At 32.2% G+C, this 72,089-nt stretch overlaps 4 protein-coding genes across 4 annotated transcripts in view; all 4 read left to right on the top strand.

Annotated features, from left to right (window-relative positions):
- The first annotated feature begins 25,334 nt into the window (after positions 1-25,334).
- LOC133198416 (techylectin-5B-like) lies at positions 25,335-27,017 on the top strand. The gene is made up of 3 exons (XM_061334509.1): positions 25,335-25,356; positions 25,442-25,631; positions 26,894-27,017. The coding sequence occupies exons 1-3, from the start codon at positions 25,335-25,337 to the stop codon at positions 27,015-27,017; spliced, it is 336 nt and encodes a 111-aa protein (XP_061190493.1).
- Positions 27,018-30,317: 3,300 nt separating this feature from the next.
- Positions 30,318-33,849, top strand: LOC133198417 (uncharacterized). Its single transcript, XM_061334510.1, has 6 exons — positions 30,318-30,403; positions 30,576-30,727; positions 30,862-31,031; positions 32,534-32,786; positions 33,089-33,574; positions 33,832-33,849. The coding sequence occupies exons 3-6, from the start codon at positions 30,982-30,984 to the stop codon at positions 33,847-33,849; spliced, it is 807 nt and encodes a 268-aa protein (XP_061190494.1). The 5' UTR covers positions 30,318-30,403; positions 30,576-30,727; positions 30,862-30,981.
- Positions 33,850-52,073: 18,224 nt separating this feature from the next.
- Positions 52,074-59,612, top strand: LOC133198418 (fibrinogen-like protein 1). The gene is made up of 5 exons (XM_061334513.1): positions 52,074-52,797; positions 52,918-53,057; positions 54,250-54,346; positions 54,764-54,931; positions 59,356-59,612. Exons 1-5 carry the CDS (start codon positions 52,074-52,076, stop codon positions 59,610-59,612), a joined length of 1,386 nt encoding a protein of 461 aa, XP_061190497.1.
- Positions 59,613-71,234: 11,622 nt separating this feature from the next.
- Positions 71,235-72,089, top strand: part of LOC133198419 (uncharacterized) — a 2,443-nt gene continuing 1,588 nt past the window's right edge. Inside the window, exon 1 of the mRNA XM_061334514.1 lies at positions 71,235-71,652. Coding sequence (XP_061190498.1) covers positions 71,235-71,652 — 418 coding nt within the window. The remainder of the gene's footprint in view (positions 71,653-72,089) is intronic.

Below are 72,089 nucleotides of genomic sequence, written 5' to 3' on the forward strand. Positions count from 1 at the left end.
TTGTAAATGTTTGAAATGAGTTCCCTCTGGCAGGGTAACTATTTAAATCGAGACCGCAGCCAGTGCGAATTTCCTCGGATGCATAGCAGACGACGTTTACTTAAGAAATAATATATCATTTTTAGGTCACCTAAGCGACTCAGGTGACCTATTGCTATCTGTTTTCGTCTGTCGTCGTTCGTCGTACGTCGTTCGTCGGTCGTAAACTTTGGAACATTTTAGCTTCTTCTCTGGAACAACTGAACCAAATTCAACCAATTTTGGTATATAGCATCTATGGGTGAAGGGGACTAAAAATTGTGAAATTCATGGCCCCTACCACCCTGGGGCCTGAGGGGTGGGGCTAAAACCATCAAAATTAATGCAATTTTCAAAAATCTTCTTCTTTACTCCTGGATATCAAGCAGTCAAACTGTTGGCATGATTGTAATAAGCACTGAGCCCTCTACCAAAATTATGAAATTCATGGCCCCTGGGTCAGGGGTTCTGGTGTTAGGGCGGGGCTCTAATGATTATATAGTGAAAATACATTAATTCTTTAAAAATCTTCTCCTCTGCTCCTGGGTATTAAGCCGATGAACAAAGTACATAGTTAAGATGTGCAACAGTGCCTCTTCCAAAATTGTGAATTTCATGGCCCCTGGGTCAGGGGTTCCACATGGGGGGGGGGATTTATTATATACTGAAAATAAATTAATGCTTTGAAAATCTTCTCCTCTGCCCCTTGGTATTCATTAAGTACATAGTTATGATGAGTAAGAATGCCTCTTCCAAAATTGTATATTTCATGGCCCCTTAGTCAGGGGTTCTGGTGTTAGGGCTGGGCTCGTATGATTATATAATGAAAATGCATTAATTCTTTGAAAATCTTCTCCTCTGCTCCTGGGTATTAACCCGATGAATTAAGTACATAGTTATGATGAGCAAGAATGCCTATTCCAAAACTGTGAACTTCATGGCCCCTGGGGCAGGGGTTCCGTGGGTGGGGGGGGGGGGGAGCTTATTTATTATATACTGAAAAATAAATTAATTCTTTGAAAATCTTCTCCTCTACCCCTTGGTATTAAGCCGATGAATTAAGTACATAGTTAGGACGACCAAGAGAGCCCCTTCCAAAATTTTGAATTTCATGGCCCCTGGGTCAGGGGTTCTGGTGTTAGGGCGGGGCTCTATTTATTATATGATGAAATTGCATTAATTCCTAAAAAATCTTCTTCTCTGCTCCTGGGTATTATTTAAACAAACTAAGTACATTGTTATGATAAGCAAGGATGCCTCTTCCAGAATTGTGAAATTCATGGCCCCAGGGACAGAGGTTCTGGTGCTAGGGCGGGGCTATATAGATCCTATAGTGAAGGTGAATTATTTCTTTGAAAATCTTCTTCTCTGCCCCTGGGTTTTATTTAAACAAACTAAGTTCATTCTTATCATACACAAGGATGCCTCTTCCAAAATTGTTAATTTCATCACCCCAGGATCAAGGGTTCTGCTGAAAGGGGGGGGGGAGGGAGGGGCTCTATTGATTAAATAGTGAAAAAGCAAAATTTCTTTGAAATATTCTTTTCTGCTTCTGATTAGAAAGCAAAGAAGCTAAGTGTTCATGAATAGTTATGATGACTAAGAGTGCTTCTTCCAGAGTAGTGAATTGCATGACCGCTGGGTCAGATGTGCTGGTGTAAGGGTGGGGCTCTTGATAATATAGTGAAAATGCATTAATTCTATTAAATAATCCTGCCTGCTCCTTAGTGTTAAGCAGATAAACAAAGTGATTACTTATGATAAGCAAACTTCTGGTTCCAGGGTCAAAGGCTCTGGTGTTTCTCCGGGGGGGGGGGGGGCACTCTATTGATAATATAGTGAAAAAATATAGTGAATCTGTAGTAAAATGCATTATTTCTTTAAATATCTTCTCTGCACCTGGGCATATCAGAGGCAAAAAGAGTAAAAGTTTTAATAAGGAAGGGTATTTTACCAGATTTTTGAACATCTGGACCATTTGGTCAAGTGTTCTGGTCCTGACCAGGGCTCTATTAAATTGTATTCTACTGACAGGAGTTATTTCCCTTTGCCATTTACTTTTGATAATTAATCACTGTAAATAATGTACTTGACAAGTTAATAGAAAAAGAAAATTATGCAAGAATTTTTATTGTATAATAGAAAAAGTACTTTCATAGTTTTAATGATCAGGTAGACTTGTAAGTAATAGATAAATAAAAATGAAACAAAAATAACTTGTCTTATTAAATGTTCATCAAACACCAAGAGAGGCCAATGTAAGAGATTTCAACAAGGAATAAAAATAGTACAGAAGCACTGATAGTTTGTTGATATACTGTATGGTGATAGTGATAAATGGGGAACAGATTAGAACCTAATTTATGAACTGTTAATGAATACTGGTCTTATCATATTGTTGATCCTGATCACCCTATTTTTCTTGCATTTGGGCAACAAAGGTTCACCTTTCAGTTCATTTTATACTCTATGGATCCTCTAGATTAATTGTTGTATTATACTCAGGTGACCGTTCAGGCCCTTGGGCCTCTTGTTAAACATCTATCGGGATATAAAAACGGGTTGGTCACGAGATCGAATTCCATAAAGCCCGAAGGGCTTTATGGTAAATATTCAGATCAAATTCCATAAAGAGATCATTCCATAATAAGACAAATTCCATAACGAGATCAAAATCCATGAAGCCAGAAGGGCTTTATGGTAAACTTGATCTCGAACCAACCCGTATTTAAATCCCGATAGATTTTAAAAATGACACATTATTATTTACATTTATGACATATTCATTATTTTATATTTTCCTGATTATAGTCTTTAACTCGTGAAATGTTTTATTTTTCAAACTCAACGGCACGTATTTGATCCATTGAATGCGCGTCGACCCTTTATGACGTCACTGAGGAATAACGTCGAACGTTTATGACGCGAGGAACCCTTGTTTATACGGATATAGATACGCGTTGCTTTTAATAGTGTTATATATCCTTAATTCTTATTATATCGCGGGTTCCATTGTATCGCGGTATTTTCCAAAAATTAGGATACATAGTTCATATCCTTTTTGTTGATAGACTATCTGTCTGTCGTCTGAATGTTGACTTTTGTGATGGTTAAAAAGTCTGGAACACCTGTTGGAAAAATATTTATTCAAATAAAACGAAATTTTACAGATTCATTTTATTTAGACCAATGAATATATAACCAAGTAAAATCCATAATAAAGTTCATATTTTGAAAGCCTTAAGTTTGTATTATTGTTAAGTTTTTATGTAGATATATTTACATTTCCAATGTCTTTGTCCGAGATAAAATTTCAAATAGTAAAAATACTTTATTTCTACATAAAACTACAGGTTCATCGAAAGGCGTGGTAAAAAAAAATCACGTGCGGGGCGGGAAAATTAGGGACAGAAGCGGGGCTTGTAGTACTTGAATTTGCAGAATCAATCTAGCATGTAAATATAAGGAATAACTGTCAGATTTGGCTTGCGTGATAATTTCATGCATAAACGCCTTCGGCGTTTATGCAAATTATCACGCAAGCCAATCGATTGATCACATCATGAAACCAAAAAATTAGACAGTTATTCCTTAATTACATCATAAAATAAAAAATAAAAATTGTACTTTGTGACAGTGCACAGCCTCCATGTTTTTCATGACGCGATACAATAAGACTCTCCACTTTAGGAGGTAAATAAGACTTCCTGTTTTAAAAATAGATTACAAAATAAACGAAGAAAGCTGAGAAAATAATTAGTCACTAAAAAGTTAGGCCATTGATAGGTTTATGAATAGTATTTGGTGAATAGTTAATGTAAGAATCTGGAATACTTTTTTACGCAAAAGAAATAAGTACCGCGATATTATGAGACACCAGTATAAAAGAAAACATTTGCAAATGGAAATATATGGTGATATCAGGTAAAGGTGTTCAATCAGTTATTATTTAAGTATGAGACGATGCAAATTGATGTACTTACCTTGTAAGTATAGCCAAGTATTAAATAGGAATAATTCCGAAGAGATATGGCGAGTCACTATGCATTGTCTTGAACATTATAGATTCAATGAGGGCTATAGTGCCCACCATTAGTTTATTTTATTTCACACAGCCTACTTTTCCATCTTCGCCGTGGTGCTAATTCTCCTATACCACTCTATGTTCTTATTGAATTTTCAGCAGAGTTAAAATCTTAGCCAAACCTGTGCTTTCTTGACTTTTTGTGACTTAAACCGTTTGTTTAGTGTTGATAACTCTTACATCTATAAGCGTTTCTCCACTTCTTTAATACAGTTGTAACATTATATCTTCTCGCTTTTCACTCGTATGATATTTACCATGGTAGCCATTTTTTTAGTTGACAAGTGGACAAATGTAATGCATTGTGGGATACTAACCACTGGTTTAATCATTTAACCTGTGGTTAACTAACCAGGAGCTAATTTTATTTTGAGCAACAGGTATTTGATCAGTGGTTAGTTTGCCAGTGGATATAGAATTTAACCACCGGCTAACAGTGGTCAACATTAACCAGTGTTTTCAGCAGCCCAGTCCAGGTCTCTACTATAAATGGATCAAAAATTACTTTGCATTTAATAACGGACAGTCATATGGCATGTAGATGGCATATAGATGGCATAAACAAGATCCAGCATGTAGGCTCCCGAATGACCAATGTAAAGGATCTCTAATCTTTCTTCAAAATATGTTGAAAACATGTCACAGCTTATTATTTTTCTTACAAAGACCCTTGTCTATTGACATTATAGAGAAAAAATTCTTTTTTCTGATGTACTCTATAAAATATCCGTTAAAACAGGTTTCATGGGTGTTATGTACTACCTTAAAAATCATGAAATAAATTCTATTTTTATCCTGCCAAAGTTAAAAAGCCACATATTCATAATTTAATCTGGTAGTACTGATTTCGTATTTATACCTTCAACAATTTAAATTTAACCCTGTCAAAGCATATTTAGCATTTACGAAAAAAAATATATACCCTGACTGAAGGATTGAGAACGTAGCAGACAGTTTTTATGCATGTAAATAAATGATGTGCGACATCATGAAAGCATGAAAGAAAATGTGAGCTTTACAAATACAAATGCATAATTCTATCGTCAAGGTTGTAATGAAAGAGATTGTTTTCCTTTAGTTAAAGATTAATCGTTTATTTTTAATATTAAAAATTTTGCAGAAAATGTTAAATTAATTATAAAAGCTCAGAACACTAAGGCTTCGTCTTCTCTATTCATTCAGATGGAATTATGATTTTCTAGACAAAATATTACACCATTGAAATATTCACGATTACATCATACCTTGACACAGTTTTAGAGATATCTCTCCTGTGAGAGAATTAATTTACCTTAACTAAAAGGAAAGTTTTGTCCAATTTATTTTAATTACAATGTTGCAAAGATTTAAAGCTCAAAGTAAACTTGTTCACATAAATCTCCGATTTTTTTTTTAAATGAAAGATAATTTTCAAATAAATATTCTTATTACCATAATTCAGTGGCATTCTATTGAAAATCATGTAACTTTTTTTTTTCTTTAAACGAAATGAGCTGTCTCAAGCAGTAAAAAAACGTATGTCCTTTTGCGACTTGGCACTAAGGGACATTGAGCAAAGAGGGTTCTTTTTCGTGCCAGCACCTCAAAATTGAGGGTTCGGTATGTAATGAAGCTTTCATAAGTATCAACTCTTCTGAAACAGTAGTTCTTGAAAGAGATTTTGAAAGATTCTTTTCTAAATATTCTATAAAAACTTTGAACACCTATGGTAGCAACACCCTTCCTCCGAGGGACATGATCTGAATAAAATTGAATCTACACTTCATAATGAAGCTTTTGCATAAGTTCCAACTTTTCTGATACAGTGATTCTTGAGAAGATTTTTAAAAGATATCACTAAATTTTCACTAATTCTTCAATACTTCCCTTGAAAGAGGGCATGGCCCTTCATTTGATCAAACTTAAATCCCCTTTATCCACGGATGCTTTGTGGCAAGTGTGATAGAAATTGACCTAGTAGTTCTTGAGAAGAAGCTGAAATTGTGAAAAGTTTATAGACAGAGGGACGGTCAAACAAAATGTGAACAGAAAAGCTCACTTAAACTTTCAGTTCAGGTGATCTAAAAATGTCAACCCCACCACCAATTATACCGGCACATGATTCCATTTAAGAATAACGCAAAAAATAATTTCCAAAAAATCATTATAACTAAACAAAAAAAAAATACATGTTTTCAATCTCAAAATATATATTAAAAGAAAAAAGAATGGGCTGATTTATCAGATATCTCAAGAATTACGGTATCTTGACATATAATAGTCATGTACATGAAATATATGGAGATGAGCTCAAAAGTCCATTAAACAAGCTAATTCAGAGAATTTGTGCCCCCCGCTTGGGGAAAAAAGACGAGCATGCGCATTTCGGTGGGGGGTCGGACTCCCCCACCCCCCACCCCTGATTTGTAGAATTATTAAATGTATACATGTCTATTGAAGCAAATAAAAAATGCCAATTTGGATATAAAGATTTGATTGCTTATTCTTTAATATGTGTAAAGAAGATTCTTTTTATATAGAATATTTATCTCACTGTAATAATGATTTTATGAGTTTTTACAAGCCAGACGTCATAACTTTTTCATTTCACATGCTGAATACTATCATTTAGTAAATCCAAAAAAAAAAAATCAAAAAAAGGATAGTCCGGGATTTGAACCCGGCCCCTCTCACATGATAATCGAGAGTCATACCCTTAGACCACGGAGGCACTTTTTGATGTAGCAAATTAAATGCAAACAGTAGGTCACATTAAATGTTTATATTCACGTTCGATATTGTCAAAATTTTACACAATACATGGTGCCTAATTTAGCCTTTAATAAACAGTTCTAATAGATTTAATAAGAATATAAAGTCCGCCGACAACCTGTATTATACGTAATAACTCTCCACATGCCCCTGTGCTAAAAATAGTACCGAGCGATGTTTAATACAATAAATAATATAAACCGACGACAATATGTACAAAACGACAATATGTACCGTCACAAATCTTGATAGAGAAATTCCTTTACTGAAACAATGTAAATATACAGAGTTTGAGAATATCTCGCAGAGCATATGTGATAGATTGTAATTTATTTGTATACAAATTTTTCAACAAATGAATGTTGCTCATTATCCCCCTAATGTAAAAAAGCACTATGCCCCTATATTTTTTTTGCTTTTTTCTCCTTTTCTGTTTCTCTCTCTTCTCCTTCTTTCTTTTCTCTCTTTTCTTCTATATTAAAACAACTTTCACATGTGTTTAAATGTGTATGTGTTCATGTGTGTGTTTTATGAAGGTATGAAATCTGTATATAATATTTATAATAGGTACCTGAGTGAAGATATATGTATAAATATACTTTATATACTTTATATACTTATTTGTTTGTTTGTTTGTTTATTGTTGTTTAAGACACTCTCGAGAATTTTTCACTCATATGGAGACGCCACCACTTGCCGGTGGAGAGCTGCAAATTTTGTCCTATACTCGGCACTTAGGGCCATTGAGCAGTGAGGGATCTTTTTCGTCCCAGCACCTACTGCGACACGGGACCTCGGTTTATACGGTCTCATCCGAAGGATCGGTCTCCACGTCCCACAGTGGAATTCGAACCCGCGACGTAAGGATCAACTCCTTATTTCGCCACTCTAGAGCAAACGCTCTAACCACTGCGCCACGTGGGCGACTATACTTATTTGATATATGATTGATTGATTGTATGTTGTTTTACGTCCCATTCGAGAATTTTTCACTCATATAGAGACGTCACCAGATACCGGTGAAGGGCTTCAAATTTTGACCTTTACTCGGCACTCAGGGCCATTGAGCAGTGAGGGATCTTTATCGTGCCAACGCCTGCCGTGACACGGGGCCTCGGTTTTTAAGGTCTCATCCGAAGGACCCGCAACTTTCACTTCAAAGTGCCGAGCGCATGGCGAAGGAACAGTTGCTACCCATTTTTTATCGACTTAGGTCAGTCGCGGCCGAGATTCGAACTCACGACCTCCCGATCACGGAGCTTTTATTTGATATAAATGTGAAAGTTGAAATAAACAAAAAAAATGTGCTTTTGTAGATTTTTATGGTCCAAAAATTTCGTAGACAAGCGTAGTTTTGTAGGAAACCGGTGTCATAAATCAAAGGAAGTTTGTACATATATAAAACTAATAATAACTAATACATTTATGGACAAAAACTGAGTAATTACACATTTTAACCCTATTTAAATATCATATTTCAGTGTCTTGTGTAAAAGGGCGGCACAGTACCCCAAAATTGCAATTAAAAATCGGCATATGATATTTAAAATTTTATGAAAACGATGTAATAATTAGAATTCCAAAGATATAAACAAAAATCATTCACATTGCAATGTAAACTACCTTTGCTTTAATTTTGGGACATATGCCCTGATTTATATGTTTTATAACATTTTGAAAGCACCGGTTTGGAATTGAGTTGAAAAATGGCGGCTGCCTTTACAAAGGCAGCGCACAGGAATGTGTTGAAATGTTCTGAACTTGAACTCACTCCTACAAAACGAAGAAGTTACAAATATCTAGGACAAATGGAATGTCTTTCGGTTTTGTTTATATTAAAAATTTTCTAAGATTCTGAAAAGCGAAAGTAAATCAGAAACAAGCCGAAGAAAGGGGGAGGAAATCGTTGTCAAAGTGATATTTTGCAACTCTATTTGAGAAGACAAAGAAATCAAAAACGATAAGACACATAGAGTTTTTAAAATCATTATTAATGAATACTTATGTATGTGCACACTTTGTTTGTATTTTCTAATGTTAAATTACATCATAACAAGTAAGATATTTTCCATTTACTTCTATAATCATTATGATGAATGAATCAATTTCTTGTAATTAGTGTATCCATCCCAATCAAAATCGGTGGTGTTAAGATTGTTCCGAGTGTCATGGAACGGTAATAATGAAATTGTAATTAGTTGAATTGTTTTAAGGTAATCATGTCAAGACTTCGTAATTTACCAACCAATAACACACTACATCCACCCAGAAAATTTTAAGAGAGATGCGTAATTTTTGTCAGTTTACGTAGTTTCGGAACAACATGTTGATTTTGGTGATCATTGAGAGAAAACAAAGAAAACAACCCCTGTACATGTTGATTTTGGTGATCATTGAGAGAAAACAAAGAAAATTTTCTTACCCTTTGTTTATCAGTTACTTCTCTTCTGTCATAGGACGGACATCAGAATATAACGATACTACTTCGGATTCTTTCATTTTATATTAATATTTCTATGATTTTTTTATGCCACGCATATCGAAATATATTTTTAAAGGCACATTTCAAAAAAAGTTATTGTTTAAGAAATTTATGGTGAAAATTAAAGCTTAATGGCAAAAATTTTAATCAGAATATAACGATACTACTTCGGATTCTTTCAGTTTTTCCGATTAAAATTTTTAGATTATTTTTTCCCAACATTTTCCTCACTTTAGTACGATTTTCAGACCCTAGAACTAAAAGATATATTTTATTTTTCCATCAATGTAGATGTTATTTTTTCTGTTTTAGACTATTTTATTCTAAATTCTAAATTACATACATTCTCTACTGAGAAAATAATGCTCTGTCATTAATCATCTTCAGAACTTTATTTAATTTTAAAAAAGTGTTCATATGTTGTACATATTTTTCAGCATAACAGCTTTAATTTTCACCATAAATTTCTTAAAATATAACATTTTTTGAAATGCGCCGTTAAAAATATGTTTCGATATGCGTGGCATAAAAAAATCATAGAAATATTTCTCTTGGAGAATATATGAACTTACCATTGAAAATTAATGAACGTAACTTTCAATAAAAAAAATCATACTAGAATTCTTAGATTCCGATACCTTTTTATACCCGCACTTTCTAAAGAAAGTTCGGGTATATTGTTGTTACTCATGTCTGTCCGTCCGTCCGTCCGTCTGTCACACTCTTATTTCTCAAACTCCTCTTACATTTTACACAGTAGCCTAATCATCTTTTGGGAGGTGTTTGGTGGTGTCATGTAGATGTGCAGTAAAGTTTCGGAATTTTCATGTTCACCCTGGGGGTCAAATGGGGGTCGAAAAATGACGTTTTTTATGCAAAAAGCCCCTGGTTCCCTGAACTCCTCTTACATTTTACACAGTAGCCTAATCATCTTTTGGGAGATGGTTGTTGGTGTCCTGCAGATGTGCAGTAAGGTTTTGGAATTTTCATTTTCACGATGGGGTCAAATAGGGGTTGAAAAATAACGTTTTTTATGCAAAAAGCCCCTGATTCCCAGAACTCCTCTTACATTTTACACAGTAGCCTAATCATCTTTTGGGAGATGGTTGGTGGTGTCCTATAGATGTGCAGTAAGGTTTCGGAATTCTTATTTTCCCCTTGGGGGTCAAATGGGGGTCAATTTTTTTTTTTTTAAAATATTTAACATGTTTAAACATCCTGGTTCCCAGAACTTCCCTTATATTTTATGCACTAGCCTTAAATCATGATCATTTGGAAGATGATTGATTTTGTCCTGTGGATGTGTAAAATGGTTTTAAAATTTGCATTTCCATGTGGATAGCAAATAGGGGCAGGAAAAAAATGGCCCTTCCCTAACCCATGGGGTCATGATTTGTACAAACTTGAATCTACACTTCTTGGGAATGTTTCCATATTAATCATGCTTTTGTTGTTCTTAAAAAGAAGAATTTTGAAGATATTTTTTCCTTTTAAATCTCTATAAAACTTTGATCCCTTATTGTGGCCTGACCCTATCCTCGGAGGTCATGATTTGAAAACTAGAAATATGTCCATAGGACATAAATGCCCCGCCGAATGTATATTACTAATGCAACATGAAAATTTGTATGAGTGTATGAAGTTTGATGAGAATATCTTGAACAGTTTCTTTAAAATTGAAACTAAAATCTAAAAAAAATGGATATAGATGATAAATTCTCACAAAATTATCTATAAGTGCATGCTTACATAAAAATATCTTAGATTGTTTCTTTAAAACTAAGCAAAATACAAATTAAAGAGAAGGGAGGTCAAGGTCACAGGAAAGTGCAAGGTGAAAAGTTTTTGATGCAGTGGAAGAGCTCTCACTAATACATATCAGCGTATTAGGTTTGATAAAAATATCTTGAATGATTTATTTAAAACTGAGCTTAACACTTATTTGAGAAAAGAGAGGTCAAGGTCAACGGAAAGGTTGAGGTCAAAATGTTGATGCAGTTAAAAAACTTATATCAGTATGTATTTACTATTAGCATAGAAGTTCAACAAAAATATCAGAAATGGTTTATTTAAAATGTAGATAAACACTAATTTAAAAAAGTGAGGTCAAGGTCAAAGGAAAAGTCAAGGTCAAAAAAATTGATGCAATTGATATCTCTCAGCAGTATATATCAGCATATGAAGTTTGATAAATATATCTTGAATTGTTTATTCAAAACTGATCTAGACACTAATTTAAGAAAAGTAAGGTCAAGGTCAAAGGAAAATTCAAGGTGAAAAATTTTGATGCAGTTGAAAAGCTTACATCAGTATGTATCTGCATATGACGTTTTATTGAAGTCGGACATGACAAACACTATATGCCTCGGCCATATTCATGGCAGGGCATAAAAAACTTGAATCTACACTATATGAGGAAGTTTCCATATCAAAATGACTAACAAGCAAATTCAAAGAATTGTGGTCCCCTACTTTCCGTGTCCTAGTGGATGGGATGCCATTATTTATGACATATTGTTTCAAATATGCAGGCCCTATCATATAATTTTCAAAAGTAATAACCAAAGTTAAAATTTTTGAAAATTAGGTAAAACATCAAGGTCAAGGGGTAAAAAAATCATAGCATGCTTGGAAACATCTTGTTACAGGTAATGTACCTGTCAAATATAAAAGTCCTATCTCTTCTCAGTCAAAAGTTATAAGGAAATATAACATTTTTGAAAAGTAGGTTAAACTTCAAGGTCAATGTCACAGAGTCAAAAGTCATGACATATTTAGAAAGGTCTTGTCACAGGTAATATACATGCATAATATGAACGCCCTATCTTTTCTCTTTCAAAATGATCATTTAAAATAATGTTAAATTTTTTGAAAAGTAGGTCAAACTTCAAGGTCAAGGTCATGGGTTCAAAAATCAAGGTATGTTTAGAAAGTTCTTGTAAGTAATGTACATGTGAAATATGAAAGCCCTATCTCTTATTATTCAGAAGTTATGACCAAGGTTAAATTTATTGTGACAGACGGACAGACTGACAAACGGACAGACTGACAGACAAATGAGATTTAATGTCCCATAGGTCCCTTTTGCGAAAACGGACGACAATAATGCCCTTGCTGTTCAAGAGAAGAAGATTTATGATGGAAAAAATCCCCTGCATTTTTCTATGTAAATCATTGGATCCCCATATCTGGCCCCACCCTACCCCAGTGGGTCATAATTTTAACAAATTTGAAGCTACACTAAGTCTATGTAAAGAAAGTTTCAACTTTTTGGGCCCAGTCAGTGGTTCTTGATAAGACTTTTTTAAAATGATACCACCAAATTTTCACTAATTCTTGATTATCCCCCCTTGAAAGAGGGTGTGACCCTTCACTTGAAAAACTTAAATCCCCTTTACCCGAAGATGCTTTGTGGCAGGGTTGGTCGAAATTGGCCCAGCGGTTCTAGTGAAGAAGACAAAAATGTGAAAAGTTTACAGGCGGACAGATGGATGACAAACAAAATGTGATCAGAAAACCAGAAAAACTCAAGTGAGCTAAAAACTGATGATCACAAGTACTTGGAAAGAGTTACAGTATTTGAAAAGCAGTTTTTTTTTTCATGCATTGTTTTCAGAATCTGAAAAGGTATGACTTGTATCCATGTTGAAAAAACTTCACATTTCAGAAAACAGTATGATTAAAAATAGTTAATCAAGGTGCTTTGAGTAGCAAAATAAGCTAAACTGGTATAGCTAATTCAACCACAGAGCTTAGTGAATTTTAAAATGCACAACCTTTTCAACTCTTAATCATTCTTAAAATATTTATATCATCATTTCTGATTCAAGGGAGAACTAGAGATATGATCAGAAGTATATCTTTTGACTAATAAACATGTACATGTATATTGTGTTTTTTAAGTCATTAATGTTTGTTTGTTGTTAAATGTCCCTCTTGGGAATTTTTCACTCATACGGAGACACCACCACTTAAAAATAATGAAGACGTACAAGTCGGATTTGAAGTTAACATTCATTTTAGGAGTTTTCAACAATTAAGATGTAAAGAGATAACTCCTTCCCCTTGCCCCTTCCCCTTCCCAGACCGCTGTTTGTTCATGTATGCAAACTAGTCTAATACTTTGGTTTGACATAAAAAAATGTGAATATATACAAATAGTTTAATGGTCCATCTCTTTGAATGATTTTCATTCCAAATTCATGAATTAAATGTCAAGTAATCTTATCATTGATGCACTTTTATTTAATTTGATGTAGTCATATTATGAACATTTCCAGTTCATTAAGAGAGTGGGGATGACCTCCAGGGGTTCATAACCTTAAACCATTAGATGTACATAATATAATAACACAAGAAACAAAATTATGTATAGTCAAATGGAAAAGTTTTCTACTATTTAGGAGTCACATGATCATTTGTCATTTCAGGGACAGGGAGCAGCTAGGGAGATTGGACCCCCCCTCCCCCCCCCCCGGAATTTACAGAGTTATTTAAATAGGACTATATACTGATTTACAGAAGCAAATAAAAAATGACTTTAAATGCCCTCCCCCTTTAAAAACATGGACCCCACCATAATTGTTTTTATTTTGTTTGTTTGTTTGGTTTTTTTTTTTTTTTTTTTTTTTTTTTTTTTTTTTTTTTTTGCTCCTCAGGAAATTCTGGGCTGGATTTTTTTTTGACTGAGGTGTGGACACCCCCCCCCCCCCCGCCCGGGAAAAAAATTCCCGGATCTGTGCCTGTAACTGAATGTAATGTCGACAACGGGAGATAACTCTTCAGAATGTGAAATTCGTCTATTGTGGCATCCGATGATCCACTCTCTACCATCGGCTCATACATTCAGTGTCTGAGAGAGAAACGAACGACAACTCTGCATAGGAGATTGCCGATGATCTTTGATCCTTTTTAAACTTTAACCTAACCATTTGCATTTCGGTTTATTTTACCCCAATCTATACTTAAACTTGTACTTACCGACTGTCATAGGTCCTGTCAACTTCATGAAATACAATCCAATTAAAACACAAAATGAATTAATTTCCACTGATATACATGTAACACTGCACCATACCATGTCACATGGCATGTGCAATCTAAAAATGATAATGGTAAAACTAGTATTAGTACTGGTAGGGTGACGCAAGCCCAATGTGATGTAGAAATTTTCAAAAAGGTGTTCACATACATGTACAGTAGAAGAACAAATTTTAAATTATCATAACAAACGATGTTTTAGCATAACTTTGCCATCTAGGCCTATTTCCAAAAACAGGCAAATTGTGTGTGTGTGTTGCGGGGGGGGGGGGGGGGGGAGAGAAAATTGATTGGGTATGGCTTTTCAAGGAGGTTTTTGCCTAATCAAATACTAAATAAAGTTTGCACATTTTGATAAATTCATCAAAAACGCTTTGTACTAAAATAATATTATTTGTTGTTGAATTTGAAAAGTTCCAATTATGGGCCAAAAATTTATATCTCCCCCCCCCCCATTTTATCAAAACCTAATTTACATCATTAATTAAATTCTGTTATTTCAGACTGGTAATGAAATAAGTATATGAAATGCGTATAAGAGATTCATGGGTCACATGGTCACCTGAGCATTTTATGCTCGATTTGACGAATACATGTACTGTGTAAATTATAGAATTGTTTGGACTTTTTTCCTTGGTAAGCCCAATACGAAGGAGTGTGCATTTAGAGGCAAACACCTTAGTGCGGGTATTACTGTCTCATGACAGCATCTAGTTTAAAATTATCATCAGTTATATTTACATATTTAGTCTTTCAGCATTATGTGTTCAGCTAAAAAATAAACAGAGCATGCCTATCATAAATCTAATACTTTTATAAGTTTATTTTTCAGGTAAGGGTTAGGAGTTTATGTCTTTCTTTTGGAATTTAAAAGAAATGACTCCATTTAGTAAAAATTTCAATAATAAAATATAAATATATTTATCAATATTTTTATTTCGTCTTACTATTTTTTAAATGTAAAATTAAGAAAATATTTAAAATGTTAGAATGCTTGAAAATTTATATTAAAACAGAAACTCAAAACACTTGAAATTGATACAGGTGTGTTAGCAAATGTTTACTGGTGTCAGATTCTAATGTTCTTTGTTAGTATTTTCAGAAATTATTTATCTAAGTGTAAATACTAAGCATATCTATGTATAAAATGAATACTAAGATAGTGTTAAAATCGTTTTGCTTCCTTTATCTACATAAATAAAAACAAGCAAGGAGTTTCAATTACCGTAGTACTATTCTCTTTGTTATCAGTTCTCATTTTCCTTTATAAAGATTTAAACAACTTAATGGCAGCATGACCACAATGGACTTTGTTTGTTATCTCTCGACCTTAGTGATTGTTAAAATTGCTTTGTTTTCAATATCTACAGAAAACAACAAAGTGTTTCAATTGTCAGAGTACTTATGTTTTATTATATTTTCTCTTTCTACAGAAAACAGCAAAGTGTTTCAATTGCCAGAGTACTTATGTTTTATCTTTTCTCTTTTTTGTTTCAATAAAAAAAATAAAGAACTTAATGATAACATGACCAGATGGGGTTTAATTTTGTAAGATGAGTTTGTTGTCTGTCGACCCGGTGTAAGTGATTCCTGGTAGACTTCAAATCTCAAGTACATTTAAGTGTTATTGTTTTAACATTCGGTTGATTTTGGAAAAACCGCAAACGTCTCTATATGTACCGTGACATCCTCCGATATAGGAAATCCTCAAACGTCTCTATATATACCTTGCGGCATTCTCTGATACAGGCACAACATTGTTCTCTTCTGGTTAGTTGACCTCCGAATTGATAGGATGATGTTTTCCATTCTTTTACTGATTATTATTTCAATATCAGACGCTAGGACGGATTCCTTGTTAACCGGTACATATGATTCGAACTCTACGGCTTTGATAAATGATAGACGTGACATAAAGGAAATCGACGTTCTTCGACAGATTATCAACCAAGAAACTCTCATCCGCTTAGGTGTAGTAAAAGATGTTAAGTCTTTAGTGGAGGATGTTAAGCAAAGAATGGGGTCTATTGAAACAATGGTCTCTTCCTTGGAGCAGACGGTAGAAACATTGAAACGTCAGGTTAATACTATAACTCAGGAAAATAATAAGAATGCCTCCATCCCTCAGGAGAGACTACAAGAATGGGATCAGATGGTTAAAACAATGAATGAAAACATAACCGACATTTATGAATATCTAACCACTGGGAAAGGTAAATATCTCTCTCTCTCTCTCTCTCTCTCTCTCTCTCTCTCTCTCTCTCTATTGGTATTATTATTTTAATACTAGTATTATCAAGGTCTTCCGTCATCAGCTCGTCTTCAAGGGGAAACTATAGAGTAATTGCACCGTTTCTTTATATAATTATTATCATTTATTTATTTGTTTATATATTACTAAATTAATTAATCAATCAATTTTTATCAGCAGCAGTAGTAGTAGCAGCATTATTCAATAAGATTATATCTAAATCATGTTTAAAGCTACATAGAGATTGCAGAGACCTCTTTCTTAAGGGATATATACATTTTGGTGTATATAGAATAAATAAACGAAAGTCACCTCAGCTTAACTAACGTGTACTGTGATATGGTGACTGAAGGAGGAGGGTGGACAGTAAGATCTCTCTCTCTCTCTCTCTCTCTCTCTCTCTCTCTCTCTCTCTCTCTCTTAAATTGTGGAATTAAAGTTTTTTAATGAAATAAAATAAAAAAAAATAAGGTCATCAGGGAAATATGTCTAAAAAGCTTCAAGATTATTTTATTTCTGTTGATATTTTAACAAAAGTGAACATTACAACAATATTTGCATTGCATTTTACAAAAATAAAAATTACAGCGAAGTTCTGTCCTGTTTGAATTAATTAAATTAAATATTAATAACATTTTTTTATTTGAATATACAGTAAAATGGGCTTGGACACAGATATGTTAATATCTTTTTTTATGATTTTTAAAAGGATATCATGACTTTTATGTTGCTAGAGCATTTCACACCGAAATGTAATAACAGCCAGTTTACAATCTTCTATTATCTGGAAAATATTTAAACAGTTACTATAAACTTTGGAACGCATGTGATTGACTCATACCCTTTCACTTTGAAGAAGTAAACTTTATCCATAATACTTTAAAAAGGCAGAAACTTTGTTGTATATTCATGTAAAATATTAAAAATATAATCCAGAATATTCAGAATAGAACTGTGAGAAAAGAAAACCACTAACCAGTATTGTCAGTCCGTGCTCAGTGATGTGTGCAGAGTAAATACATTGAACACACAGTAAAACGGAAACATGAACAATAACAGCTCGTTTTCTGTTTACAAACAAATGTATGACGTGACGTTATGGTAAATGTCGTTGCCATTAAATTCCAAGAATATTCATGTCATGTTATTTTCAAACAAAGATAGAAATTTAAAACCGCAAACAATGCAACTGTGTCCAGCCCCTTAATCAGTGATAAATGATAAATTAGAATGAGATGAATGTTATTCATGCATTGTTATCCCTAGGCAATCCAAAAACGGAGGAGCGGAGTAGAAATTTAAAACCGCAAACAATGCAACTGTGTCCAGTCCCTTAATCAGTGATAAATGATAAATTAGAATGAGATGAATGTAATTCATGCATTGTTCTCCCTAGGCAATCCAAAAACGGAGGAGCGGAGTAGTGGACTTTAACAAGACATGGGTGGTGTACAAAACAGGGTTTGGAAACGTGGAAGGCTCTTATTGGATAGGTATTTATCTATGTATGTCTATATTTATTTTAAAGAATGTTTATTTTCTTAGTAATTGCAAATTGTCAATTCATATTTGGTATAGATTCAGTTATCGCAGTTATGTTATATCGGATCGTTCGACCCCCCCCCCCCCCCCCCCCTAATGTTTACGAGTATTATTTTGAAAGTCACTATCTACAGATATATAAAGTGTTGTTGAATCTCAAAGGTGTCATGAGGAAGCCAAAACGTCTATGAGACTACACAAAAGGATACATTTCTGTACAGAGTCACTAACATACCTTATTGGTGTTTGTTTTGCCAGGCACAATTACAGTTAACAACTAAAGGATTTTATTGTCTGTGCAAATCTGATGTCTTCGCTGTTTCCTTGTTTACTGTATTTGCCACTAATAACGAATAATTGCCATAGACGTGTAGACCTTAATATATCTCTTAATTTTCGAAGCAAAATATAGTACAAGCATTTTTTTCTTTCTGTAATTATGGATGACATTCCGTAGCTTTATCCGTTATATTGCATTTGGAATTTTGGTAATAGAGAATGAGGCCATCTGTAATCCCTTGTCCAATGAGAGTCATTCTAGTCCGAGGCAAGACAGAATATAATAATGAAAAATGATGTAGATAATGAACAGAGATCGATCTAAAAAAAAAACAAAAACAATACAAATCTGTAAACAAAACATAAAACAGGTGCCTAGGAAGAGTAAGCATCCCCTGTTGACCGATCACTTCCGCCGTAAGCCCTATGTATTGATCAGGGAGACGGAACATTCCATAGTCAAAATAAAGCTTGTAAAATGCCTATTTTTCAATTTATTTTTCTTTATAAAAAAAACTATCGTTTTATTTTGTGGAAAAATAATTTCTGCATGTTGCTAATTGCAAGTATTATCTTAATTTTTTTCTTGGAAGTTTTTTAAAAACCCGTTTTTAAAATATAGCGGACCCCCCCCCCCCTCTTTTCACGTTTCTCAGCGTCTTTCAGACTTGTGACCAAAACAATACTAGGAATCTAAAAATACACATAAAAAATCCAAGTTAAAAATATCTTATGATTTTAATACGTTATTTCCTTCTCTTTTTTTTTCGCAAACTCAAAACTTGATTTAAATGTAGACGTTTGCTATAAACAACTTCTGATATATAAAGGCCGCACTTTTTTCCCTTAGTAACGCAGGCCATTCTAGCTCCTGTTGAAATATCGGTTACATCTGCATATATAGTGTCTATTGAATCCCTTAGGTACTCTTTAGTTCATTTATGCTAAACCCATATAATTTAATTTTGTCTGTATTCTAGCCTCTGATTGGTTAATATCCAAAAAGGAACACAAATTATTTCTGTATAACCAGGTTTGGTATGGGGACATCCCCCCTGACAACCAGCTGAATCATCTGTATCCATAAAATCCTCTCATTTCCAGTCCTCGGGATTCATGGAAAATTCCAGATTTAATCAATGTACCTTTAACTTCAAACAATAATTCGATCTTACCACATGTAAACAAACAACAAGGCTGCTAGGCCTATGTATCAGTTTTTACCTCCCCTCGCTTCCCATCACTTCCGTTACTTCCGTTACTACGGTTGTATTATTGAGCGGCAAATTTGAACTAATAAAAAGCAACGAAATTTTACACCCATAGTTATTTAATGATTTTAAAATTAAATTATAAGAAATGACTCTTCGCAGATTATAAAGCGTAAACTGACCCAAACCAGGTTATACTCGAATAATTTGGCCAAGAATTAGAGTCATTCCTAAAATGTTCAAGACTATATATTAACTACCTGTATGTTTTGTAATTAGTTAAAGTTATTTTATAAGGATGTTTATTTTGATGTCCACGTGTACAGTTTGTAGTACATACACATACATTCAGTTTCATACCTGTATATGAATTTGACTTGTATGGAATTTTAGTTTTATTCATTTTTTGAAAGTGAACGCACGATGATGTATATATATAACTCCCCTGTGATGTAAATAGTGTTAAAATAAAGTTTCTTAATTATTTAAAACAAGACAGTAATGGCGGCGGTACCCTCCCCCCTCCAATTTTGTAAGCATCCTTCTCTTGTTTCTATCAATAAAATATTTTTAAAAAAATATTTATTTATTTTATTTATTAGGTTATATGTCCGTCCATATAACCTTCAAAGTATAAAACTGTAAATTCTCCATCTATTTTTAGAAATTTCTTGAGCCTGAATCATGTTTCAAACCTTTTTCTTTATTCGAGGAAATGCGAACTGAAACCGTTTACAGTTAAAGGTCAGACAAGTTTGCTGCAAAGAGATATTGTATTCAGTTAATATCAGTAGACCATTTTTTTTTCACCTTCGATACGTACTATTAATACATTATAGCTTTCAGTTCTTGTGTTCTTCAGAACTCCAATAAATGTATATATGTATTCGTGGAAAAATAAAAAAACATTTGAAAACATTCAGTAAACAGGAGGAGTAACTCAACTAAGGCATACTTCTCCTACATTTTAGAACTGTTCCTCTTTGGTAAGTGAACTTCTGAAAAAAGGTGACGATAATTAAATTTTTAAATTTTTTTTTTTAATATTTATTATCATAATTATAAAAAAAAATATCGGAAATGTCATATAGTCAATTTCAGATTTAAAAAAAATGATGTGGTATGATCTCGAATACATTCAATCGATGAAATTCAAGATATTTTAGGCTAATCTTGTTTATCGACCTTTTATGGAAGGGAAGGGGCTATGCAAACGCGCAAATAATCAATAATAGGAATCGGTTTTTATTTTAAATACAACGGGATCGTATTACTCGTCATCTTGACGCTTAATAATTAACGTCAAATTTGACGTCTTGTTAGATTTAAGTTTAATTGAAATAGCAGGGGTCTACATCCCTACTGTGTTCTACGTCTTTGATATTCTCGTACAATAATATTTTTAAGGAAATGACGTGATTCACAACTTAACCAAGGGAAAGAACTCATCCCTTTTGTTCCTAATATATTCCTACAATGATATTTTGAAGGAAATGACGTGATTCGCCAACTTACCAAGGGAAGGAACTCATCCCTCTACGTCTCCATCAAATTACGGAATGGCGCAGATTTATATGAAATATATGATCAGTTTTCTATCTCTGATGAAGCAGACAACTACAGACTCTTTCTTGGAGGGCCAGCTAGAGGAGCCTTAGGTAATTTACAGGTAGAAAGTGTGAATGTCATTAATGTGCAGAGAGAGAGAGAGAGAGAGAGCTAATTTGTAAAAATGAGACCTAATATTTGTTTAAAAGAGTTTTGTCAATTTTAATCCGATGTCCTATCTACCAATAGCAGTTTATTTAGCATCTTTGTCTCAATCTTAAGCCAAATAGTTACTAAATAAAAGCAATGTATTTCAACAGATTTTCTTTTGTTCGACTCAGTTTAAACAACTTATAACGATTTTCAAAAACTAATATATTACGTAGTTTAAAAAAAGTGTATTATGCTTTGTTTTGTTTTTTCATATTTTCATCCCTTTGTAATTTTCCGAGTAGCTGATATAATTTATTACATACTTTGTAAGAAATACAGTTTTTGCTTGTATATGCGGTATGCCTGATGCCAACGTAGCTCTACCAGCACCTATGCATTACGGATCCGTAATGCATGCCTCTGCCATGTATTAGGGATCTAATGCACCTATTGCTGAACCCTCTCTATTTCCTTCGGGACATTTTTTTGTTATTTTTTTTTCCATCTGAGCATATTACTTAAGTTTTAACTAACAAACTTCAAGCAAATCGATATACTCAACAAAAAAAGAAACACATATTTTTTACGAATCAAAGAAATTTTGAAACACTACATGGAACAACTAACATTCTTATCAATGGATACCTGTGACATATTTAAAGAACAACATAAGCTTTTAAAACCCAAGTGTCGAATTTTTTCGCTTGATAAATCATGTTTATGAAAAGAGTGTTTTGCACGATTTCTTGTAAATCGGGGGTCTATTTTCATTGATATTTTGAATTTAGAAAAATAAAAACTATAAACTCTCCTATTGAACCAAAGTTTAAAGATTTTATTGCCTGTTTGATGCTGCAATGCCATGCCTTAACAAAGATGAACGCAACCGGGCTGTAACGATGCTACTAGCCGGAGCTACGCAACAGGAAGCTGCAACTGCATTTGGAGTGCACCAATCGACTGTGCAGCGGTTTAACGTACGTCTCCAACAGCTAGTAAGCAAGGATGACAGACCAAGAACTGGCCGTCCGCTGGTTACCACTCCCAGGCAAGACCGTCAGATCCGCCTTCCGCACCTGTGCAATCGATTCATAACTGCTTTAAAAATTGCTGTTGCAATTGCTGGACGAGGAAATCAGCGCATAAGTGCCCAAATTGTTCGTAACAGACTGCGAGGAGCTAAAATTCATGCACGACGTCCGTGCATTAGAAATCCAATATCGCCAAGATTTCGCCAGGGACAAACGTATTGGTTAAGACGGCATGACCCTAGAGTTTGTAGGCGACGACAATGGCATCAAGTTCTCTTCACAGATGAGTCGAAATTCAACTTGTATAGAGCTGATGGTCGTCCAAATGTGTATCGCCGGATGAATGAGCGTTTTGCAGACTGTTGTGTAAGTGAAAGAGATAGCTTTGGGGTGGAAACATTATGATGTGGGGAGATATTGCTTACGGAAGGCGAAGACCACACCACGTAATTCATGGCACTACAAATCGCGATGAATTCCTTGCTTCTTTGGTTGTTCCATTTGTCCATTAGCACAAACTGACTCAACAGGACAACGCAAAGAAGCATATGGCAAGGGTGTGCTCGGATTTTCCTCAGACGAAAAACGTAGATGTTCTTCTATGGCCAGCGTTCTCACCAGACCTTAATCAAATAGAGCATCTATGGGATAAGTTGGATAAACGAGTTAGACGCCGTCCCAATCCACCAGTCATCATCCAGGATCTAGAGCAGGCCTTGTTGCAGAAATGAATCAATATCCCTCAGGTTACCATCAACAAGGTTATTAACTCTATGACACGGCGTGTTCTGGCTGCAATTGATGCGACATATAAACTCACTGTAATACAGTCCTAAATTTCTTACCTTGTATGGACCGAGAGAAACTTTGGTATTATTCTTAACTTCTCAGCTTTGTTAAGGAAGGAAATGGAAAATGCGATCTTTTTACATTCTTAATAGGTATTATTTTTAAAAATCTTTGTAACAAAGTAACTGTAAACATCTAGGAAAGGTAATATAGATATCCATAATGGATAGGTTCGTGGCTTACTCAGTACCAGTTACATCGCATGTATCAGCTGTGTGTCACGTGACTGTTATAAAAATAGAATTGGTCAGCCGAATGTAGAAAATAAGGCTAGTGCAAGGGCATACGCATGTTTTTGGAGAAAAATATTTATACATATTAAAAAAGATTTACATCGGCTTCCCGAAAAGTGCTGGGAGCTACTTTGAGCTGTTTCGGAAAGACTCGTAATTATGCCGAAAATATATATATAGCTCAAAATCTCCACTTCGCTTAAATTCTGTCATGAATAAAAATAATGTTATGCCGACCAGAATCAGCTCCCAGCACTTTTCAAAATATACATAATATAAGCAATTGATATTCCATATTTCAGCTCAAACAGTCTAGTCTATGCCCTTGCACTTTTGAGGTTAATCAGGCATACACGTATCGTGTTAGCGATATCCTTTACATTCTCTGTCTATGTGCAGCTCCATAGCACCTACATAAATTAATAGTCTACATTATTGTTTTAAATAAATTATTTCCTTTTAATTTTATTAATTAGATTTAAACATTGGCGAATGTTTTATATTTATTTAAGCATTTTTGTAATTATTAAACCAATCGATCCACTCCTCTGGATCACTTGTACTGCGTCAAGTCAAGGCTAGTGACGTCATATATTACACAAGATTTGCTTCTAATAACTCGGCAGTATTGCTATCAGATGTTGTGATTTTACAAGCTTTTATAAATAATTGATAAGATAAATGAATGCAAGTTGTTATTTACGCATCAGTATGTGGCTAAATATATTTTTGTCGCTTGTTAAATTTTTAATGGCGTCAAAATAAAACTTCTCATACGGTGCATCACTAATTTGAACTCAGGCCTTCCTTAACGTAGCTGAGTTTTCAATACAGCAATATGAAACATCTTTGATTTTTATCACAAGACGCTTTACTAATAAAAATTAAAATAAGATTAAAAAAAAAAAATAAGTAAACTGAAAAATTAAATTATCAAGTGCTTTGGGGGGGGGGGGGTTTCTGGTGGGTTTTTTTTTTTTTTTTTTGGTTTTCTTTTTTGTTTTGTTATTTTTATTTTGACTATATATGGAATTTCCTAATCCCATAACTAGATAATTAATGTTACTTCTATGTTCCTTACGTAAAATATAGATTGGAAATGCTTAAATTTAAATTCACAAATTGACTTTGATCGAAGAGTGGTAAGATATGTTAAAATATGGTTAAACTTTCTTTTGCTGGGAAAACATTATTGTAAGAAATTTCGTTAAGAGTGGTTTACAAAAATAAATCAAAATGTTCCTAAATTGTTTATACTACTTGTATGTTATTACTAAGAATGTGATTAAAAAAAAATGCTTTATTCTGTGTATGTCAAAAATAGTAATTAGCTGACCATGCATTGCTTGAGAATAAAGATTGATATTGTGATGATGACATATTCGATATTCAACCAAGATTTTATTTTGTGTGAGAGATTAACCATTTCTTTTTTTTGATTAAGCAGTTTATTTTTTTTTTAATTTGTCAAATTCTTAATAAAGCATTAATCCATTCCTTTTAATTAAATTTGACCATTATTAAATGTCATTAAGTTCATTATTTTCAAAGTAAGATATTGATGAAATATGTGGACATACGCATATATTGTAAACAGATATGCAATATTGAAAAGGATAAATTTTTGTATGCAGATCATTTTGAAGAATTCCAATTTATTAACTTGTTGTCTATAACTTACTAAAAACTCCTCTTGAGAGTAGTACAATAAAGATTAAGTAATACTTATAACAAAAAAAAAAACCAACAACAAAACGTTTTATTTGATAATTCTTATCCACATAAAAAAAGGATGTAATGCTTTCTCAACTAAAGTTACTTGTTTGAATTCCCGGGAGAGGTATACACAATTCAAATACATCATGTCAACTGTTGATAATAAAGGTATGAACTGAAATAAGCTATCGATATTTTTTTTCTCTTTAATTAAGATCTTGGTGTAATATTAATTTCCTTTTTACTTCTACAGGTGACAGTATGTTAAACACGGGGATTTCTCACTATGATCTGTCAGGGATGTCATTTACTACCCTAGACAGAGACAACGACAGGTGTAGATGTAACTGTGCTGTTATGTATGGAGGAGGGTGGTGCTTTAACTACTGTCATTACGCCTTCCACAACGGTGACTGGTCCCCGGCAACCTGGGTTTATCCATGGTATCCGTTAATTAGGGATAGTAGAGAGATAAAGGAGACTGCCATGATGATAAAACCTCACTGACTGTGTTATATCTTATAGTAAGAGATGGTAGAGAGATAAAGGAGTCTCTCATGATGATAAAACCTCACTGACTGTGTTATATCTTATAGTAAGAGATGGTAGAGAGATAAAGGAGACTCTTATGATAAAACCTCACTGACTGTGTTACATCTTATTGTAAGAGATGATAGAGAGTTATAGGAGACTCTCATGATAAAACCTCACTGACTGTGTTATATCTTATAGTAAGAGATGGTAGAGAGATAAAGGAGACTCTTATGATGATAAAACCTTACTTACTGTGTTATATCTTATAGTAAGAGATAGTAGAGAGATAAAGGAGACTCTTATGATGATAAAACCTCACTGACTGTGTTATATCTTATAGTAAGAGATGGTAGAGAGATAAAGGAGACTCTTATGATAAAACCTCACTGACTGTGTTATATCTTATAGTAAGAGATGATAGAGAGATAAAGGAGACTCTCATGATAAAACCTCACTGACTGTGTTATATCTAATAGTAAGAGATGATAGAGAGTTAAAGGAGACTCTTATGATAAAACCTCACTGACTGTGTTATATCTAATAGTAAGAGATGATAGAGAGTTAAAGGAGACTCTTATGATGATAAAACCTCACTGACTGTGTTATATCTTATAGTGAGAGATGGCAGAGAGATAAAGGAAACTCTTATGATGATAAAACCTCACTGACTGTGTCATATCTTATAGTAAGAGATGGTAGAGAGATAAAGGAGACTCTTATGATAAAACCTCACTGACTGTGTTATATCTTATAGTAAGAGATGATAGAGAGATAAAGGAGACACTCATGATGATTAAACCTCACTGACTGTGTTATATCTTATAGTAAGAGATAGTAGAGAGATAAAGGAGACTCTTATGATGATAAAACCTCACTGACTGTGTTATATCTTATAGTAAGAGATGGTAGAGAGATAAAGGAGACTCTTATGATAAAACCTCACTGACTGTGTTATATCTAATAGTAAGAGATGATAGAGAGTTAAAGGAGACTCTCATGATAAAACCTCACTGACTGTGTTATATCTAATAGTAAGAGATGATAGAGAGTTAAAGGAGACTCTTATGATAAAACCTCACTGACTGTGTTATATCTAATAGTAAGAGATGGTAGAGAGATAAAGGAGACTCTTATGATGATAAAACCTCACTGACTGTGTTATATCTTATAGTGAGAGATGGCAGAGAGATAAAGGAAACTCTTATGATGATAAAACCTCACTGACTGTGTCATATCTTATAGTAAGAGATGGTAGAGAGATAAAGGAGACTATCATGATGATGAACCCTCCCTGACTGTTTTATATCTTATAGTAAGAGATGATAGAGAGATAAAGGAGACACTCATGATGATTAAACCTCACTGACTGTGTTATATCTTATAGTAAGAGATGGTAGAGAGATAAAGGAGACTCTCATGATTATAAAACCTCACTGACTGTGTTATATCTTATAGTAAGAGATGGTAGAGAGATAAAGGAGACTGTCATGATGATAAAACCTCACTGACTGTGTTATATCTTATAGTAAGAGATGATAGAGAGTTAAAGGAGACTCTTATGATAAAACCTCACTGACTGTGTTATATCTTATAGTAAGAGATGATAGAGAGATAAAGGAGACTCTCATGATGATAAAACCTCACTGACTTTGTTATATCTTATAGTAAGAGATGGTAGAGAGATATAGGAGACTCTCATGATGATAAAACCTCACTGACTGTGTTATATCTTATAGTAAGAGATGATAGAGAGATAAAGGAGACTCTCATGATGATAAAACCTCACTGACTGTGTTATATCTTACAGTAAGAGATGGTAGAGAGATATAGGAGACTCTCATGATGATAAAACCTCACTGACTGTGTTATATCTTATAGTAAGAGATGGTAGAGAGATAAAGGAGACTCTTATGATGATAAAACCTCACTGACTGTGTTATATCTTATAGCAAGAGATGATAGAGAGTTAAAGGAGACTCTTATGATAAAACCTCACTGACTGTGTTATATCTTATAGTAAGAGATGGTAGAGAGATAAAGGAGACACTGATGATGATAAAACCTCACTGACTGTGTTATATCTTATAGTAAGAGATGGTAGAGAGATAAAGGAGACACTGATGATGATAAAACCTCACTGACTGTGTTATATCTTATAGTAAGAGATGGTAGAGAGATAAAGGAGACACTGATGATGATAAAACCTCACTGACTGTGTTATATCTTATAGTAAGAGATGGTAGAGAGATAAAGGAGACTCTTATGATAAAACCTCACTGACTGTGTTATATCTTATAGTAAGAGATGGTAGAGAGATAAAGGAGACTCTCATGATGATAAAACCTCACTGACTGTGTTATATCTTATAGTAAGAGATGGTAGATAGTTAAAGGAGACTCTTATGATAAAACCTCACTGACTGTGTTATATCTTATAGTAAGAGATGGTAGAGAGATAAAGGAGATTCTTATGATAAAACCTCACTGACTGTGTTATATCTTATAGTAAGAGATGATAGATAGTTAAAGGAGACTCTTATGATAAAACCTCACTGACTGTGTTATATCTTATAGTAAGAGATGGTAGAGAGATAAAGGAGATTCTTATGATAAAACCTCACTGACTGTGTTATATCTTATAGTAAGAGATGATAGATAGTTAAAGGAGACTCTTATGATAAAACCTCACTGACTGTGTTATATCTTATAGTAAGAGATGGTAGAGAGATAAAGGAGATTCTTATGATAAAACCTCACTGACTGTGTTATATCTTATAGTAAGAGATGGTAGAGAGATAAAGGAGATTCTTATGATAAAACCTCACTGACTGTGTTATATCTTATAGTAAGAGATGGTAGAGAGATAAAGGAGACTCTTATGATAAAACCTCACTGACTGTGTTATATCTTATAGTAAGAGATGATAGAGAGATAAAGGAGACTCTTATGATGATAAAACCTCACTGACTGTGTTATATCTTATAGTAAGAGATGGTAGAGAGTTAAAGGAGACTCTCATGATGATAAAACCTCACTGACTGTGTTATATCTTATAGTAAGAGATGGTAGAGAGATAAAGGAGACTCTTATGATAAAATCTCACTGACTGTGTTATATCTTATAGTAAGAGATGGTAGAGAGATAAAGGAGACTGTCATGATGATAAAACCTCACTGACTGTGTTATATCTTATAGTAAGAGATGATAGAGAGTTAAAGGAGACTCTTATGATAAAACCTCACTGACTGTGTTATATCTTATAGTAAGAGATGGTAGAGAGATAAAGGAGACTGTCATGATGATAAAACCTCACTGACTGTGTTATATCTTATAGTAAGAGATGATAGAGAGTTGGAGGAGACTCTTATGATAAAACCTCACTGACTGTGTTATATCTTATAGTAAGAGATGGTAGAGAGATAAAGGAGACTCTTATGATAAAACCTCACTGACTGTGTTACATCTTATAGTAAGAGATGGTAGAGAGATAAAGGAGACTATCATGATGATAAAACCTCACTGACTGTGTTATATCTTATAGTAAGAGATGGTAGAGAGATAAAGGAGACTATCATGATGATAAAACCTCACTGACTGTGTTATATCTTATAGTAAGAGATGATAGAGAGATAAAGGAGAATCTCATGCTGCTAAAACCTCACTGACTGTGTTATATCTTATAGTAAGAGATGGTAGATAGATAAAGAAGACTCTCATGATGATAAAACCTCACTGACTGTGTTATATCTTATAGTAAGAGATGGTAGACAGATAAAAAAGACACTCATGATGATAAAACCTCACTGACTGTGTTATATCTTATAGTAAGAGATGGTAGAGAGATAAAGGAGACTCTTATGATGATAAAACCTCACTGACTGTGTTATATCTTATAGTAAGGGATGATAGAGAGATACAGGAGACTCTTATGATGATAAAACCACACTGACTCTGTTATATGATGATAAAATCCTTTTTTTTACTGACATACACGAAGTTTTAAAAGTGTATTTCATACAACAGAGGAATGAGAAGACACACAAATCATTGTTCCCCACGTAATTTAAAATTTCAATTCAACGACATCACAGCACTTCTTCAACCACTAAATCAAATCCCTCAAATATCCTCCAAAAATTGACCCGACGAAAATGTTTGATTGAAAAGTATTTTGAACGCCACGAAAGGAACATCATACAAAATAAAATCCTCATTCGCTAATAATATTTTCTCAAACCATGAAAATTTAACCCGACGAAACATGTGAACGAAGTCGGGGGACGTACTGCTATTGTACGCATGAAAACATTGTTCACGGACTTTCTCGCAGATGGCTGGGGCAATGTTTCTGAAACTTTTCATAAAAGATGATGACCAGCTGTGTTTGTGCGGAAAACATTTTTCAGTTTCAGCATGGCTACCGTTGCCATGGAAACGTAAGAAAAGTAAAGAATGTTGTCCTGAAGTGTTTTCGCTGATCCATTCGACAATCGTAATGAATCTTCATAGAAATGATAAACGGTAATTGTAGTTGTGCGAATCACATTTAAAATTTTCAATAGATGCTATCTATTTTAAAATAGATTTTAAATAGATGCTTCGTACACCGTACAGAAATTGAAAAAAGAATTGATGTTGCGCGGCGCTGTAACTACGGGAAGAAAAACAGATCTCATAGAAAGGTAAGAAAAACATTAATACTGTTAAAAATAAATGATTTTCATTGAAGTAATCGTAATATGATTAAAATAATTAGGGTTATCAGAGTCAAGTCACACGAGTGCTACATTGTCAGTGATTGTACTGACAATATGCCTACAAAAACTGTTAAACAAATTTCATATTACTGTGTAGGTTGGAAGCATACGAACGAAATTTTAACTTTAGCGGTCGCGTAATAGAGCTGCCAGCGGAAAGGAAGGTAGACTGGCCCACTACTGGGTATAAACAAATAACATCAGAGCATTATGACTTAATGCCACATATATCAGAAGCCCATATCGAAGGTACAGTAATATGGGGGAAAATCGCTAATTTGGTGTATGCCACACATGAAATTTAACAGTTTTGAGGATATCAAATATAAATATGTCAATGTGCAGGTGTAAAACTTGTATATATTTTCTTTTGGAATTCTTAGGATATTTTCAATACAGACAAGCAGTTGACAGGCAAATGATGGGCAATACAAAGGCGATTGTGAAAGGAAAATTGCTCTTGGAGTCAGAGAGAGTTGAAGCACTGAGTATTAACTGTCAACATGAGGACTTTTTTCTTACAGGATTTGTCAGAGCAGCAAGGAAGAAAAAGGTAGTGTTTCAAAATAAATGAAAAACAACTAATTAAAAACAGATTTTAAAAAAATCAATGAACATGTGTGTGTAGTATGAAAGTAGAGTGAATCAAGATTGTCTGAGTAATGAGTATTACATTGTTGACTGTATTTAACAGGTGTCTTACAATTATCGTGTAGGAATTCACAGAAAAACGGGTGAAATTAAAAATTCAGATTGTGAATGCCCTGCTGGGAAGGGCCCTAATGGAACTTGTAAACATGTAGCCGTTGTTGTTTTGCTCTTGGTGAAATTTCGGGAAACACGCATTATAGCCATTCCTAGGGGATGTACAGATAATCTCCAGACTTTTCATAAGCCAAAGAAGTCTTTCCAAGTTGAGCTGCCTGTGTTTAAAAATGTTTCCTATTCATGTTTTTTTTTTTTATTTGACTATTTAAATTTTGAATATTTGTTGTTGTTTATATACACAAGTGTCAAAAGTTACAAACGACTTTTCAGTATATATTAAATTTTGATGATGATGATGCCCCATCCTCGCTAGCTAAGGGTTTCTGGTCTGCTACTCAACTTACAAACCCTTGGCCTATGGTGTTATCAAAAGTCGGGATTTTTTTTCTCGAGTTGCGATTGGAGTTTCTTGATATTGTTAGACCAATCAGCAAATGCTTTTGTACATATGACGATATCTCAATTTGAGATATATCTTGACTCAAAAGTCTCAGGAACGAAAAAAATGGGTAAACAATGATCCCTAACATGCCTAAGATAATGTGGCATTATATAAATGGCTATAGTGTCATCCATGCACATAATGTGATCAGGAATCTGTATTGGAGATACAGACTTGCACCCTTAAGAACAAATAAACATCGCTCGATAGCTACTTCTAAATTATTATTTTTTTTTAAAAAACGCTCTTTATTTTTGTTGTTGATGCTAGTTGTGGGTACATGTATGTGGTAAGATTCGAAATCAGGTGACATAAACAATCCCAACTTTTGATAGCACCATTGGTTAAGGGTGGCTAGCTAGGATAATAATCTCCTGTAACATATAACAACTTTAATTCTGTGACCCGTGTCACAATATTTTTAAAATATAAAAGTTGCATGATCTACAGACAGGTATACAAAACTACAGTTTGAGAAGTTGTTTTAGGTAGTTCTTCTCATGCATGCAAAATTTAGTTTTTATGTTCAGTCTTTGTTGAATATACACTAAATATGAATACATATGATCCACAAATTTACAAGTCATGTACATGTATATTATAAGTAAACCATGAAATAAGAAAGCTTTAAATTAATGCAGATATTGATTACAAATACTGATATATTCAATATATTACTTTATTAAAAGTGATGGAAATGTGATTTCTTTGTACAGGAATACAATACTGAAATATATATTTGGCAAATTTTAATAGAAGTTAAATTACATGTAAACTAATGCGTTTTTTTTTTTTTTTGGGGGGGGGTTAATGTCCGACTTATTTTAAACCTTTGAATTTTACAGGCTCCCCCATAAAAGCAGAAGACATGCCTTGTCGGTTAACCCAGATCTTAGTGACCCAAAACCTCAGAAATACAGAGGAATTGCTGGATACAACGATTATGTGAGCAACATTGTAACCAATTACTGTGCTTTAACGTCAGCAGATTTATCTTTCAAGTACATGAAGCCCAAGGCATTTATCAACTTTGCAGTACTGGACCATGATTACTTGGACCTGCCATTCACTGAATATTGGATAGATGCAGCTCAGAATGTATGATATTAATGAAATATTTTGTTAATTGTAATCTTTTATAAGAGTAATGATTTATATGTCTTTTGGAAAAGAAAAAAAAAAAAAACAAGATGTGTTTGTAAAACACTGATGCCTCCATATGGCAGCTTCTGGCAATGGTGAAAGTTTAAGATACATGTATTGATAATTTAAAGTGCTACTGAACTATTCTTACAAGGTTACATTATAAATTCTTGAAATAAAAGAACTGGTTTATAATGAATTTTGATATACTTGAAGTGTTTCTTTGGTATGAACAAATTTTAATTTTTCGTATCTAGGTTTCAGATAGGGACATTGCCCGCATCGAACACAGAACTAGGAAACAGAATCTGTCGAAAGTTTGGCACCAAGAGAGAGAATGGCGTTTGACAGCTTCCAGGTTTGGGGATATTTGCAAAGCTACTGATCGACGTAACAGACTGAAGCTGTGTTCTAGCATCTTTAAACCTCTTAAACTGAAAACACCAGCTGTCTTACATGGCCAACAGTATGAAGCTGTAGCAAGACAAACATTTCAAAAAAAAAGTGGTTTCAAAGTAAAGACTTGTGGTCTTTTCATAGACTCGGAGAACAATTATTTGGCTGCTTCGCCCGATGGCATTATTGGAGAAAATGCTATTGTTGAAATTAAATGTCCATATAAGGGTAGAGATCGTAAGACTGCTGCAGACAAGTTTTTCCCATTCTTGCTAGAGGATGATGATGGTGTATTGCATTTAAAACAGAATCATAATTATTATATGGAGTTGCAAGGGCAGCTTAATGTTTGTAAAAAAGAGAAGTGTTTCTTTGTTGTTTACACATTTGTAGATATTTTTGTGGAAGAAATCAATGTTGATAGAGATTACTTCTGTAGTTGCATGCTACCAAAGTTAGAGGTGTTTTATAAAAAAAACACTACAGAAAATTTCTTGCTGAAAAATTGTAAATTGATGTCATAAATCTGCAGTTTAAGCTTTTTCTGTGAAGACTTGTACATAATTTGTTCATTTCTATATGGATAATATGATGATATTTGCAGGTTTTCTTTTTAGAATAGCCTTTTACATCTGTTATGATCAGCACAGTATTTTGATTGTTTATCAAAACTTAACATGGTCATTATAGTGCACTGTTGTAATGGATAACATTTTTTTACCATTGAAACTATGGTTCTATATTACAAAATGTAGATTTTCAGTAGTCAACCTGGAATTTAGAATAATCCAAGAGAAATGTTTATGAAGTTATTAATGGTTTGTAAAGAGGTGAGGAGGTGTATAGAGATAATTATAAAGATGTATCCACTAGCTGCTTTAAGACAAAATTATGTAAGAAACAACAGTTAATTGAGTACAATGTGAAAATGTTAGATTGAATAATGCAAATGTAACTGAAATCATTGTTTTTATTCTACAACATGTATTAAATAATATTCATTTGAATGGTAGTACGTTATTATGAATATTTGTCAACGATGCAAGGTCTAAAATTCAGTATTGAAAAACAAATAAAAATGATTCTAGAGCCTAAAATGGCTTTGCCCTGTGGTAGCTCTTTCTTGAGAATTTTGAAAGTCTTGGCCAGTCCAATGATTCTTTCAACATGAATTCGCTTTGATGCGATTCTTCGGTCTTTAACAACATCTTGTGCTCAAGTTGGCTTTTTCCTTTCAACATTGTTGGAGTGTTGACCTGAATGTTACGAGGGGGAAACAAATCCTGGACCATGATACCCCTGTCAGCCATTATACTGTCATGGTCTTGGAATTTGTCCTGGTCTCTAAGTAAGTCAGAACGTTCAATAATTTGTCTGTCACTTGTAGCACCACAGTATGCATCGGAAATATAACTGACAGTTCCATGTGGTGTACAACCAATCATCACCTTTAGTGTATTTTTATTCTTGTAATTCGAAAATGTAGCACTCTGGGCATTTACATTCTGGGGCTTATTTATTGGTACCTCAGTGGCATCAATTATCACTCTAGTTTTGCAGAAATTTGCAAAGAAGTCATCAGGCATATATTCATCAATTACAGATCTCGAGGGCCAAATGTTAATCTCTTTAAGTTGGAAGTACATAAAATTGATCCATGTAACAATAATATTTGAAACAGTACTTTCACTGACTTGGAACAAATAACTCAACTCAATGTCTTCTTTAGTTTGTCTCAGTTTTATCATAACTAAAAAGAACTGGTCTTGAGGGGAAAGTAAGTTGCTTTTTAGATTCAAATCATGTGCTGCAGGACCAAGTACTTGAAAAAACATCATGAAATGGTTATAATTTTCAAAAACAGTGTAATATTTCACCATTTTATCAATACTTTGCAATTGTTCAATGGAAAACCTGTTGCTTTTTCCAATATCACACTGGACTGACTGATCATGCTGCTTCTTTTCATCACTTTCATACCATTAACAATCAACATTAACTTCTTGTACAGACTCCACCACCACTTCATTCACAACACATTCACTACTAGACCCATTTTCACTATGATCTCTAATGCATTCACTACTAGACACATTTTCACTATGATCTCTATCACACTTGACTCTTTTACTGTATCTTTGTTCTCTTGCGCTGGATGACTCATTCTTACATGCAAAGGAAAAGACAGAAGGAAAAGCCTCTGGTTTTAGTCTCTTTCTCTCCCCTTAAAATAAAACAAACTCTATTGTAACCTACTTTCACTTTCATGTGTTTTCTCTTTATTTCGAAAAATAAGGAAACATTTGGGTGTGATTATAATTAAATACACGCTAATTAAATAATTGATAATTCGAGTATGATAAATCGCCAGAGTATGAAAACAGTAGGCTAACGTTAGCCGTGTTAACTGCGCATCGCATGTATACAGTAGATTTAATTCACGTTACGATGATTTTGAGCTAAGAACCAATTATTTAAAAACGTAGTTAATTAGATCAACAACTAGTTTACCATAACGAACTAACCAAGTAGTGTTGATTGAATGTAATCATCGGGTGTGAAGTGATCTTCACACACCCGGTCGTGAGCAGCCGGCTCCCATAACTTTCTTGATTTTACAATCACTCGCCATTTCAATTTTAGATCGGGATTCGAAGGGAACAGATGTCCACCTTTCTTACTTTTACACGTAGGTACACAACAATACACTGGCATATCGACGATTTATCCTTAACGCGGTTTCTAACTATTATAAAGTAGACAAATATGGCGACGTATCTATGCCTCATAGTACTCGAGCGCCACCCGGGGGAGATAACTCTTCTTGGCGAACCTTATTCAATTGTCGTACAACAGTCACTCATTAATAGATCATTCCAAGGAAAAGGTGCATTTATTCGTGACTTTTGGCCCTAAATTTTGTGTTTCTCCTTTTGTATAATACAAATGGAATAATACAGCAGTGTCGAAACGCAAAAAAAAAATTAAACAGACATGTTTATATGGGTAATCACATAGATTAGACACTTGGATGTAAAAAAAAAAAACATAACTAGAGGAAGGACACATCAATATTTTGCATCAGTAAAATGATCGTGTCTTCTGCAAGCTGTTGCTGTTAAAACGCAGGTCACAATTGTGATGAAACTTTTAGCTGGCTAGCTGTCAACCCTTAGTTAAGCACGATGGGAAAATTGATCCTTAACCTGCCTGACGTGGCATCATGCAATAATATGAAGATATTTTGTACAGCTTACGTTTTACTAGAACATGTGGAAACTCGCCTACATATAAAAACGGGAATATATTATGTCAATGTCAAAACAATAGGTAATTTAAAAATAAATCAATGCATCCAATATGTTTCGAATATGTTACACAAATCTACTCAAATTGTCTGAATATTTCAGCATTAAATAAGGATGTTAAATTCTGTTTTCTTGCAAGAGCGAACACACACACACACACACACACACACACACACAGAAAGAGAGAGAGAGAGAGAGAGCAATTTTCTCGATATATTTTAACCATGTAATAAAAACGAAGTTTTAGATACCCATTAAAGAATGTCCTTCACACAATGTTTGTCTTTAAAAATATATAGAATTTGCACGAAGTAATTATTAATACCTGAAAAATCTTTTCTGCATACCGGGACGCTGAAAAAAATTTAACATTAAGGAGGACTCAAGAGAATCATAATTTGTAACTTAGTAAAGCAAGTTAACATAGACAGGTGATGGGAATGCAGGCTGTTTTCAATGTTGTTGGGGGGTGGTGGGTAAATTCATGAAATATCGACTGTTTTTCGGAATATAATTCCTACTTCCTTTACAACACAACTTTTGTCACTTGTTAAAAAAATACAATAGTTCAATATGGCACTTTACATAATGCAAAATCTTTTCGTAGATAAATTAACTTGAAAATGAGCTTCGTCATATTTCCTGAGTGAATTTTGTTGAAAAGTATTTTTCAAGACCCAAGAAAACTCTTCATAAAATTATTTGTATCTAGGGCACAAACATATTTGTTTTCAAGGATAATCTATTGCCCTGCACTCTAAAGACATTGTTCTGCTCCATAATATTCTGCTATCATCACGTATACCAGTAAAATGGTGATAGAAAAATCAATATTTGTTTTTAAATGTAACGCATTGTAATTTCAATATTTTCATGCTTTAAGTACTAAAATCAAATTTTTACAGATTTAATAACCAAAATGAACGTATTTCATGAAGAAAAAGAAGACAATTGTCCTGAGATAGTAATGTCCCTGACCTTCGAATCACTTGTAGTTTTGATTGATTATGATTATGTGTTGTTTTACGTCCCATTCGAGAATTTTTCACTCATATAGAGACGTCACCATATACCGGTGAAGGGCTTCAAATTTTGACCTATACTCGGCACTCAGGGCCATTGAACAGTGAGGGATCTTTATTGTGCCAACGCCTACCGTGACACGGGACTTCGGTTTTTAAGGTCTCATCCGAAGGACCCGCAACTTTCACTTCAAAGTGCCGAGCGCATGACGAAGGAACAGTTGCTACCCATTTTTTATTGACTTAGGTCATTCGCGGCCGGTATTCGAACTCACGACCTCCCGTTCACGCAGCGAGCGCTCTACCGACTGAGCTACCGTGAACGGTCTTGTCGTTTTGAAATTGATTATTTGGGAATTTTGAGTAGATTGAAATAGGCGATACATATAAGACAAAAGTGGGGAAGTGTGGGAAACTATTGCCTTTGGCCTTTGAATTTACGTGTCGATTTAATGTTGAATCGTTGAGGAAATTTTAGAAGATTAATGCAGGCGTAAAATATTTTTAAAAAAACTGATATTTATTGATTTTCTTATTAACGAAGTATTGTATTTCTTGTTGCCAAATTATCTTCCCTTTTTTATATGATGGCGAGTCCCTGACCTCAAACGTAAAATGATCAAAACGTTGTAAATCATGATTTTAAATGAATATATTTCTCTCTTATTTATTCAATAAAATTAATCCTACTACATTAATTATAGTCACTCCAAGAATTGCTTTTTCCACTTCTATAAAATGATATCAAAAGAGGGAAAAATGACAGTTCAATATTTTCTCAAGTATATCCAATATTACTGCAATCACTACGTAATATTCATCAAGAATAAGAGTCCTAATTGAGATCAAATTTGTGAAACTTTAGAATATTTTGTTTTTTATATTATTTTATTATCATCCCCTGCTTCCTTTTCCTCCGATTGTTGTCGTCTCTTACACAGATAAATTATCCACTGTCCTTTAAATTCCAAACATCAATGGTCTTATGACATTAGGGGTTTTTCTTACAAGAAGCTATAAATGATAATATTATTTTTCGCTATTGTTGCCAGTTATTTGATTGGCTCAAGCTAGAACACATAATCAAGTATAAAAAGTGTAATAAACTGGGTGTTTCTATTTTAAGCTTCTAAAAAAATTATAAACCTGCTGTTTCTAGAATTGGAAGTGTTCTTCTGTGAAGCAACAATAGTGCTGACGCCACAATAGTCTTTATAAACTGGATGTTTCTAAAAACAGATACTGCAGCTGCTATTCATTACTGTGACGTTTTAATGCAAATGACATAACATTGCCTTATATAAGAAAGTATTGAGTATTAGAAACATGCATTTTAAGACATTTCTTATTTATTGATAAAAAAAATAATAAAACAATTGTAGCCTTTTGATTAGGTACAATCCGTAGATATATAGACTTTAGAGAAAGCATATCGACATCGCACTTCGTGGTCGGTCGATATGTTTCTCTAAGGTTTATATATCTAGGGATTGACCTCATCAAAAGGCTATAATTGTATATTAAAAATATATAAGTTCAATTCATTCAGAGATGATGTTGCGGAGTACTTTTAAGTTCCTACTTAAAAGGACTACTAGTAAATATGCATAAATAATTTGAAAAAGTATATGACCTGTTTCCAGCGAGTCACCTGCAGTGTCAGTGATATTCCCCACTGACCTAATTATTTGGAGCTCTTAAATTTAACACCTTAAGTTCCTCAATGCTTAAAATAGAATCTACAAACCTACATACTTGATATCTGGGCATTCAAATTTATTATTTAAAAAAGCTGATCATGAATCTAGTTTTAAAAAAGATTTTTTTTTTAAATTTTGTTTTCTATTGTAATGAATTCATATGAGATTTTTAAGAGAAAATCTTTGATGGCAAACTAACAACAAAACTTTAAAATAAAGGTGACAAGTTCAACTTTTCTATCATTAAATTCTCTTATTTATGTGGTGATATATCGTAAGTTGTTTCTTACATTCAGATAAGTGTTATATAGAATTGCAGATTATGAATCTAGAAGTACATAGACAACTATATCAATTTTTGTACGATTAAACACATTGTTCCAATTGTTTTAGAACCAAATCTCACGCTTGAATTTGCCTGGCTGCCAATAAAAGTCGCGTCTGCTGTTTATATTCGCGACAACATTTGCTGCGTTTTGTTTGTTTAATTTGGGAGGGCCTGTAGTTTGGTATATATTTTTAACAATAAAATTATGGTGGTTCCTGTGTTAATTTTACTTTTACCTCTGCATTTTAATGCACACAATTTATACTTATAAATAAACCCTACCGTACATATGTTATCAAACCCAGGGAAACTGTCCGATCACAATGTAAGTTTAATTAGTTCTCAATTTATTATTTCTCTGCTGCAATTTAAAGACTAATGGAAATACTTTTGTAAAAGTTCATGTGTACTTTTAGAGAGAAAAACTGTATATCTAATTTCAAAGCAATGTTGCTAGATCTAGCTTATTCAAATATTGTGAATTAGTATTGATTTTATTCGTAGCATGTACCTGTGTATTTTTATTTACTTATTGTGGCTTTTAACTACCAAAGTAAAACGTGATTCTTTTACCACTCTCATAATCAAAGATACACTTGCGCTTAAGGATTCGCGTCTTTACGTATGCTGTTTGCAAAAAAAATTAAAATAAATTATCCTTAGGATAGCCAAGTATTTCAACTTTAGCAAAATCTGAAGTAAAAACATACAATGATCAGTTAGTAATATAAGCAAACACACACTTGGGAAAACGCAAAAAATCAAAATATTTTGTAGCCGAAAGTTATACCTTTCTGTTCTGGTTAATATTTGATGTTATAAAATAAGATAGCATGCAAAATAATGAATACAAACACTACCTCGGATAAACAAGTATTTCAGAAATTAAAGAAAGAAATCCCCAATGTTCATTTAGTAATATAAGCATAATTCGTTTGGCAATGAGCAAAAATTCCTAAATAAACAGAAGTGTACACAAAAGGACCAACTTTTCGTACTCCTACAACACAATATTTTGGACATGAAGGATATAAGAACATACAATATTCAATGTTCAATGTTCAGTTAGTAATAAAAGCATAATTACACTTGGCAATACTTAGAAATTCAATTTTTTTTCAGAAATTTACTCAAAAAGATTAACTATTCATATAATGGTTTTTGTGCACCATTCGTGAATGTACCGAATTTGTAGCAAAATTGGTAAAATTTCAATACTTGCGTTTCTATCACATTTTGCACATCGTTTATCAATCATTGCATAAGAAGAATTTTGAACAAATGTTTTCAATTTCTACGTTTTCTTTTAAGAAAAACGAGAGAACTTATTAGCATTAAAGCAAATTAGCAAATTAAGTCAAAGGAAATTACTATTGTTCTTTTTATTTCTTGCATTATGGGAAATTTTGAAATTGACAATAAAAATTTTTAAAATTATATGGCGAATAATGCAGTTGATAGTTTTATTGAAAAATTGGCGCCTGAAATAGTTTTGTATAGGATGTGCTAGTAAAGTTTCTTTTTAAAAAAATAAAATAGTTAGAATAATGTTTCCTCTCAAACAATCATATCGAAAATGTTTTCAAATGTAATGCATAGAAAATTTAGAATTGTCTGGAGAGATGAAATTTATATTGTCAAGCAATACTTCCTAATAGTGTAATAAGTGTGGTTTTTACAGCTTTTCAAATACGTTACAATTACGTTCTATGTTTATACTTATACGAATCTTGTCACGCTTTTTAAAAGTTTGTGAAATCTTCTTTTATTGTGAGGCAAGCACTTAAATAATTAATAAATTGTTTCTAAATTGTGGAATTTAAAAAAAATACAGCTCCATTTGAATAAAATAATTGAAGTGATTGGATGGAAACTAGAATGAAAAAAAAACCCACAGAAAACTGATCATTTGGATAGATTGATTGATTGTATGTTGTTTTACATCCCATTCGAGAATTTTTCACTCGTATAGGGACATCACCATAGACCGGTGAAGGGCTTTAAATTTAGACCTATACTCGGCACTTAGGGCCATTGAGCAGTGAGGGATCTTTATCGTGCCAACGCCTGTCGTGACACGGGGCCTCGGTTTTTAAGGTCTCATCCGAAGGACCTAAAACTTCCACTCCAAAGTGCTGAACGCCTGGCGAAAGAACAGTTGCTACCTATTTTTTATCGACTTCGGTCATTCGAGGCCGAGATTCAAACTCTCGACCTTCTGATCACGGAGCGAGCGCTCTACAGACTGAGCTACCGTAACGATCTGATCATTTGGAAGGTTTAAAGATAATAAAATGTAATAAAATAGACTAACATGTAAGAACAGAGGAAATTCGGAATTAAATCTGTACATACGTCAGGCAAATTTTCTGGTGCAACATTCCCAGAATTCCTTTGCTACCAGGGTTCCATGCGAAATTCTTACAAAACATACAAAAGACCAAGGATAATTATTCATTACCGAGAGATACGTTTACTTTTCTTTCTTTGCAGAGGGCTTAAAAGAAACAAAAAAAATATTTACATCTACTCAGTATTTTATTTATTATTGCACAAGATCTTTAGTCTCGTTCAACCAGACGCTCGACTGTCTCCGTAAATTCCGACGTCGTGTGACGTCACAGTCTAGACTGTGTCTCGTGCGGTTTGACGTTTGATTTTGAAGAGGCGGATCAACGTTACAAGTGTAAGCTGCTATAGCTTTTTGATGGTACAACTGCGCTCGCCCCAACGGTCACACCGTAAAACATATTAAAAGTTTGATTCGAATGAACTTGTCCTTAATAATTTCCTGGGGAGAAAGAAAGTTCCAAAAAGTCCTTTTTATGATATAAATAAATTGCATCTGGTATGTTTTTAATATAAATGCGAGCTAATTCAGGTATTCCTAACAAATTAAACTGTACCAAAATTTTATGTTAATGTTATTTTCAGAATTATATAGAGATTAACATTTTTGATAATGAGAAGTTGATACTTAAAGTAATTTAATTTTCATAAACATTAAACTGTACCAAAATTTTATGTTAATGTTATTTTCAGAATTATATAGAGATTAACATTTTTGATAATGAGAAGTTGATACTTAAAGTAATTTAATTTTCATAAACATTTTTGATAATGAGAAGTTGATACTGAAAGTAATTTAATTTTCATAAACATTATTATTTATTTCCCAACATTAATATATTTCATGTATGTAAAATATGTATGAAATGTTAACAAATGCTATATTGATCAATAAAGTGATATGACAATCAATAGTAAAATAAGAATTGGAACACTTTAAAATATCATTGCTTTGCATTTCTGTCAATAGGTAGGACTATGATAATTTTACGTGACATTCACATAATACAACTGAATACTTGAAATAGAACATTTATTTCTGACTTATAATGCATTAGAAGTGTTTTTACAGTTTACTTTTTATTGCATATCATTAGAAGTGTTTTTACAATTTACTTTTTATTGCATATCATTAGAAGTGTTTTTACAGTTTACTTTTTATTGCATATCATTAGAAGTGTTTTTACAATTTACTTTTTATTGCATATCATTAGAAGTGTTTTTACAGTTTACTTTTTATTGCATATCATTAGAAGTGTTTTTACAATTTACTTTTTATTGCATATCATTAGAAGTGTTTTTACAATTTACTTTTTATTGCATATCATTAGAAGTGTTTTTACAGTTTACTTTTTACTGGTGCTCATGGACTCGCCTCCATAGACAAACAGGAAGATAACTAATCAATAGTAATATAATACTTAGTTAATAAAAAAAATCAATAGAAATATTTATATTTGTTACGCCTGTATAAATTTACTCAATGTTTAAACTTTTCAAACGAAAATTGACATTTTAGATTCCGTTCAGACTGGAGAGAGAGATTAAATTTCACGATAATTTACTAATTTGAAATTAATTTGTCATTTCAGATAGATTGTTTTATCTTTCAAAAAAATGAAGAACTTGCACTAACATTTCGTTACTAACTGGATTACCCTTTTCACATTAAGTCAGATATTCAATGTGCAGATTAGGTGAATCATGAAATCTGTAAATTAAACGATGTATTATTCAAAATGATAGAAAATGCAATCATTATGTTCATGAACTAAAATTAACTTCTGAAGTGAATGTTCTACCCATGAATAGGAATAAGAGGATTTTCCTTATTTATTTTAGGTATTTGACAAATATATATAGGCCAATGGATATCAAATAAACATATAACTCTTTACCAAGGTAGAATGGCTTGAAAAGCTCGCTATTCATAAACATTTTGTTAAAAAGTTTAAAGAAGCCTAAAATCTATCTCACGATGCCTGATTATTTCAAACAAGAATGAAATGAATGAATAAAAAAATTTTTAAAGCTTAATGTCTCAGTGACTATCCTCAATGGATATCAAATTGTAACAAACTATATGAATTAGGGTAATATTTTGTCCTCTGATAAAAATTGTACCATCTCAGTCATATAATTTTGTATTTAATATACTTAATTTTACTTTAATAACAGAACATATTTTGTGAAAAAAAAGAATTTTTTAAATCCTAGCGAAAACATTTATCATGCAAGAATCTTATGTCAGAATTGTTATTATTTCCATTATTGCATATATGGAACATCCTCAAGAAACCTTTTTTCCTGATCGGTCCCTTATAGAGACAAACCACGCAGAGGAGAATCTAGCATTTCAGTAACGGGCAGAAATGGGTGAGTAGTCAAACCCACCTTTTGCTTCTTGTTATGGTCTGGAAAACGGTGAAATTCAGTGTGTAAAAATGGCATAACAGTTACTAAGTAGTGTGAAAATATCAGTCAGAATTCGACTTAATTATAGATTTTATTTGCAGAAAAGGTGGTTGAACAACTGAAGAACTAATGACAACTTTAAACATGATTATTGATCTCCTTTTTGGCAACTTGTTTGTCAATTGCTTGTTCTCCTTTTTTACCAAAAATGTCAATTTCTTGCCTGGTTTTAAAGAAATAGTCGCACGAGAAGGATGCTCTTGCGTATCGAATCAACTCGGAGAAACACACTCCATATGCAGGAGACAAAAAAAAAATGAAGTAATCAGGTTTATCATAAAGTTTTATATAGGTTACTATTAACTTTTTTTTCTAGTAAAATATTCAAATATGAAACAAATATATCAGACTATATGGTATCATCTATTTCAATTTCAGGAAAAATTGGAGAAAGGAACCGGATTAATATAAATTGTCACAACTTGTTTCCGAATCCCTATGTCAGTATTTATTGTATAGTTTACATATGTTGACTTATTTAAATGAAATAAAATTTAAACTATTTCAATTTCACTGGGATATACCTAGTCGACATATGAATGCCAGTATCCATTGTTAATTGATGATATTTCCTCAATACATGTAAATGTCGAGTTGATTGTGTGTGATCTTGTATCGACTCTTTAATATACTTTGTATCTGTGAGATATCATTATCTGTTGTCTCCAAAATCAGTCATTTATACAAGACTCTATACTTAAGAATAAAGCAGTCTTGTGGATGGCAGTGGTGACTCCTTTAATTCGTAAAATATTTCAATTGACGTTCACTTTAAGAGAAATATAGTAACGTTTTGCAATTAAAAGAAATACTCTAAATTTATATTATATTATATTTTAGCTGCAGAACTGTAGCTCTCCGAAAAAAAAAAAAAGACAAACAGGAGAGCTACAGTTCCACCCATAGAAAAAGCTGTGAATTTAATGCGCACAAAAAGCTGCGCTCGGTTCTGGATTTATTTCTTCAAATTCTTACCTCACCTGCACAAAAGCTCGATTTCAGAAAATTCCTTAGACCTCTATCAACTACTCCTGTAGTTGAAATCTTTGGCCGAATTGTCTAGCAACCCAAAATGGCAGTATTAACAGGCGAAATTTTGGATGATCTTAATTTCAGGCCCAGGCCTAGGAAGGCTATTCACAACGGTTATAGGAAATGTTTTGACGTGGGAATAGTGCAAAAATGTGTTAAAAACACACGGTCAGTAATATTTTGAGATTGCAGTTTAAAAATAAGGAGAAATAAATCGAGAAACAGCGCATTTTTTTGTGTGCAATAAATATACAGTTTTTTCTATGGGTGGCACTGTAGCTCTCCGGTCTGTAATTTTTTTTTTTTTTTCGGAGAGCTACAGTTCTGCAGCTAATTATAACTTTATCATATCAAGTTAAAATTAAAGAGTAACCAATACATGTTTTAGCACTATAGACAAAAAGTATATGTATATGCTCATTAATTTACAAGTTATGAAAATTGTCATATTTGATAGGATGAAGACAAATTCAAGATGTCCAGGATACTGTATATTAATTTTAAAACAATAAATTTGCTTTTTGACAATCTCCTTTGTTACCTATCATTAAAGGATTAGCTTTATAAATGATTATGTTTATCGAGAAATTAATCTAAAAAAAAAAAACAACAAAAATCAAACAAATTGCACTCCTTTTGAAAGTCGAAGGCTTTCATAAAAAAAAGTGTGTGACTCTTTTTTTTTTTAGATTCATTTCTCAATAAATAAAATGATTAATAAAGTCAATGCTTGTTGCTCAATTTTAGTGGAGAACGGATTACTTTTCTTGTACACATTAATTATTTAGGCAAAGCAACAAATTAATTGTGCACGAAATTTGGAATTCACATTCCGACAGCTGCGTAGAAAAATATCGGTTGAAGAATGAAAAGATTCTTGGGAGCGGATCTAAAAGCTTGTAGTACACAAAGGAGAAAAACTTTTTTTTAAAAAAAGTTATAAAAATAAAGTATTCCTCGCTAGGATATAATCTATATACTAATTTACTAAGTTATCAATTGCGTGTTATGTGATGAAAAACTGCACATGCAAGTTTTAAACCGATAACAATATACAGCAGGCATAAACACGTGCTTCTTAACAGAGTTATACCGCAGCATTAGCAATCGAGAACAATAACTTACCTAGCTTGTTAATTTATCTGAGTATATATCTTTTCTCTACTGAACACATTTATGGTATGATTTTAAAAAGACAGGAACACTTAAGATTAAAGGGGACTTATGTGCCAGCGGGCAAGAAGAGGATAGGTGAGGTGAGGTGACTTAAGATGAAAATCTTTCCATTAAAACACACTTCAATTAAAAAACCAGAAGCTAAATTAAAATCATGGGAAAAAAAATTAAACCTTTGAGAGAGAAATATTTTGTAACACAGTCGCAATTATAGAATTCTTGTACGGACTTAAATACAGACAATCATCGTAGTAAAACGTACATTGAGAGGTAGTTAACATTTTTTTTTATTTGAAAATGAACATAAATATCTCTCCGTATAAGTACATTACTTCAAAGAGATGAAAGTGAGAACTGAAGTTGACATTATTTATTATTGGAAAATGAACATAAATATCTCTCCGTATAAATACATTACTTCAAAGAGATGAAAGTGAGAACTGAAGTTGACATTATTTATTATTGGAAAATGAACATAAATATCTCTCCGTATAAGTACATTACTTCAAAGAGATGAAAGTGAGAACTGAAGTTGACATTATTTATTATTGGAAAATGAACATAAATATCTCTCCGTATAAGTACATTACTTCAAAGAGATGAAAGTGAGAACTGAAGTTGACATTATTTATTATTGGAAAATGAACATAAATATCTCTCCGTATAAGTACATTACTTCAAAGAGATGAAAGTGAGAACTGAAGTTGACATTATTTATTATTGGAAAATGAACATAAATATCTCTCCGTATAAGTACATTACTTCAAAGAGATGAAAGTGAGAACTGAAGTTGACATTATTTATTATTGGAAAATGAACATAAATATCTCTCCGTATAAGTACATTACTTCAAAGAGATGAAAGTGAGAACTGAAGTTGACATTATTTATTATTGGAAAATGAACATAAATATCTCTCCGTATAAGTACATTACTTCAAAGAGATGAAAGTGAGAACTGAAGTTGACATTATTTATTATTGGAAAATGAACATAAATATCTCTCCGTATAAGTACATTACTTCAAAGAGATGAAAGTGAGAACTGAAGTTGACATTATTTATTATTGGAAAATGAACATAAATATCTCTCCGTATAAGTACATTACTTCAAAGAGATGAAAGTGAGAACTGAAGTTGACATTATTTATTATTGGAAAATGAACATAAATATCTCTCCGTATAAGTACATTACTTCAAAGAGATGAAAGTGAGAACTGAAGTTGACATTATTTATTATTGGAAAATGAACATAAATATCTCTCCGTATAAGTACATTACTTCAAAGAGATGAAAGTGAGAACTGAAGTTGACATTATTTATTATTGGAAAATGAACATAAATATCTCTCCGTATAAGTACATTACTTCAAAGAGATGAAAGTGAGAACTGAAGTTGACATTATTTATTATTGGAAAATGAACATAAATATCTCTCCGTATAAGTACATTACTTCAAAGAGATGAAAGTGAGAACTGAAGTTGACATTATTTATTATTGGAAAATGAACATAAATATCTCTCCGTATAAGTACATTACTTCAAAGAGATGAAAGTGAGAACTGAAGTTGACATTATTTATTATTGGAAAATGAACATAAATATCTCTCCGTATAAGTACATTACTTCAAAGAGATGAAAGTGAGAACTGAAGTTGACATTATTTATTATTGGAAAATGAACATAAATATCTCTCCGTATAAGTACATTACTTCAAAGAGATGAAAGTGAGAACTGAAGTTGACATTATTTATTATTGGAAAATGAACATAAATATCTCTCCGTATAAGTACATTACTTCAAAGAGATGAAAGTGAGAACTGAAGTTGACATTATTTATTATTGGAAAATGAACATAAATATCTCTCCGTATAAGTACATTACTTCAAAGAGATGAAAGTGAGAACTGAAGTTGACATTATTTATTATTGGAAAATGAACATAAATATCTCTCCGTATAAGTACATTACTTCAAAGAGATGAAAGTGAGAACTGAAGTTGACATTATTTATTATTGGAAAATGAACATAAATATCTCTCCGTATAAGTACATTACTTCAAAGAGATGAAAGTGAGAACTGAAGTTGACATTATTTATTATTGGAAAATGAACATAAATATCTCTCCGTATAAGTACATTACTTCAAAGAGATGAAAGTGAGAACTGAAGTTGACATTATTTATTATTGGAAAATGAACATAAATATCTCTCCGTATAAGTACATTACTTCAAAGAGATGAAAGTGAGAACTGAAGTTGACATTATTTATTATTGGAAAATGAACATAAATATCTCTCCGTATAAGTACATTACTTCAAAGAGATGAAAGTGAGAACTGAAGTTGACATTATTTATTATTGGAAAATGAACATAAATATCTCTCCGTATAAGTACATTACTTCAAAGAGATGAAAGTGAGAACTGAAGTTGACATTATTTATTATTGGAAAATGAACATAAATATCTCTCCGTATAAGTACATTACTTCAAAGAGATGAAAGTGAGAACTGAAGTTGACATTATTTATTATTGGAAAATGAACATAAATATCTCTCCGTATAAGTACATTACTTCAAAGAGATGAAAGTGAGAACTGAAGTTGACATTATTTATTATTGGAAAATGAACATAAATATCTCTCCGTATAAGTACATTACTTCAAAGAGATGAAAGTGAGAACTGAAGTTGACATTATTTATTATTGGAAAATGAACATAAATATCTCTCCGTATAAGTACATTACTTCAAAGAGATGAAAGTGAGAACTGAAGTTGACATTATTTATTATTGGAAAATGAACATAAATATCTCTCCGTATAAGTACATTACTTCAAAGAGATGAAAGTGAGAACTGAAGTTGACATTATTTATTATTGGAAAATGAACATAAATATCTCTCCGTATAAGTACATTACTTCAAAGAGATGAAAGTGAGAACTGAAGTTGACATTATTTATTATTGGAAAATGAACATAAATATCTCTCCGTATAAGTACATTACTTCAAAGAGATGAAAGTGAGAACTGAAGTTGACATTATTTATTATTGGAAAATGAACATAAATATCTCTCCGTATAAGTACATTACTTCAAAGAGATGAAAGTGAGAACTGAAGTTGACATTATTTATTATTGGAAAATGAACATAAATATCTCTCCGTATAAGTACATTACTTCAAAGAGATGAAAGTGAGAACTGAAGTTGACATTATTTATTATTGGAAAATGAACATAAATATCTCTCCGTATAAGTACATTACTTCAAAGAGATGAAAGTGAGAACTGAAGTTGACATTATTTATTATTGGAAAATGAACATAAATATCTCTCCGTATAAGTACATTACTTCAAAGAGATGAAAGTGAGAACTGAAGTTGACATTATTTATTATTGGAAAATGAACATAAATATCTCTCCGTATAAGTACATTACTTCAAAGAGATGAAAGTGAGAACTGAAGTTGACATTATTTATTATTGGAAAATGAACATAAATATCTCTCCGTATAAGTACATTACTTCAAAGAGATGAAAGTGAGAACTGAAGTTGACATTATTTATTATTGGAAAATGAACATAAATATCTCTCCGTATAAGTACATTACTTCAAAGAGATGAAAGTGAGAACTGAAGTTGACATTATTTATTATTGGAAAATGAACATAAATATCTCTCCGTATAAGTACATTACTTCAAAGAGATGAAAGTGAGAACTGAAGTTGACATTATTTATTATTGGAAAATGAACATAAATATCTCTCCGTATAAGTACATTACTTCAAAGAGATGAAAGTGAGAACTGAAGTTGACATTATTTATTATTGGAAAATGAACATAAATATCTCTCCGTATAAGTACATTACTTCAAAGAGATGAAAGTGAGAACTGAAGTTGACATTATTTATTATTGGAAAATGAACATAAATATCTCTCCGTATAAGTACATTACTTCAAAGAGATGAAAGTGAGAACTGAAGTTGACATTATTTATTATTGGAAAATGAACATAAATATCTCTCCGTATAAGTACATTACTTCAAAGAGATGAAAGTGAGAACTGAAGTTGACATTATTTATTATTGGAAAATGAACATAAATATCTCTCCGTATAAGTACATTACTTCAAAGAGATGAAAGTGAGAACTGAAGTTGACATTATTTATTATTGGAAAATGAACATAAATATCTCTCCGTATAAGTACATTACTTCAAAGAGATGAAAGTGAGAACTGAAGTTGACATTATTTATTATTGGAAAATGAACATAAATATCTCTCCGTATAAGTACATTACTTCAAAGAGATGAAAGTGAGAACTGAAGTTGACATTATTTATTATTGGAAAATGAACATAAATATCTCTCCGTATAAGTACATTACTTCAAAGAGATGAAAGTGAGAACTGAAGTTGACATTATTTATTATTGGAAAATGAACATAAATATCTCTCCGTATAAGTACATTACTTCAAAGAGATGAAAGTGAGAACTGAAGTTGACATTATTTATTATTGGAAAATGAACATAAATATCTCTCCGTATAAGTACATTACTTCAAAGAGATGAAAGTGAGAACTGAAGTTGACATTATTTATTATTGGAAAATGAACATAAATATCTCTCCGTATAAGTACATTACTTCAAAGAGATGAAAGTGAGAACTGAAGTTGACATTATTTATTATTGGAAAATGAACATAAATATCTCTCCGTATAAGTACATTACTTCAAAGAGATGAAAGTGAGAACTGAAGTTGACATTATTTATTATTGGAAAATGAACATAAATATCTCTCCGTATAAGTACATTACTTCAAAGAGATGAAAGTGAGAACTGAAGTTGACATTATTTATTATTGGAAAATGAACATAAATATCTCTCCGTATATATACATTAGTTCAAACAGATAAAAGTGAGAAAATTCGTATGAAAATGTGATTTCATTACATATGTCTTGATTTCTATTGTAATTTAACATCATGCTAGAAAATATATAGATTAAGATAGTTTTTAATTATCAAAATATTATATTATATATTTTTTTTAAAATTGACTGGTTAATGTGTAGAAGTTCAAAAGAATCGCTAAAACCAGGCATCTCATAGTTTTAAGATTAATTGCAGGTTACTCTTTTTTTCTTCTATTCTCTCTCTCTCTCTCTCTCTCTCTCTCTCTCTCTCTCTCTCATATTTTCCTCTATTAAGATGTTTTTGGTTTCTCTTTTAAAAAATATGCATTCAATACAAAAAAAATTGAAATGAGGATGAAACGTCCCATATTGTATGTGTATATTTATTGACATTGATTGCTATAGTCATGCAAGGTTTTTAAGCTGTCATTTGATTCCTCTACCATTGCTTAATTTGAGGGGAATTCCCATATATCTCTATATAATACAGATTCATTCCTCTGATGAATATATTGTACTATTTGGATCTGGTTTGCTCACATCTTAATTTAGAAATGAAGGTTTTCATTCATTTAATTATTTCTATAACAATTTCTTACACGATCTGCGTTTGTGACTATAACTCCACGATTTGGATCAAAAAGAGACATACCAAGGAAATCGATGTACTCCGACAGATCATCAACCAGGAAACTCTCATCCGTTTAGCCGTGGTCAAGAATGTTAAGGTAGTAGTGGACGACGTTAGCTCTGTGAAGCTAAGGATGGCGTCTACAGAAAAGATAGTGTCCACGCTGCAGCAGACGGTAGAATCATTGAAACGTCAGGTCGCTACCCTAAGTCAAGACGACTCTTTAGCGCATAAGATGGACACATTGAAAAAACAGATCGAAAGTTTAAGTCAAAACAACACTTTACAGCAAACGGTAGAAACATTGAAAAAACAGGTTGCTATCCTAAGTGAAAACGACACTATAGCGCAGAAGATGGAAACATTGAAAAGACGGATCGATACTTTAAGTCAGAACAACACTTTACATCAGACGGTAGAAACATTGAAAAAAGAGATTGATTTTCTTAGACGCGACAAAACTTTACAGAATACGGTAGAATCATTAAAAAGAGAGGTTAAAACTCAAAGACAGGAGGGCAGGAAAATTTCAGAAAACTGTCAGAATAGGTTTCAGGAATTTGATCAAAAGTTTAAAATTCTAAAGGAAAATATGACCGATCTCTACCAGTATCTTAATAGGACGGAAGTGAAAACATTGGAAGAAGGTAATGTGATCTCTCTCTCTCTCTCTCTCTCTCTCTCTGTGTGTGTGTGTGTGTGTGTGTGTGTGTGTGTATATATATTATAATGATTATCCAGATTTTTATGTTTATATTCTTATTCAGGTTTAAAACTTAAAAGGGATTGTAAAGAACACTATCTACTTGGACACAGACAGTCTGGTGTATATACGATAAATCCGTTTGGAAACGAGACCAGGGTCAGAGTGTACTGTGATATGGCAACTAAAGGAGGAGGGTGGACGGTAAGAAATATCTCTCTTCTCCCTCTCTGTCTCTCTCTCTTCCAGAGCTTGTGGAACTACAAGTAGAGTTTCTATCTGACACAAAATGAAAAGAAGGAGAGAACTAGAGAAAATATGTATATTGTTTAATTTTGTATTTGCATTATCCAACGAGTAGGAATTGTGTATATTCAAGAGCCTTGCTGTGCAAATATACACTATTCAAATTAACGAGTTCAATACAGCAAATTTTAAATCATACAATTATAGTTGTATTGTTTATCTCATACGATTTTAGTTTTTTAGCGCATCTTTGAGATAATCTATGTAAAATTATTTTGATTGGTTTCTGCCAAAGTCAGCTACGCGTAAATTAATGGCGTCGCCATGTTAACGCTGACATGCCGAAAGAAAGTTATTTGTAGATACAAAAATGAAATCTTGGAGTAATATTTCTTTCCTCTTTTAAAACATGTTTTTTCAGTCTGTTGGAGGTTTATTTCATTCAAACTTTTAAATGAAAGTTGGTTGTAATACTACAAGCTAGAATAAGGACTAGGAAATCTTGATTAATACTCCGATTCTGTGAAGGACGATACCTTTTCTTGTAGATCTAGGATAATTTATATGCTAGAATTTTTCTTCCTGTCAGTTGTCTCTATATAATCAATTTCCAACCATTTTCGCATAATGTTTTTAGGATTTATATACTACCATTTAAGGATACTATGCCGAAATAGTGCACGGCTGTGTTTTCTAGATAAAATGTGTTAGCACTCGTGGTGGGGATCAAACTCACGATCCTCAGAACGTCAGTCCAACGATTTACCGATTATGTCAAAAACACCGATGCATTGCGAAACGTACTTTTAAGTACGGAATTAACAGTATTTTTGTGTTATTGTTTGGATGTACTATGCCTAATAGCAGTCAGGGTTTGACATTTTATTACTCTACAATGAATTTTTACTTGTTTTTACGAAAGATTCTGCTTACTATTATTTATTTTATAACGCAATAATTTTAACAAATACAAGTGACAATAAATCTACACCTTCAAGGGAAAGATTACATCAAAACTGGAAGTGATACTGATAAAGCATTCTGGAGATAAACCATAGGCTTATTTTATGAGTAGTATCCACCACACTTACGAGATAAATACATCTATCAGACTTCAATACAATCTTATATTTTTGTTGATAACCCTTAGGCAATCCAGAGAAGACAGAGCGGATCAATAAGCTTTAACAAAAATTGGGCGGAGTACAAAAAGGGTTTTGGAAACCCTAATGGCACTTACTGGATCGGTAAAGACTTGTATATTTTTTTTTATTTGAAAGAATGATAATTGGTTTCATAATTACACTGTTTTAAAAGGAAATATTTTCTGTTATTTAAGTATGAATTCCCATTATCACAAATCATCACATATATTAACTGCTTTCTGTTTTAAAAATTAATATGTTGTTTTTTGCATAAAAATTTACATAATCATAAATCATAATATATATTATCGTATCGATCCATTAAAATTCACTTAACTAAGGTATATTACTCACTCTATATATATATATATATATATATATATATCTATATCTATATCTATATCTATATATATATATATATATTAATGTTTAGTTCTTTTTGGTTACTTTCTTCTACAACGATTCTTATTAAACATTAACTTACTTTACACTTAATACTCTTACAATAACGTATTGAAGGAAATGACGTGATCCATCAGCTTACCAAGGGAAATAAATCATCCCTCTACGTCTCTATTACATTAAAAAATGGCAAAACTTTGTATGAACAATATCAACAGTTTTCGATTTCTGATGAGAAAAACAATTACAAACTCTTCCTTGGAGGGCCAGCTTCCGGATCATTGGGTAAGTAATAGGTAAAATATGTGATCTGTGACTATCGTAGCAGAGAGAGAGAGAGAGAGAGAGAGAGAGAGAGAGGAGAAAAGAGAGATAATGAGAGAGAGGGGGAGAGGGATTAAAATTGAGACATGATGTTTGATAATTACAGCTTTAATACTTTGAACCTTATGTCAAGTCTTCCAACAGTAAAGTATAGTAGTTTCCCTGTCTCATTCTTGAAATGACAGAATTATTAACTGAAAGCAATTATTTTGAATAGGTTTTCTTGTGTTCCCCTCTGTTTAAACAATATACAACATTTCTGTCAATGTATTTTTACGAGTTGAAGGAACATCAACTCAATTATACTCTTATTCAGGTTTTCCTGCATTTGATCCAAATAACCTCAAATTAAATTAAAGAAGGAAATAGTAAATGCGATCTTAGTACATTCTTAAAACGTGTTATTTTTAAAAATCTTTGTAACAAAGTAACTGTAAACATGTAGGAAAGGTAATATAGATATCCATGATGGATAGGTATGTTGCTTACTCAGAACCAGTTACGTCGCATGCATCAGCTGTGTGTCACGTGACTGGTATAAAAATAGAATTGATCATCTGAATGTAGGAAATGAAGCAAGTGCAAGGGCATACGCATGTTTTTGGAGAAAAAATTGATACATATTAAAAAGATTTACAGCGGCTTCCCGAAAAGTGCTGGGAGCTAAATTGAGCTGATTCGGAAATACTAATTTTGCCGAAAATGCGTATAATTGCTCAAAATTTCCATTCCGCTTATATTCTGTCATGAATAAAAATAATATTATGCCGACCAGAATCAGCTCCCAGCACTTTTCAAAATATACATGATATAAGCAATTGATATTCCATATCTCAACTCAAACAGTCTAGTCTATGTCCTTGCACTTTTGAGGTTAATCAGGTATATACTTATCGTGGAAGCGATATTCTTTACATTCTCTGTGTTTGTGCAGCTCCATTGCACCTAGATAAATCAATATTCTACATTATTGTTTTAAATAAATTATTTCCTTTTAATTTTATTGATTTGATTTGAACATTGGCAATGGTTTTATATTTTTTTATTATAATAAGCATTTTTTAAATATTAAACCAAGGGATGCACTCCTCCAGGATCTCTCGTCCTGCGTCAAGTCAAGACTAGTGACGTCATTTATGACACAAGATTTGCTTCTTATAACCTGGCAGTAATGTCATCAAATTTTGTGATTTTACGTGCTTTTATAAATAATTGATAAAATAAATGAATGCAAGTTGTAATTTACGCATCATCATGTGGTTAAGATAGATTTTGTCGTTTGTTAATATTTTAATGACATCACAATGAAACTTCCCATACGGTGCATCACAGGTGTGAACTCAGGCCTTCCTTTACGTAGCTGAGACCTCATTAATTCCGTGCCTTCTTCTATAATTTTTCTTGCAGGTTGAAAAATTCTCCATAAATGAAAGCGGGCATATTTTTTTCAACACCTTATACCGTTTCTTTTAAAAAAAACAAATTCATAATAGATATACTCAATATCATTTTTTTGAAATCCTTTATTGTGTCGGTCCTACAAAAAAATAAAGTGCCATTACCCTAGTAATTCTCGCCTCGGAGCAATATTTGTAGTGAACCGCTATCCATGGATGGGCACAGGTAAAATAGTACCGTATTACTTAACATATTTTGTTAAGTGAAAAATGTTATTTTTTAAACTATATTCACATAAATGAATTATGAAAAGAATCAACTGAGAGAAATGCGAAGAAAAATGTTTGAGATTGAAATCTGGAAATAGATTGAACTACTTTTCATCTTCATTTGCACCATTCTGTTTTGTTTGTTAACAACAACGAATGAATATCGGCAAGAAAAATCTACAAGGGGACTTCAAAAGAAAAAGACTAGAAGCGAACTTGCGTAGAGATATAAAAGAGACACGACAAGGTAATTACATTCATGCATTGTTATGCAAATGTTATTCTGATAGATAAGCTAAGTCTGCAATTAAGTCTATCGATAGTTATACTGTATGTACTGATCGACTATACGTGTTGCATGTTTATATAAGGCCCATCTTCCCTTAACTTCTCACGGCTTTTGTATAAAATTTTCTCTTCAAGACGACACAGTCAAAAAGCAGTTTTTTTTATTTAAAAGTAAGCAAAATGCTAACTTGAAAAAAATACTTTGCTAAAAAAGTTACCTACTATTAAATGTTGACGTGTTTTGTCCATACTGACGGAGAAACTGAAAATTTGAATTAAGGGCTAAATTTATGTATGTTGTGTATTTTTTTAACGCAGATAAAACGTGGAAAAGAATAACATTTCTTTCTAAAAAAGAAAAAGTGGTCTTTATTTAAAATTGGTACATACAATGCAATGTGTCTCTCAGGCCTCAGACTTTTCATTTTTCTTTTGTAGAAACATAAACCTCAAATGACAGTGCAAAGGGGATGGCAATTGCTTTGTGCCTGGGAAGATTTGTATAAACCTTATGCTGTAGTAGAGGAATTCAAACACAGATATATTAAAGAATTGTGCTGTCAGTATTATGTATGTTGGAGGACAGCCACGTACCCCTTTAGTAAATAATAAGAAATGTGAAGTGAAGAGTGTCCATTTTCATAATAAAGACTTCTATCTTGTATAAATATTCTGTGGTAAAAAATATTTTATATCAGCTAATTGTGGTTTCTTTTTCAAAGAAAGTTACCCCCATCAACAACATACTACAAAGCACTTGACACTAATTTTGTGTTTTGGTGGAGTGATATATACGAGGCTAAAATCTCAACAAATACAGACTGTTTGGATTTTGTAGGATAAGTAGCATCACCTTCTTATTTTGAAATACACGTTGTATCATCAGTTCCAATATTTGATTACTTCTACTAAAGGTGTCACATTTATTTGCTCTCTTTTGGACCATGGTGTAAGGCCCGCAACAATGTTATTAAGAATTATTGTTATACATGTAACTTAAACTGAATTTAAATCTTTGAAGTTCTTATATATGTCGATGTCACAGGACTTTTAAATCTGCAATAGCTGTGATGATTATATACTCATGAATACATTAGTTTGGCCCTGTGTTTCATGACTGTATCAGTACTCTGATTAGTGTAGCATTTATTTGTAAATCAGGATCTTGGATGCTGTGTAAAACTTATGTTATTTAGATTACATACCTTTTGCTTTCTACATTTGAAAATGCTTTTGTCAATTATGATAAATTATCGAACAAAAAAATGTGACATTGACTTTCTAAAATTCATTTTTAACTGTTTATTGTCCTATTACACTTTTAAACTGGAAGACTAAAATAATACTTAAAAAATTGACATGTAATGATTTATGTAAGGGTATGTACTTATCTAGTAGTTGATCATAAAAAAAAATTGAGTAAAAGGAATACTTTTGCTGCATACAGATTAAGGAATGTCAGAAACTGTGGTTCAAAATGTTTTATGATACTGTAGCTGTGTGTGGCATTTCATTTGTTAAAATAAGGCAGCAATGCTTATTAAATGTATACAATGTAATTATGTTGTAAAAGAATGTTTCTTTTATTATTTCAAAAAACATTATTTGCCAACGTATTATAAAAAAACAGTGCATGATATCATGAAATTGATATCAGAAATCAAATGGAAATCTTAATTTCTATTTCGAAATAGATATATTAATTTTTTTATCACTAAAACAATGCCAATTAGCTAAGCTTGAACAACCATCAACTCGTATCAGTACTTTCAGTACTTTGATTAAATTATCAAAGAACATAATAGTTCCGTGTTTTTTGTAATAAATACATTATTGTTATCCGTTGTCATCTTTAGAAAAAAATGGTTAATTTACATATATCATGCTCCGGGTATTACTATTTGACTGTTGTTATTGAAAGATAAACCAAATTTTCATTATTTTATTTATATTTTTTTTTCCAATCAGTTAAATCAGTTAAATTATTATTTGTCACATTCTCAAAAACATTGAACCTTTCCATTCAAATCAATTAATCTATTGCTTTAAGACATTATATTCAAAAACATAGTCCCAAAGCAGGATAGTGAAGAACTGTGAGTAATTTTCTAGAAATAAATAACAGAAATCTCGTATAGCATTGGAAAAGATAAATAGTTTTATGTCCGTCATCTTGAATTATTCCTATTTAATGAACTGCTGCATAACTGAGTTAAAAATTCTTTAAATAAAAGTAAGAAATACTTCTCAGGAACAAATAAGTTAATATTTCATATAATTATTTCACCGCATAAAATTTGTTAAAATGCTTGAAAAGTTGCTTATTTGAATATGAAGTTCAGTGTATTTACAATTCATTTTTTAATCATCTTAGAACGACATGGATAGATTTAAGATTTCACTGTAATTCATATTCCTTTATTTCTACAGGTGACAGAATGTTAAACACAAGGAATCCTAACGCTGATCTGTCTGGGATGTCATTCACCACCCAGGACAGGGATAACGACAGGTATAGCGTATATAACTGTGCTGCGTACCATGGAGGAGGGTGGTGGTTTAACTGCTGTCACTGGGCCTTCCTCAATGGTCCCTGGCCTCCAAAATACTGGTACAGTCCTTGGAATCCTACAGTGACTGATAGTAGCAAGATTAAGGGGACTCTCATGATGATAAAACCTCACTGAATGTGTTACATGATGTTAATTAAAATGTTTAATACGTATACGATACTTTATCCTTTCTGAGATTACTAGTTCAAGTGCATACAAAAGTTTTTATTTTATTACAATGATTGATATGATATTATTCTAATCGTATGAAATATTGATCTAATAATTCATACTAGGAAATGATGTTATTGATATAATCTTATGATTTAATGACATTTTATCTAATCGTAATAAATCGTAATAATTATAGTTTTTGTTAGCCTAATCATAAAATAAAGAGAAAATATTAAAAATAACCAAATAATTTCCTTATAAATATTTGTTACAGATCATAAATCCTACATTATGTTTCAAGTAGTCAAGAATAAAAAAAAAATTGACAGTGCACAACTTACTGTTGGAATTAGCAATTTTTCGTGGGAATTTAATTTTCGATGATTTAGAGGTGTGAAAAGGCACACGACTTTATGTCTTAAAATGCAAAAAAAAATTACCCTACAAAAATATTTTATTGAAAAGTATTTAAAACACCATGGAAAGAACATCATACGAAATTAGATCACATTATTTTTTTTCTCAAATCATGAAAATTTAAACTGACGAAACATGTGATTTAACAATATATATGTGCATACCCTCTGTCTTCTACCGTTATGAACCTGCACTCACCGTTTGCATTCATATCACTTGCAAACAAGTGCACTCTATGTTTGGAAAAAAAATATATATAAATTATATAAATTATAGTGAAAATTTTTATGCCTCCGCAAACGATTATTCGGGGATATATAGTTTTTACCCTGTCCGTCCGTCTGTTTGTCCGCAAAAACTTGAACATTGCCCATATCTTTTGATGGATTGGAGCTATGGCTCTCATATTTCAATTGCTTATTCCTTGTGACAAGACCTTTTTGGGGTACCAAAATATATGACCTCCTCATTAATAGAAAAAATGCAAATGTACATTTCTATTATTATATAAGAATTATTTTAAAGAATCAGTATTTAAGGATATACGCAACGTTCCTTACCCACTGATAATTTTTCAAGATATTTTTAATTTTAGATTAAAGTGCCATAAGATGTTCGTAGACAAAAAATAAGCATGCATTACCAGGGGCTTTGAAAAGATATCAATTGATGAAAATTCTTGTATAATTCAAAGAAAAATATACAAAAATTACTAAAAATATATTCTAGATGTTTTGTTTTTCCAAACTTGTTTTAGTAGAAGTGTTCAACATTATATATATACATTAAAATGTTACACACTGTTCCTTTAAGTATTGGAACTCTTCAACTCCAAGGAAAAAGACAATAGAGTTCAAACTACGTTGCGTATGTCCTTAATCGCAAATCAGACCTTGGAGTTTGAGCCAATTTTGCAAGAATTTACCCAACATTTACTTTGTCCATAACTTTTGAACATTAGTGCTAGGGATTTCATACTTCACATGAACATTTATTGTGACAAAACCTTTCCATGGATATAAATAATTTTTATCTTTTGACCTTGAATTTTTAGTTTGACCTAATTTTAAATAAACTTTAACCTTGATCATAATTTTTGAACAGTTATTACTAGGGTCTTTATATTTAACTGGTGTATCCCATGTGACAAGGCCTTCCTTTGGATATAAACAATATTGACCCTTTGACCTTGTAGTTTGACCAACTCTTAAAGACCAGAAATCTCTGTAGCTCTATTGGTTGTACTTATAACAAAGGAAGGTATAAGTAGCACTTGGACTGGAAACTTTTCAGCAGCAAAAAATAGAATAATGAGCCTTGGTTTAGTCTCTTTTTGTGGCAAGATTTATTGCAATCAGACTAAAACTGTGTGAGGAGTAGCCTTTTAAAACAATTTTACAGAAATTTCGATTTTAGGAATCATGGCAACATCATTCAACAAAATCAAAAAACAATAAAGACAATTATGTATCTTAGAGTAGTCTACTTGTGTGCCAAGTTATATTGAAATCAGACCAAATCTGTAGGATGAGGAACCTTTTTGATCCCTTGACCTTGCATGTAGTTTGACTTGCATTTGAGAAACTTCAACCTTCTTCAAAAGCTGTCATACCGGGGCATCAGTGTTTCACAAACACATCTTGTTGTTTGTTTCACAAAGGGGTCTGACGAAAAAATTCATATGTACATTTCTATTATTATCTAAGAATTATTTTAAAGAATCAGTATTTAATCGCAAGTAAAGGAATTGCTCATGTGACTTCCTACATCGCTTTTTTGCAAGCTAGCAAAACTGGTTGATGATAAAAAGACGTGTTTTCCCTCTGATTACTAGTACTAACTGAAAAGTTTGAATACACGCTTCAGATATTCCAAAATCTAGACTCCAGAAAGATTTACCAAAAGAAATCTATTCTAACATTGAAATTGAAACCATGCTAGCAAACCGAGCAGAGTTTTCTCTCTTATTAGAGAGACGATAAACCTCATAAACATCTTAGTTTTATTGTTATATTAGAATCTGTTTTGAGAGAGATATATATTTTTAAATATATAATTATATGAAAATCATGTTCTTTATTCACAATAATGAGAAAAGGACATTTTCATTCTAAGAAATATTTAGCAATGAAGTAGTCAAGAACAAATAGTAATTATTTTTATTTTAGATTAAAATAAAAGTAAGTTTCATGAATAAAAAAAAACAAGCTAGAAAAACTTTAGTGATAATATTGGGGACTCATGTAGGAAAATCTTTAAATTCCTCTGTTCATTAAAAGAAAAACTTTGATACTTCATTGCTTATGAAGTATTTTTCTATAAATAAGGAAGTTGACATTTGTTATGTTGAAATTATCATGTTAATCAAAACGCACAATCGTTAGTTTTCCATCAATGTAATTTTTCCCCTAAGCATCCTTATAAGTTACTAATGTGTCAGACTCTGTAGTGTCAATGCACTATATTGAATCTACAAAGGACAGAATTTTTTGGAAGAAATCAATTTCTTATAGAATTTCTACATCATCCTTTAGAAAATTATTTGAGCTTGAAGTTGGGGATAGAAAAGTTGAAGTCATCGTGTTAATGCTAGTTTGCAGACACTGACTTTTTCCTGTAAAATGTCTAAATTTGAAACACATCTTTCAAACTCTGTGGTGTTTTTTTTTTTATTTTAGGATCTGGTGGATATACCGAATCATCGTAAAAATAGAAATTGATAGTGCTAATTGATACAATTTCGTCGTTGTTATATCTCAAAGTCGAACTGAAGATCACAGCAAGAGACTTGTTATCGAGTGGAAATTCTGCAGGTTTAAAGGCGATATTTTTCCTTTCGTAAATGATTTTTTTCCGAGTCTGGGTTTACACAACTACTTCAGGGGGTCAAGAATAAGATATGTTATGATAATTATTTTTTAAAAGTCGCTTTAAATAATGATTAAGCTTTGCCCTTGATATTCCACATTACCAATATTACTGGTTACACAATATAGTGGACCTCATGATGACAAAGACTCACTAAGTGTGTTACAAGTTTTTTTGACGTGTATCTTGGTATCTTGGTATCTCATTTCACTCAGGCAGGACAATCTGTATAGGTCTCTTGAGGAGGATGGACGCAGATCCTGTGGTGATATATCCTCTCTTAAAATGGTTTCTCTTAATGTTTGTGGTTTAACAAGTAAGATTAACTGTACAGAATTTATTGAATACATCACAAATTATGATATTATATGCATAAATGAATCTAAAACTGATAAGACAGATCATATAACAATACCTGGTTTTGAAATGTTGGAAAGCACCGTTGCGAGTTATCTCGCTTTAAATCGGGTGGTATTGTTGTTTTTGTTAAAAGAACACTCGTTAATTTATTGGAAATAATCGATTCCGCAAGTAAACACTGCTTATGGTTAAAATTCAATTTTAATAAGAAAATGTTAAATGAAACATTACTTTTAGGTGCTATTTATATACCACCTGAAAATTCTAAATATGTATCTTGTGATGTTTTTGAAGAACTGGAAGAAGAATATGTTCGTTTTTCTAATAAGTGTAAATACGTTTGTCTAATTGGTAATTTTAATGCAAGAACTGGGATAGACCCAGATTACACTACAAACTGTGACACTTACTCCAATTTTTTACCCGAAAGTTTACATGTATTAGATTTACTAAATATTCCACCTCAACGATCATCAAAAGACCTGGTCAAGAATAATTTTGGCAAACTTTTACTCGATTTCTGTAAACATACTGATCTATTTATTCTAAATGGTCGTATAGAAAATGATAGAGGTACTGGTAAAACTACATGTAAAGGTATTAGTGTCATAGATTATTGCATAGGTAATACTGAATTTTTGACTGTTGTTAAAAATTTTGAAGTTTTTGATTTCTCGAATCTATACTCTGATTGTCACAATCCCATTTATGTAGAACTGTCATTGAAAATTAACCAAGAGAAACGAAACACTATCAGTAAAAATACTTTTAATAACGATCAAAAAGAAAGAGCTAAGGGTTGGAATGATGACTTACAACAAATTTTTCTTGATAAACTAGATCAGAAAAGTAATGAAATTAACAATTTATGTGGAATTCTTGATAACTTTAAAGAGGAAGAAATCGATTTAAAATTTATTGACAAAATTGTAAACGCTACATGTAGCATTCTCACATCGAGTGCAAAAGAAACATTTGGGATAAAAAATAATAATCGTAGTAAAACAGACATAGAATTTCACAAACCATGGTTTACAATGGAATGTAAAAACGCACGACAAATATTTCGTAAAGCTAAAAGACTCTATCAGAAATATAGAAGTAAAGATCTTAAAGACGATATGTATGGTAAAGAAAAAAAATATAAAAAAGTGTTGAAAATATGTGTAAATAACCATAAAAATCAAACAAAAGAAAAATTGAAAAAACTCAGATCAACAAATCCGAAAGAGTACTGGAAAATAATAAACTCAGGGCAAAAAAATAGAAAAAATGTAAATGCATCTGCTGAAGAATTATATGATTTTTTTAAAGATCTAAATACAGAACAAGATCATGAAATACCTGACTATGTTTTATCATCTGAGGATCTAGATACTATCTCTAATTTACAGTGTAATGAGTCTATAAATGAACCGATAACTTGTGATGAAATTATGAAAAGTATAAAAAGTCTTAAAAGAAACAAATCATGTGGAAGTGATAACATATATAATGAATATATTAAAAGTTCATGCAACATAATGGTGCCTCTCTATGAAAAAATATTCAACAAAATTTTTAACAGTGGTTGTTTCCCCTCCGAATGGTTGTGTGGTGAAATAATTCCTATATATAAGAATAAAGGTGATGATACCGAACCCCAAAATTACCTCCCAATAACTTTAATTAGTTGTGTCGGAAAGCTATTTAAATCCATTTTAAATAATAGACTTAATAAATACTCAGAAGAATTCAAACTAATACAAGAAAATCAAGCTGGATTTCGTAAAAAATATGGTACGACTGATCATATATTTACTTTGCATACAATCATCGAAATATTCAAAAAGATAAAAAGAAGAATTTTTTGTGCGTTTATTGATTTCGAAAAAGCTTTTGATTCTGTGTGGAGAATAGGACTCTGGAACAAAATATTATTTGATTGTAATATAGATGGAAAATGTTTTAGAATTATCAAGAAAATGTATGAAGGTATCAAGGCAAAACTAAAAGTAAATGGTATACTATCTGACACCTTCCCTTGTCAGCTTGGTGTAAGACAGGTTGAAAATTTATCCCCTTTTCTGTTTTCTCTCTATTTAAATGATTTAGAATCATTCCTCACCATGAATGATATAACTGGTCTGGAGAAACTATCTGAAATGATTGAGAATGAACTTCATGTATATATCAAGCTTTTTGCTCTGTGGTATGCTGACGACACTGTTTTATTTGCTGAAAACCCTGAGTCACTACAAAATATGTTGAATTGTTTTCATGAATATTGTTTAAGTTGGCGGTTAAAAGTGAATGTTGACAAGACAAAAATAATGATTTTTGGAAGAGGTCGAAAAACACAGGATTTATATTTTACTTATAATGGTTTAAGTCTAGAGATCGTTGACAGTTATAAGTATTTAGGAATATATTTTTCTAAATCAGGATCTTTTAGTTAAAATATAAAAGAACAATACAATAAATCTGTTAAAGCTATGTATGGAGTGATATCAAAGTGTAAACAACATAATCTTTCTATGGATTGTCAGATAGATATGTTTGATAGAATTGTTCAACCAGTTTTATTATATGGATGTGAAGTATGGGGATTTACAAAAAATAATTTGATTGAAAAACTTCACCTAAAATATTGTAAATATATCCTAGGTTTGAACACTAAAACGCCAAACTTCATGATATATGGGGAACTTGGCCGATTCCCACTTATCATTAATATTAAGGTGAGAATGATTACTTTTTGGGCAAAACTTCATTTTTCTCAAACGATGGATAAATTTGCTACAAAAATGTATGCACTGGCATCAAGACATAATTTGTCTTGGGCCAACTATGTTAAAACTATTTTAGATGAATGTGGATTATCTTATTTATGGACAACACAGCAGATGTACAGTGTAGCATGGGTTAAAAATGAAGTAAAAAGAATAGTTGTTGACCAAAATATCCAAAACTGGAAAAGTAATGTTTATAATTCATCCTAGGGTGCTAATTATCGAATTTATAAAGAAATACTTGAACCAGAAAGATATCTTGTTAATATGCCTCGAAAATTTTCAACTTTGCTATGTAAATTTAGATGTAACAATTTTAAACTCCCCATTGAAACTGGGAGATGGAATGGTCTCCCAAGAGAACAAAGGATTTGTGCTTTATGTGACCTTATTAAGATTGCTGATGAATTTCATTATGTTTTTAATTGCACACGAAAAGAAATTAAAGAGGCTAGGTTAAAATATATTTCAAAATATCTCATATGCAGACCAAATATAGAGAAATTTAAACAACTTTTTTCAACAAAAAACTGTTCAATATTGAAAAAATTATGCAAATTTTTGTTGATTGTTAAACAAATTATAGATGGAAATAATTGATTTGAATCCTAACATGATATTTTGTACCATTTATTATAAATGTATTATATTCTTTTTCTTGTGTTTGTATCTTATCCTACCTCCTCTCTACAATGTATTTTTGTACATTTATGAGAATAAAATCATTGTCATTGTCATTGACGAGACATAATTAGTAATGCTAGTGGGAGAAAGAAAACTCTTATGATGAAAAAGTGTGTTAAAGGATGTTTGTGATGAGTTATAATTACTAATCACAAACTGGAGAAGCGAAAGCCTCGAGATTGTCAAGTCTTATTAAGTGTGTTTTATGTCTTTTATTTGTTTTCAACAACGAGAATTTAAAAACATTAGTAGTTAATGATCATATCTCAGGGATTGATTTTTGATTCTTTTGACTTATAAAAATAAATGTACAAAAAAAATACTTAAATAATGTGACATTTTATGTTTTAATTAAAAAAAAAAAACATAAATTATTAAAAATATATCCGACAAGAAAAAACCGTATACTCTGTCAATGAAAGTGAAAACAGAGCACTTCCATTCTGAACGTTATTATAGCAAATTATATTTTCTATGAAAAATGATTCAAGAAATGTTATTAGAAATTTAATTAAAAATTATAGCTCAAGTGAAATAATTCTTGCATATTCAAACAAGGATTTAGGAATGTTCATGTTATATTCATCAACAAAAAGAAAAAAAAAACATGTCTGTTTTTGGGGGGTTTTTTTTTGTTTGTTTGTTTGTTTGTTTGTTGTTTTTTTTTTTTTGTTTGTTTGTTTGCTGTTGTTGTTGTTGTTGTTGTTTAACGTCCCTCTCGAGAATTTTTCACTCATATGGAGACGCCATCACTTGCCGTTGGAGAGCTGCAAATTTTGACCTATACTCGGCACTTATGGCCATTGAGCAGTGAGGAATCCTTTTCGTGCCAGCACCCACTGTGACACGGAACCTCGGTTTATACGGTCACATCCGAAGGATCGGTCTCCACGTCCCACAGTGGGATTCGAACCCGCGACGTAAGGAGGATTAACTCCTTACTCTGCGACTTTAGAGCAGACGTTCTACCACTGCGCCACTTTTTTGTAAGATAAAATTAACATAAGTTTTGTATTAATATTCTTTTAAAATAGCATGTCAAATAAACTAATTTCAAAGGATAAAAAAAAACTTCTACGTGTACACCATGTAACAAAATAATAGAGAGGTCGGAGTAGTTTTTAAATGTAAGACATTGTTTATATCAGTTTTTGAAATTTCATTCTGATGTAATGTCTTCAAGGTGTGAAGTAGTTGAAAGCCTGTCTCTTATCCCATCTCAATAATCCTTTATTTTCATAGTACTAAATTAGACCTGGATTTATGCAGCCGCTTCTGGAATTTATGCATAGGAGTTTTACATATGATTAAATCTCATTCAATGAGGTAAATAATATTTTTGACTTTTCGTTGATATCCTAAATATTCTGATGACATAGAGGAAAGAAAGTGATATGTATTTGGGACGCCGGAATAAGGAATGGTTGTGAGATAAAGAAGACGCCCAAAATGACAAAGTCTTACTACATCTGTGTTATGGGACACTTATGACATGCCCTCGGTATAACAAAGCCAGTAACCATGGGGGTTATGAAGAACATATTTGTGAGTATAAAACAAAAGGTGTTTGAAGTGATGTACCTGATGAATCATTAGTGTTATCGAGAAAAATAGAGTATCAAGATAAAGGTTTTATAATTGTGCTGTTTTCTTTATATATTTAAAAAAAAAAAACAAATGCTTTAATTATATGTATAGTTTTATGGATATATATTAAAATATGCTTTTTAAATGCTACGTGACATCAGTGAGGCTTCTTTCCCAATCATGGAGCGATTCTCACGTTTGACAAATTATGGAATGCCTGGAAAATTAAATAGCGCGATAAAAGACAAAAAAGTATTTACTTTAAAAAATTTCATTAAGATTTCGGTTACATGAAGTAGGTAAAGGATATCTTAAGGCAGATATCCAAGAGGGGTCAAATTGTAGACAAACCGAAGAGACTTACCTTCTCTATGTTATAATAACGTGGATACGATTTTGAATAAAATGTTTATTCTACGTTGCTTTCTTAATTTCCATATGGAAATCATTGTAAATGTGTGCTAAAGGAATTATTAATGAAGGAAGACAAATAAAAATATACTTGTACCCCTAACTGTATATTCAAAGGCGGAGGGGGGGGATCCACAAGGGTCTGTACTATAAAGGTGAGTTTTTCTGCAATTTTAATTGTGAAAATGTTTAAAGTCTTAAGATCTATTGATTGATTGTATGTTGTTTTACTTCCCATACCAGAATTTTTCATTCATAATAAGAGACGTCACCATATACCGGTAAAGAGATTCAAATTTTGACTTTTACTGGGCACTCAGGGCCATTGAGCAGTGATGGATCTTTATCGTTTCAAGACCTGCCGTGACACGGAGCTTCGATTTTTTAAAGGTCTCATCCGAAAGACCCTTAAAGCCCAAGAAAACCAGTCTTATGATATTCTGAAAATTATACTGATACTGTTGGCATAAATGATAGGCCTTTGGGGATAGTTTTAGGATTTTTGTCCCAAAAATTGTATGCAACATTGTAAAGTTGTCAGAAGCATCAATACATTGCCATGTAATCAATACATTGCAGTCTAATTCGAGTTTGAGAGCTATTTACAAATTTGCTTTGAAGGATATGTCAGCTATTTTTAACATTTTTGATTTGTTACATGACCTGGTTAATCTTGCGACAGTAATTATATTTCTTAAGCGTTGCACATACTTTTCAGAGCGAATATATTGTACTAGAATGGTCTATGGACGAAATGGTCCGGAATCCAGAAAGAATTGAAAATAAATCTACGAGATACAAAGCCACTACTGCATGATATCGCCAAGGCTAAACTGGGAAAAAATAACAATCTCCAAAAACAACGGATGATTTATCATTATGTATGCTTCTTATTAATGTATTGTCCATATTATTATACTTTGTTAAAACTGCCAATCATAAAGTACACTCACATAATTGTTATATTTTGGCAAACGTGCTTATCAAAATGCAGCAGATTGTGTTCCTTCGAATAAGAGTTAACGTACTTCATAATTATTTGGTTCTTTGTAAAACGGTGCCCTTGTCTTTAATTTCTCGTGATGTATAAAGTGTCGAAGAGGCGTACATTTTAATGCTATTGATTTTTGTAAATTTGTAAACTTTTTTAATTTAAATTTTTTCTAAAAATTCCGAGTGTAAGTTCCTGTGTTTGTTTTCTTAGGACACATATCTATTAACACTTCTCGAATATGTTGTTTTACAGGACTCCAGGAGGTCTCCTTTACTGCTGTTAATATTCTTGTGAAAAAAAATAGAGACTAGGTTGAGCATACACAAGATCCTATTATGTGTTTTTGTTGGTAAGTATTTATGATTTTTTTGGAGTTCTGTAATCTAGTATAGGTTTGATAATTAGAAATTAACTTTGTGATAAAATGTATATACATATATATAAAAGAATAAAACTGGGGTGATTTGAAGAATTTTGTCCTTAGAAAGTATTAGTTTGATGACCATTTATAGAATTAAATCAATGTTCCTCTAAAATGTAATTGTAATAATAAGCCTAACAAACAAAAATATGCTGTTTTCTGCTTTATCAGCTTGATCCAGTACATATTAAGAGCCATCCTCTATAATCTCTTGAACTTTTATATAGTAGCTGTGGCACGCATAGTCCTGAAAAACAATGCAATTTTTTTACATGTTCAGAGCCCATATTTATTAAGTAATCTTTCTGCTTTTTATTACGTATGGATTACTAAAAACAGAATGATATATGGTTTTCATTTTATTGAAGACAAGTTTCAATTGCTAATCCACTACCATCTTTAAGGATGTTTCAAAGTAAACAAAAATATTTTAAAATTCATTCATTATAGCCTAATGTGACCAGTAATATATGAAAACTGCCCTTCAACGATATCTGCAAGCGCTAATTTTCGAATCAGTATCAGAAAGAAACGTCACAATCTCCAGAACGCAATAATGTCTCACATGTTTCAAGGAAAAATTTCTCCTAAGAAAAAAAATATAGAAAATCTTCCACCACAAAGGGGATGCCAAAAAGCCTGACTATTAAAATTAGCTATACTTTAATATCTTGACATAACAAATCTTTTTTCTCTAAAAAAAAAAAAAAAAAAAAAAAAAAAAAAAACAACACCACAGATCCAGAAATAAATTTTAAGCTAATAACACCTTAAAAAGGTTCATCTGAAATAAACATGGAGGAAAAACCAAGGAGTTTCAACTGCTTTTGACTTGCTCTCTAAAGTACTATTTCCAGTTTAAGAAGAAAACGAGGAAAAAAAACTCCTTCAAATATGCGTCATTACTAAAAGTTTTGTAATAGCTACTTTTAAATTTATTGTGATATCTTGCGGTTAATTTTGGGGAATTCCCAAACGTCTCTATATATACAGTGTGTCATCTTCTAGGGGCATAGTGATTTCTAGTCCTAGTACTAGCATTTCTAGCATTTCATCTGTACGTTCAAACCATGAAGTTTTTCATTTTCTTTACGATTCTGATTACGATTTCCAAAGCTATATCAGATTCCTTGCTAACCGGTACTTATGATCCCAACTCTACTGTTCTGATAAATGAAAGACGTGACATCAAGGAAATAGACGTTCTTCGACAGATCATCAACCAAGAAACTCTCATCCGCTTAGGTGTAGTCAAAGATGTTAAGTCTTTAATGGAGGATGTGAAGCGAAGAATGGAACCTATTGAAACAATGGTCTCTTCCTTGGAGCAGACGGTAGAAACATTGAAATATCAGGTTAATACTATAACTCAGGAAAATAATAGGAATGCCTTCATCCCTCAGGGGAGACTACAAGAATGGGATCAGATGATTAAAACAATGAATGAAAACATAACCGATATTTATGAATATCTAACCACCGGGAAAGGTAAATATCCCTCTCTCTCTCTCTCTCTCTTAGTATCATTATTTTAATACTAGTATTATCAAGGTCTTTCGTCATCAACTCGTCTTCAAGGGGAAACTAAAGAGTAATTCCACTGTTTCTTTATGTCATTGTTATTATTACTATTATTTATTTATTTATTTATGTGTTTGTTTGTTTATTTATTACTTACCTAGTTAATTATTTTTATCATCATCAGTAGCAGTAGCAGCATTCTTCAATTAGCTTTTATTTAATACAGGTTTAAAGCTACATAGAGATTGCAGGCACCTCTTTCTCAGGGGTTATATACAATCCGGTGTATATAGAATAAATCCCTTCGAAAACGAAAGTCACCTCAGCTTAACTAACGTATACTGTGATATGGTGACTGAAGGAGGAGGGTGGACAGTAAGATCTCTCTCTCTCTCTCTCTCTTA

The sequence above is a fragment of the Saccostrea echinata genome, unplaced genomic scaffold (genome assembly GCF_033153115.1).
Source record: "Saccostrea echinata isolate AGI-Se365-2 ecotype Australia unplaced genomic scaffold, CSIRO_AGI_Sech_v1 ptg000033l, whole genome shotgun sequence".
Taxonomy (NCBI): domain Eukaryota; kingdom Metazoa; phylum Mollusca; class Bivalvia; order Ostreida; family Ostreidae; genus Saccostrea; species Saccostrea echinata.

Bases quoted from the DNA above. Each gene is read 5' to 3' on its own strand.
- LOC133198416 (XM_061334509.1), top strand. From the start codon at position 25,335: ATGTCAACTGTTGATAATAAAG. The intron at 25,357-25,441 runs GTATGAACTGAA...TTACTTCTACAG, and splicing joins GTCAACTGTTGATAATAAAG to GTGACAGTATGTTAAACACG. The intron at 25,632-26,893 runs GTATCCGTTAAT...TATATCTTATAG, and splicing joins GCAACCTGGGTTTATCCATG to TGAGAGATGGCAGAGAGATA.
- LOC133198417 (XM_061334510.1), top strand. From the start codon at position 30,982: ATGAGGACTTTTTTCTTACAGGATTTGTCAGAGCAGCAAGGAAGAAAA. The intron at 31,032-32,533 runs GTAGTGTTTCAA...TGAATTTTACAG, and splicing joins GAGCAGCAAGGAAGAAAAAG to GCTCCCCCATAAAAGCAGAA. The intron at 32,787-33,088 runs GTATGATATTAA...TTTCGTATCTAG, and splicing joins GGATAGATGCAGCTCAGAAT to GTTTCAGATAGGGACATTGC.
- LOC133198418 (XM_061334513.1), top strand. From the start codon at position 52,074: ATGAAGGTTTTCATTCATTTAATTATTTCTATAACAATTTCTTACACG. The intron at 52,798-52,917 runs GTAATGTGATCT...ATTCTTATTCAG, and splicing joins AGTGAAAACATTGGAAGAAG to GTTTAAAACTTAAAAGGGAT. The intron at 53,058-54,249 runs GTAAGAAATATC...GATAACCCTTAG, and splicing joins CTAAAGGAGGAGGGTGGACG to GCAATCCAGAGAAGACAGAG.